This window comes from Oncorhynchus kisutch, linkage group LG22 (genome assembly GCF_002021735.2).
Source record: "Oncorhynchus kisutch isolate 150728-3 linkage group LG22, Okis_V2, whole genome shotgun sequence".
NCBI lineage: Eukaryota > Metazoa > Chordata > Actinopteri > Salmoniformes > Salmonidae > Oncorhynchus > Oncorhynchus kisutch.
The window spans coordinates 80532-152620 of NC_034195.2; the positions used below are offsets into that span (position 1 = coordinate 80532).

The 72089-nt window shown below is 42.3% G+C and overlaps 3 protein-coding genes and 1 long non-coding RNA gene across 4 annotated transcripts in view; 3 read left to right on the top strand and 1 right to left on the bottom strand.

The window, feature by feature from the left end:
• LOC116356363 (mucin-17-like) overlaps positions 1-10187 on the top strand; it is an 11592-nt gene extending 1405 nt beyond the window's left edge. Inside the window, exons 5-7 of the mRNA XM_031802003.1 lie at positions 4614-9134; positions 9279-9354; positions 9485-10187. Coding sequence (XP_031657863.1) covers positions 4614-9134; positions 9279-9354; positions 9485-9591 — 4704 coding nt within the window. The 3' untranslated portion in view covers positions 9592-10187. The remainder of the gene's footprint in view (positions 1-4613; positions 9135-9278; positions 9355-9484) is intronic.
• A 3635-nt stretch (positions 10188-13822) lies between these two features.
• LOC116356346 (uncharacterized) lies at positions 13823-36711 on the top strand. The gene is made up of 3 exons (XR_004204858.1): positions 13823-14083; positions 14523-14703; positions 36301-36711. It is a non-coding gene; the product is annotated as an uncharacterized LOC116356346 (long non-coding RNA).
• Positions 35751-41621, bottom strand: LOC116356345 (mucin-17-like). Its single transcript, XM_031801867.1, has 3 exons — positions 36804-41621; positions 36584-36659; positions 35751-36453 (listed from the first exon to the last, which is right to left on the bottom strand). The coding sequence occupies exons 1-3, from the start codon at positions 41277-41279 to the stop codon at positions 36347-36349; spliced, it is 4659 nt and encodes a 1552-aa protein (XP_031657727.1). The 5' UTR covers positions 41280-41621; the 3' UTR covers positions 35751-36346.
• Positions 41622-63193: 21572 nt separating this feature from the next.
• LOC116356362 (mucin-17-like) overlaps positions 63194-72089 on the top strand; it is an 11962-nt gene continuing 3066 nt past the window's right edge. The window contains exons 1-5 of the mRNA XM_031802001.1: positions 63194-63346; positions 63559-63677; positions 63840-63990; positions 64118-64429; positions 69238-72089. The exon at positions 69238-72089 is cut by the window's right edge and continues 1669 nt beyond it. Coding sequence (XP_031657861.1) covers positions 63853-63990; positions 64118-64429; positions 69238-72089 — 3302 coding nt within the window. The 5' untranslated portion in view covers positions 63194-63346; positions 63559-63677; positions 63840-63852. The remainder of the gene's footprint in view (positions 63347-63558; positions 63678-63839; positions 63991-64117; positions 64430-69237) is intronic.

Genomic DNA, 72089 nt, shown 5'->3' on the forward strand with positions numbered 1-72089 from the left:
AAATGTTATCTGATCTTCATCTAAGTCACAACAATAGACAAACAATGATACTTGTTCATGTCTTTATTGAACACACGGTGTAAACATTCACAGTGCAGGGTGGAAAAAGTACACTCAGCAACAACAAAAAACTTCCCCTTTTCAGGATCCTGTCTTTCAAAGATAATTCATATATATCCAAATAACTTCACAGATCTTCATTTTAAAGGGTATAAACACTGTTTCCCATGCTTGTTCAATGAACCATGAACAATTAATGAACATGCATTTGTGGAACGGTCGTTAAAACACTAACAGCTTACAGACGATAGGCAATTAAGGTCACTGTTATGAAAAGTTAGGAAACTAAAGAGGCCTTTATACTAACCTTTCTACTAACCTCAAAAGAAAGATGCCCAGGGTTCCTGCTCATCTGCGTGAACGTGCCTTTGGCATGCTGCAAGGACGCATGAGGACTGCAGATGTGGCCAGGGCAATAAATTGCAATGTCCGTTCTGTGAGACGCCTAAGACAGCGCTACAGGGAGACAGGACGGACAGCTGTTTGTTCCCGCAGTGGCAGACCTCGTGTAACAACACCTGCACAGGATCGGTACATCCGAACATCACACCTGCGGGACAGGTACAGGATGGCAACAACAGCTGCCCGAGTTTCACCAGGAATGCACAATCCCTGCTCAGACTGTCCGCAATAGGCTGAGAGAGGCTGGACTGAGGGCTTGTAGGCCTGTTGTAAGGAAACCGGCACAACGTCGCCAATGGGCACAAACCGACCATCGCTGGACCAGACAGGACTGTCAAAAAGTGCCTTTCACTGACGAGTCATGGTTTTGTTTCACCAGGGGTGATGGTCGGATTCGCGTTTATCGTCGAAGGAATGAGCATTACACCGAGGCCTGTACTCTGGAGCGGTATCGATTTGGGGTTGGAGGGTTCATCATGGTCTTTGGCGATGTGTCACAGCATCATCGGACTGAGCTTGTTGTCATTGCAGGCAGTCTCAACACTGTGCGTTACAGGGAAGACAACCTCCTCCCTCATGTGGTATCCTTCCTGCAGGCTCATCCTGACATGACCCTCCAGCATGACAATGCCACCAGCCATACTGCCCGTTCTGTGCGAGATTTCCTGCAAGACAGGAATGTCCACTGCGCCTCCCGGGTGGCGCAGTGGTTAAGGGCTCTGTACTGCAGTGCCAGCTGTGCCACCAGAGACTCTGGGTTTGCACCCAGGCTCTGTCGTAACCGGCCGCGACCGGGAGGTCCGTGGGGCGACGCACAATTGGCCTAGCGTCGTCCGGTTTAGGGAGGGGCTGGCCGGTAGGGATATCCTTGTCTCATAGCGCACCAGCGACTCCTGTGGCGGGCTGGGCGCAGTGCGCAGTAACCAAGGTTGCCAGGTGCACGGTGTTTCCTGTGACATATTGGTGCGGCTGGCTTCCGGGTTGGCCGGGTTGGGTGTGCGCTGTGTTAAGAAGCAGTGCGGCTTGGTAGGGTTGTGTATCGGAGGACGCATGACTTTCAACCTTCGTCTCTTGGAGAGAAAACGGGGTAAAATTCACACACAAAAAAAGGAATGTCCGTGTTCTGCCATGGCCAGCGAAGAGCCCGTATCTCAATCCCATTGAGCACGTCTGGGACCTGTTGGATCGGAGGGTGAGGGCTAGGGCCATCCCCCCCCCCAGAAATGTCTGGGAACTTACAGGTGCCTTGGTGGAAGAGTGGGGTAACATCTCACAGCAAGAACTGGCAAATACTTTTGATTTTGAACCCCCTTTTTGTTCAGGGACACATTATTCCATTTCTGTTAGCCACATGTTCAGTTAGGGGGCAGTATTTTCACGTTCGGATGAAAAGCGTGCCCAAAGTAAACTGCCTGCTACTCAGGCCCAGAAGCTAATATATGCATAGTATTAGTAGATTTGGATAGGAAACACTCTGACCTTTCTAAAACTGTTTGAATGATGTCTGTGAGTATAACAGAACTCATATGGCAGGCGAAAACCGGAGAATAATCCACCAAGAAGTGGGGAATATGAGGTTTGTAGTTTTTCAACTCATTGCCTTTCTACTATACAGTGTAAATGGGGTCATATTGCACTTACTAAGGCTTCCACTAGATGTCAACAGTCTTTAGAACCATGTTTCTGGCTTCTACTATGTAGGGGGAGCGAATAAGAGCTGTTTGACTAAGAGGTCTGGCAGAAGACCATGAGCTAAGTCATGCACGTGGCCGTGAGAGCGAGCTGCGTTCCTTTTCATTTCTAAAGACAAAGGAATTGTCCGGTTGAAACATTGTTGAAGATTTATGATAAAAACATCCTAAAGATTGATTCTATACATCGTTTGACATGTTTCTACGAACTGTAATAGAACTGTTTTGACTTTTCGTCTGGACTTTCATCTGGACTTGACCTCGCCTTGTGAATTTCGATTGGTGAACTAAACACGCTAACAAAAAGGAGGTATTTGGACATAAAGATGAACTTTATCGAACAAAACAAACATTTATTGTGGAACTGGGATTCCTGGAAATGCATTCTAATGAAGATCATCAAAGGTAAGTGAATATTTATAATGCTATTTCTGACTTTTACTGACTCCACAACATGCCATCTGTATGGCTTGTTTTTGTGTCTGAGCGCTGTACTCAGATTATTGCATGGTGTGCTTTTTCCGTAAAGCTTTTTCAAAATCTGACACAGCGGTTGCATTAAGGAGAAGTATATATTTAATTCTGTGCATAACACTTGTATCTTTGATCAAAGTTTATGATGAGTATTTCTGTAAATTGTTGTGGCTCTCTGCAAATTCGGATGTTTGAGGCACAACATTACTGAACATAACGCGCCAATGTAAACTGAGATTTTTGGAAATAAATATGAAGTTTATCGAACAAAACATAGGTTAGTGATTCATTTGATCTCTATTTCTGCTTTTTGTGACTCCTCTCTTTGGCTGGAAAATGGCTGTATGTTTTTCTGTGACTAGACCTAACATAATCGTATGGTGTACTTTCTTTTTTTGCTGAGTTTATGTGAACCCTTGGTTTTAATAAACGGTTTGCCCTACTTTGGCAGCAATAACCTCAACATTTTCTGTAGTTGCAGATCAGACCTGAGGAACGGTCAGGAGTAATTTTATACCATTCCTCTTTACAAAACAGTTTCAGTTTAGCAATATTCTTGGGATGTCTGGTGTGAACCGAACTCTCGAGAGGCCCTGCCACAGAATCTCAATCGGGTTGAGGTTCCCTACTCTGACTGGGCCACTCCAGAAGGCATATTTTCTTCTGTTGTTGATTTACTTCGGTGTTTTGGGTCGTTGTCCTGTTGCATTACCCAACTTCTCTTGAGCTTCAATTGGCGAACAGCTTTACATTCTCCTGCAAAATGTCTTGATTAACTTGGCAATTCATTGGCAATTCATTTTTCCATCGATGATAGCTAGCTGTCCAGACCCTGAGGCAGCAAAGCAGCTCCAAACCATGATACCATGCTCCCTTCACCATACTTTACAGTTGGGATGAGGTTTTGATATTGGTGTGCTGTGCTTTTTTTTCTCCACACAGTGTTGTGTGTTCCTTTCAAACAACTGAACTTTAGTTTAATCTCTCCACAGAATCTGCAACATTTTGATACTCTTTTGCGAACTTCAAACGTGCAGCAATGTTTTTATTTGGTGGCTTCTTCCGTGGTGTCCTCCCATGAACACCATTCTTGTTTAGTGTTTTACGTATAGTAGACTCGTCAACAGAGATGTTAGGATGTTCCAGAGATTTCTTTAAGATTCTTCTTAACCTCATTGAGCATTCTGCGCTGTGCTCTTGCAGTCATCTTTGCAGGACGGCCACTCCTAGGGAGAGTAGCGACAGTGCTGAACTTTCTCCATTTATATACAATTTGTCTAACCGTGGAGTGATGAACATCAAGGCTTTTAGAGATACTTTTGTAACCCTTTCCAGCTTTATGCAAGTCAACAATTCTTCATATATTGGGTCTTCTGAGATCTCTTTTGTTTGAGGCATGGTTCACATCAGGCAATGCTTCTTGTGAATAGCAAACTCACATTTTGTGAGTATTTTTAGGGCACACAGCTCTAACCAACATCTCCAATCTCGTCTCAATGATTGTACTCCAGGTTAGCTTTTGGAGAAGTAATTAGCTTAGGGGTTCAAATACTTTTTTCAACTTACACTGTGAATGTTTAAATTATGTATTCAGTATAGACAATAAAAATACAATCATTTGTGTGTTATTAGTTTAAGCGGAATGTGTTAATCTGTTGTTGTGACTTAGATGAAGATTAAATCTAATTTTATGACAAATTTACGCAGACATTCAGATAATTCCAATAGGGTTCATATACTTTGTCTTGCCACTGTATTTGGATGATATGATATGCGTTTGCCACTTTGGTAAATGTAAAAAGTCTAGATGAGGAAGATGATTAAGTTGCAACAATGGAGACAGCACATTTGATATAGAGTAATTGCTAAAGAAAGAAAGGTATACTCTTTATGTTAACTTTTAAAATAATTTAATATGTATTAACATGTTTTGATTTCCAACATACTGTAAATCTGAATCAATTCTGTTGATGTTCATATATACAGATTACTATTAGGGACTTGCTGCTCATGATTGGGCACATAACGAGCTCAGTATTGGAGGAGGTAAATAGCATCCTGATCCCTGCCTTGGTTGACCTTATAAGGCTGAGAGCTTCAGAAAGTGCTGCAGAGAATATGCTCCCCATGAGCAAAGACACCAACGAAGATTCAACCCAGGGCTCTGTCAGCTGTACCTCCCTACTCTCCAAAGTCAATGTCATCTGTCTCACTCAGAGTCCTGACAGTAGGTCCTCCCCAATCTCCATTGATGTACCAGTCACTGCTGTCCAGACTTATTGTAGCAGCAGTTCTCTGTCCAGTGAGGAACGAGCACACTCTTTCTCCAGTCAGATCTCTACTAAGAACCTCCTGGCTGCTAGGCCACGTTCTGCCAATCCACCATCTGCTAAACTACCATGTGATAAACCACAATCTGCGACACCACCACCTGCTAAACTACAATCTGCTAAACCAGATTCTGCGAAACCACCTATTGCCACTGACTACTCTGGAACCTTATCTGCTGTGGTAGGTCGTGGGCATGTCATCCCTGTCAAACTGACATTGGCCCCTTTCTCCTCCTTAATCTCCAGCGAAGAGACCAACACCAACTTCTCCTCCAGCAGCCTCCCCTCCTCCTGCTCCATTAAGCTTTCAGACAGTAGGAGTGTAATTCCTTGCTCCCTGACTGTAAGCTCCATTTCAAATGTTCCTGGACCTGACTCTAGCAGCAGCCCTGTGCGGGAGAATCAATTTGCTACTGAGGTCTCGTCGATCTGCCTCAGCCAAGATAGAAATGGCCAAAGAGGGAGTGTGACACCTCCAGCCCCTTTGGATGTTTCCCTCCCCTCCATTATTGAGCGGGCTGGCGGACTTGTATGTTCCGTCATCTCCCAGTCTTTAGCAATTGTGGAGGCGCGGTCAAGTGTGAATGGTGAGGAGGGCTCTCCATCTCCCACCACAGTCTCCCATTCTCCTACAAGGGTGTATGTCAGCCACTTAAGGAGTAGCCCACTAGGTGAGGACCTTGTAGATTCAACACTTGCGGATGTTATCTCTGTCCTGAAAATGGAGGGAATTCTTTCCTCCTCTCCGACTTTGGAGGAGGAGCTGCTTGATCTCTCCTCCAGTTGTTCTTCGTCATCAAGCGAAACACTGCAATGTGTGTCTGTTGGCCCTCTTGGCAGTGGGTCGGAGACGTCCTTCAAACTTCTTGGGGGTCGTACTCTGAGTATCGCCACCCCAACGGCCCATGATACCACAGAGGACTTAGAAGTCTACAGTGATGAGATTATTGACGAAATCCTTACTATAATGAGGACCAAAAAAGATGATGACAGTGGAAGTGACGTCTCTGGTGCATCAACACCATGCAACACACCAGCACCACAGAGCCGGTCCTCTTCTGCACTGAGGGGAGTGCTTCCCCATGACAGAAGGATACTCAGCACAACACTGCTTGGAATCCAGAACACACTAGACAGTGAGAACCTCTCAGGAGAGTGTTCCACCTCACCACAGGACAATGCCAGAGTCCTGGAGATGATAAAGTTGCTGCAGAGGCGCCTTGAGGGGACACCCTCAGAGTCCTCCATCCATATCACAGATGTGGCTTCACCCGTGGGCATTCCTCTCCCTCTATCTCTCTATGCTGTTCAGTCGTGTGTATTTGCCACTGACAAAGACCTGAAGGCAGAACGAGTGAAGGGAGTCTTTGAAAGCCTGAGATCCCAGTTTATGAGCTACTCCATCAAGCCTGTGAGTAACATCATTACCAGGGCAACAACAAAGATGGCTGCCTCCAATCAGGTTAGTTCAGAGACACTCCAGGCAGCATCAGCAAAATCATCTGCTGTGGCTCAGAACCTTATTAGTTTGGTTTTATTTAAAGTTGCCACGGTGTCCTGCTCTGATGACTTAGAGGGTCTGGGTGATCATCTCAGATGCCCCTCAACTTTGACCAGAGGTCTGACACCTTTGACCTCGGAGAAAGCTACACTGACACCTGCTGTTCTGAAGATCAGAAGGGAGATGTCTAAGGAAGTGGCCACCGAACTCCAGTGTTTCTTGATCAAGGAATCCCTTACTGGCACCCAGACACCATCCAATGGACATGTTTGCACTTCTGAATCTGCCCCAAGGGAAGCTGTGCGGGACATCCTGAGGAAAACCAAAGAGGAGGCTTTCAACAAAAGCCTGAATAAAATTTTCCCTGTTAATTTGGATGAGCGGCTCACAGACTCCATTGCAGATGCCTTATATCCGAAGCTGCATGACAGACTGGAGTCCAAGAGAGAGCTGCAGGCTTCTTATTACAGCTCCCAGATCATCTGTAGCCTCAGCCCCTTCAAAGTTGAGAGCAGCCTAGAGCTCCAGGAGTTCACTGACCCACTATCTGAGTCAGTATTGTGTCTCCTGGATAGAACATTTGGAGATAAAGCTCAGAACTTAAAGACAGGCGGAGGTGTTTTACAATATGTCACAGACCCAACCTATAAGAAGCATTTGATTGGACCCCACACCAACGACGTCAATGTGGTTATGCACACGATTGCAGTGGAGGAGTTGCCTGTTGAGGGTTGTATTGCGCAAAGTGAGGCCATTCATGGACTTCACAAGAAGCAAGAGTTACCTTCCAGCACCAGTGGCAGAGGGAATGAGACCCTGAGCCCTACTAATTGCCTACTGGAGGGTGTATTGGGCAAACTGGTACGGAGGATGCTATTTCAGGGCCTTGACATCCCTGAGGTACCCATGAACTACAGCCGCTCTGAGAACTTTAAGCTACAGTATGAACTGGTTGCAAAGCTTTGTCCTCTGATGGTAAGGACAATCATGGCTACAACCATAGACAATCAACCACCTACTACTCAAGAAGCAGTGATGTCTTCCGAGAACATCCATGTGAAAGAGCTGTGTGAGGCAGGTATCAAACACCTCAAAGAGAACCATGTACCCGATGACTCTGAGACAAACATCATGGTCAGAGGGGCTTTGAGTGAAATTGAATCCTGTATGATTGAGACCTCCGACAAGGACTCTCCCAGTCTACATTCCACACCAGAGGTGGTTGTAGACCTGATCACCAAGCTGCTTCATGGGTATGAGCTTGACTCAGAGGACTTTGCATCACCTGTGTCATCCCCAACCACCACTCTCTCTGATGTGGCAATGGACATGGTGGTTTCTGTCCTTCGGGACATGTCCGATTCCCCAGACGTTACATCAGCATTGGAAATGACCAAGGATCTCAAGACGCCGTACTCCCGCCCCTCAAGTGCAAGGATTGTAAGTGCCCTCTGCAGAGAGCTGGAGGAGTGCATGGGCTCTCCTGATGCTCTGAGGCGAGCTTTGAGCCGCGGGGAGATGACAACAGCCATTGCGAGTGCAGTCACCAGGGAAGTCAACCGTCTGGGTTCAATCGTACCCAAAGTCTCTGTCAGGCCGCTCTCCTCAGACATCTGCCTTAGGACAGACCAGGACAAGGTCATGGTTAAGAGCCGATGTGGCTCGGCTGAGGTGAAGGCATCCCAACCGGTGTATATTATTGTTCATGTAGAGGCGGTGATGGATATCATTGTCCGGCTGCGGTCTCTGATTGTTCCTCGGACCCAGGATAAACTGGCCAGCTGGACCCTAGTTGAGGATGTGACCAACAAGCTGTCCAGTGCTCTGTGGGTGAGGGTGACTAACAGGTGGAGGGAAGCAAATGTCTGCCTGAAGGCAACAGACATCTTTCAGTTGGTGCTGTCTGTGCATAGAAAGTTGATGCAACGCTATGGCACAGAGGAAGCCCTACAGAAGATACTGTGCCACAAGGCACCCAAGCTGCACAAGGACATTGTCTGTCTTGTCACGAACGGAATTATGGATGCACCATCCAAACTTCAAGACACCAAAAATCTGGAATCTACACTCAACTTGAAAGAATTGACAGCCTTGTTTAATGAAATGACAACCCGTCAATCTTTGAATAAGAAAGCTAAGCAGAGCAGCATCAAGATTGAGATTGAACAGCCAGAGTGGTCCACTGTGGAACAAGTGACATCCGGTTCCACCAGCTTCATTAGGGAGCTTATTTTAGAAGAAGTCCTGATGAAGCTTGTCAAGAAGATATGCCGTATGCCAAAAAGGACCAACAAGCGTCAGCACATCCAGATCAGTGATCTGGTGACTGAGCTGATCCGATTGTTCGACGATGAGGTGGCCAAATATCTGATTGAGGAAATGGAAAGCCAGCAAAAAAGTTTCAATTCTAAGATGACATCGAAGCTGGCAGATGCCATCTACACTGACCTTGGGAAGGTCAAGCGTTTGAAACGCTCCTTGAAAATTGACGATTTATTTGAGGATCAGGAGATGCTTTCCATTGTCTCTGTCATTGTTTCCCACAAGCTACTGGCCATCTTGAAACCCTCTGTTTCCAACCCATATGACCGTGAGACCTCAGACCTTGAAGACTCATGCAGTAATGATTTGGAGGATGCGGAATCTGAGGGGGTGCATTATGCCACCGGCAGAAAGGTAAGACAAGCTCAGATTACTCTTGAATGGTGATTGGTTGTGCTTTTTGATATCGGTACCAGTAAGTATAGTTGTATAATTATAGGAATATGTAAAGGAAGTGAAATTGAAGTTTAATTGTGCATTCTTGAATTCTGATCACAGTCCAACGTGAGCATCGTCCTTACAGACACTACAAACCAGCCAGAGATGTACATTGCTGTGGATTCTCCACCTATGAGTGAGTATTCCTGGGGGGAAATGTTCTTATGGGACAATTATTTATATATATATATATAGAAGTAATAAATTATTGTTTTATCAGACAATTGTCCATCTGAAATTCTTACATATTTTCATCTTCTTGCCAGTTAAATTATCCAAGATGAGGAAAGGCATCCGGGACTTCTTCTGGGGAGTCCAGAAGGCCTGGAAACGCTTGGTCACCTGCAAGTCCTCTGGGTCCTCTGATGGGTAGCCTGGATGACGTGCAGCCCATGACAATTGCTTTTGCCAGGCTACATCTGAGGAGGACACCACAACTGGCCTCAATACAACATTTTTATTTTAGTTCATTTAATTTTGAGTCCCTTAATGCTGCTATATTTGAACCAGGCTGTCAGTGGACTAGCTTACCATTAGTTTATACTCCTTAAGGAAGATCCACTATAGGCTAGTCAACACCAAAATTCCATCTGGGTCTTTTGATCCCTTATTAGCTCCCACTCCTGTAACTAGGAATGTGAGCTTCTAAATGTCATTCAGACATCTACAGCTTCTCCTGTGACTAGGAAGATAAGCTAAGAAGCCCAACCAATTGACTAGATGTGCTGTACATCTGATGCCCTCTCCCTATTGTAATCATTGATCCACATCCATTGCAGCCTCTAAATTGGATGTAGATATTTAGCCTAAATTAAAAAATGACAAGGAGGGAAGGCCAACAGCAGCTTCTACTCTTACGATTAGGAAAGTGGTGCTAAACTTTTTGGGCTTTGAGGAACTATGCATTTTATTTTTCAATCACTTACATACTTTTTAATGGTTGTTTTAATAAAGCATTTGTATTGCAGATTTGGATTCATATTTTATCTTTCATAATTGTTCATTTTAATTTAGGTATTCATTTGATGACATGGGACTAAAGCGTAGTTTATACCCTACATACATACACAAGAAATAACTACAAGCAGCTACACAAAAAAACCTTTACACAAGAACGCAGGATCAGCATTTTGTGAAGCGTTCTTGTGTTGCACACGAAGGGTATGACCTAGGCTTAGTCATTTTATGACTTCTATAAGGGTATATAATGGTATCCATAGTGCAGTATTAAGATATTCATTGTGGAGCTTTATATTATAGTAGAAATAATGTAAATGAATAAAAGTTAATTGATGTATGTCAACTTGATGGCGATATTTGCTTGATCAACAAAAGCTGTATTGGTGTTAGACGGTCTGAAGTTGTATGACTTTCACTTATTTATTTAATTGTCACGGCCCTGAAAGAGGTAGAAAAGGCCTCAAGATGGCGACAAATATCTTCTGTCAAATCCTATCAATGTATTTATCAAATGCTCTGAGTCGAATAGGTGAAATGCATACTTACATCTAACTCTGCCTTGACAGAGAAGGGCTTGATGAATCATTTACAGTATATTGAATTGCATCCCAGTGGAATGCTTTTGACACTTTGAGTCCATGCCCCGACGAATTGAGGCTGATCTGAGGGGGGAAAAGGGTGCAACTAAATATTAGGAAGGTGTTCCTGATGTTTTGTGCACTCAGTGTATATAGTTCAGGTTGTATATATTTGAAGTTACCGGAGCATGCGAGTCTTACGGCCAGCTGCCCTATTCTTGCATGTATTCTGCATCCGGAACCGTGAAGCCTGGCAAGCGAGTTTAGTATGATTTGATATATGATATTTATGCACCACATGTTTATGTGACTACTCTGTTTGCCTAACTTGGGGAGACAAAGAAAGTAATACTTACTTTCAGAAGAGGATTTACACATATTGAAAAAGAGGACTTTATCATGGCCCATTCATACTAGCAGGGAAGCCCCTCTCTCAGAGGCTGAGGCGAAGAGGAGCAGTCGTAAGCCCACTCCATGTGAGTGGCTTTACCGTAACCTCAGGCACAGTGGAACGGGGGAAACTCATCTGTATAATTGTGTTGATGAGATCCAGACTGCATTTCAAATGGCACCTTATTCACTATACAATATATTACTTTTGAACAGGGCCCATAGGGGTCTAGTCAAAAGTAGTGCACTGTATAGAGTGCCATTTGGGATGCCTGTTAGTAGTTTGACACACATAATGCTTTACTTGAGGGCTACCTACATAAAGACCTCATAACACATGAATCACCCATTTATACAACGGGTGGGTATAATCCGGAATGCTGATTGGTTAAAAGCCATTCCAGCCGGTGTCTTTTCCACAAGTTACCACCAGCTAAATCTGACGTTAAAATGCTTATGCACTCCGTTCCATCTGTCTCATCAGCCCAGGCAGGGATGTTATAAACTTGATCTCCACTATAAAAAGCATCTAGACATTATCTCACATTTATTTTAGACTAACATTTAGTTTTCAACAGCGGAGATTTGTATAAACATCAGTCTCTCTCCGACATCTGCAACATTGTTTCAAATATTCAAATTCGATCTCCAACAGTCCCTTAGGCCTTTCACACATACAATCACACACGATGTGATCGTTCTACAGTGGTCCCTGAAGCGTACAGATCACACCCCTTGTGATTAGAACACTCGTTTAGAACGGCCAGTTTCGAATGACGCAACAATCAGCATTTGAGCTGGCCACACTTTTTTCAGAAACTATTTACACAAACATAGTCCTTACAAAGTTATGTCCAGAATGTGAGCAGTTTATTTTTGGATGCAATGTTCAGATATTCACAGAAGTGTAGTTATATATAGCATAACACAATCATCCTAACCGGAAAAATGTAGGCTACATTTGTCCTTGCGCTAACTGAGGAAAGATTGAGCAACACAAGCGGTCATTTGTTCTAAACTCTAAACTCGGCTGAAAAACTACAATATGAATTGCTAACAGCAATTACTATGTATAATTAATCACATCATGGGTGAGCTCACCGTTGATCAAAATAATTGAATAAAACACTTTCTAGATATCGAAAGTAATCCGACGATTAGTTTGAGCATGCAGCCGGGCTTAGTTTCATCACAGAAACCAAGGAAAAAGAGAAGACAAGATGAGTTTGGTCTGTTGTTAGTATGCATGTTGAAGGGGTGTCTCGTCTACCATTGTTCACATCCCACATTCACTTCCTGAAGTTCTCAAAAAATGAGTGAACCCTAACTCACCTCATTTTGCTATAGCATCTTTGGTCCGACAGACGATCAAGTGAAACCCATAATTAATTGTCTCAACAAACATGGCTCCCCACATATAGCTGGAATTAGCTAATATAGCTGGAATTAGCTCCCATTACAATCTATGCAAAAATCGGAATGCATGATTTGTCACCGGTAATTGAAAAACGTGAATAAAATAGTAAATAAATCAATAACACCACACAAAACATTTTCTGATAGTGACTTATTGATACAAATGGCGCGTGCAGGCAGTCAATCACATAACCTCTCACTCCCACTCTGAGCCATTCAGTGTTGTTATGTACGTAGCTAATGAGCTAAGCTGTAGCATTAGCAATGTCTTTCAAAAGGAATTTAAAAAAAACTCTGACAATGAGTCTGAAAGTCAGGAATCAGATTCTGACAGTGACAGAGGACCCCTTGTCCACTGACAAAGTCCCAGTTCCCTTTGAAGATGCTGGTGGTGATGGAGCCAGACCGATAGTGGATGAAGTACAGGAGTTCTGTGGAAGCTGGAAGGCTGCCAGCCATTTCACCCCTCCTGGCCCTGCTGTTTGAGTCCCAGTCTGGAGTGCAACGCCCCTTGCCATTTCCATCTGAGGCAGAGTGCTTCAAGTTGTTTCTGACAGAGGAGCTGGTGGGAGACATATTAGAGACCAATCGCTATGCCTTGGAGCTACAGGAAAAGAGAGAGCCAGGAGTGGGGGGACAGCCACAATTAGTGAAATGTATACATTCCTGGTGACAGTAAAGAAGAACTCCCTAAGAGAATACTGGAGCAGAGATCCTATGTTTGCAAACCCCTTCTTTGCCACCCTCTTTTCCCAAGACTGCTTTCTAATTCTGCTGCTATGACTGCATTTCATCAACAACGCTACTGCCATCCTAAATGACCCATTATACAAACAAAAAAAATGTTAACAGCTGGCAGTAAAGTGCCATGACAAACAAGACGTCCATGTCCTCTCCACTGTCCATACAGCAACCATGTCGGCCACAGGGAAGGTGGACCACCTGACGGGAGAGAGAAACAAACCAGACAGGGAAACATCAAACCAGACTGCGTGCTTGACTATAACCTCAAAATGGGGGCAGAAAATGACCCAGTGGTATAACATATTTTTCCAGGGTAGCGTCAAAATACAACATGCCAATACTTCTGACGCATTTAGCATGGTTTTGCAGAGCTAATAGAAGAATGTAACTAGCTACATAAGTGTAGTAGAGTTAAATTGGTTATTCCATCAAACTTCAAATGATTAGAATAGTACACAACGCAGAACAGAACAACCAGGTTGAGGGTCAGTGGCCAAAGCCCGCGAACAGGAATATTCCAAGTTCAGACAGAGGGGGGAGGCAGATCGCTATGATCGCCAGGAACTTTAGTTTTAGTGTCTTTTTTTAATTGTTGCGCTACTGGTGCTGCCTGTTGATGTTAGGTAGGCAGCTACAGTAGCTGAATGATGTTAACATCTTCGAGTTTTGTTTCATTAAATGTATTTTATTTCATCTGGGTGCTTGTGTCACCTACTAACACCCTGGTACTACCCGTAGCTCCCGTTCTCCTCAGTCGGAGAAAACACAGAGAGAAAGGTATGTGTTGCAGATTACTCTTTTGTAGAAGTACATAACGTGAAATAAATAAAACATCCCAAGGTTAATGCTGTAGATATTGTTATAAGGGAGTGTGAGACTATTGAAACATGTAACTTTCAGAGTTTTATTGTTGTTATTAATATAGTTTACAGAGTGCTAAAAGTGCTGCTGTTGCAAGCTAGCATGCCTTTCTGTGATGCATACAGCTAGCTGAGCTGCGGACGGGTGCTGGCGTTGCATTATGGGAGATGTAGTTTGGTCCTCTACGGTCCGAATGGAATAGAGGCGATTTCAAGTTGTAACTTGTTTATTATGTTGCAGTGTTTTTGTACATGAGTTGTTTTATTTTGCTACTGTTAACACTGAAAGCACCTAGCAATGTATTGAGGATGTGAGACAGGATATGTGTTTTACATTTCTTCATACTCCTGTGTAGAACAACTTGCCAGATGGTGCATTGGAGACTGATGTGTTCCTGTCCTGTCTTTTCACAATACTATTGCAGATCAACATAAAAGCCTAAAAGACAGCCGTGGTATCGCTCTTCATTTCTTGGTTCTCCTGTGGTACATAAGAAACCCGCTACATAAGCACGATTGAATATAACACCATAAAAGGTGAGTAACGTTACCTAGCGTGTCCGCGGTTATAAGGAATATACACAAATATATTTAGCTCCATACACACAGTGAGCTACAGTAGAAACGGTATAACACAACACACAGAAACTATTATAACGTAATAAGGCACTTACTTTGATAGAAACTTAGTCTGGATTTGAAGATGGGTGTCTGTAGTGACTCCTCTAGCACTGAGACGCTGTGCCACTTGGGAGTCATAAGGCCAGGGTCAAAATACAACACATGCTAATACTTCCCTGACGCAATTAGCATAGTTTTCCAGAGCTAATAGGAGAATGTAGCTAGCTACGTAATCATTGAGTATAACGCCATAAATGTTATGAAATGAGTAACGTTACATCGCGTGTCCGCGGTTATAAGGAATATACACAAAAACATTATGCTACAGTAGAAACAACATGACATGCAGAAACTATTATAACGTAATAAGGCACTTTGATGGAAACGCACACATTTACAAAGTTATTATTGGGAATGAAAACAACTTTGATTGCGATGCAGGCGACAGGTGGAAAATATGAACACGTGTGTGCAGGACGGCAGATGAGCAAACGTCTCAATTGAGAAGTGTTTGGGGAATTTTGTCCGGGTCAGAAATGTCTAAAAAATGAATTAGTCCGCAAAAGTAAAAATGACTACTTTTATGTGAATGAATGAGGTGGAACACACCTCATTTCAAACTGTTATTAGAAAATAAAAACTTACTAGAAAATAATTTAAAATTGACAAATAAAAACAGGCTGCGTGCTTTGGTTTGAGGGCAGCGCGGAATAAATGTACTGTTACCTAACAATCACATTCTGGAATGGAGAGAACGTTCTAACATTACGTGCATAAAAAGGACTCACATGGACTCCTTCACGTGGTTGATTGCCCCTGTATATCTATCTGTTCCTCGTGGTGTTCCCTGTGTACGCTTTACTTGGTGTTGTGTGTTCCTGTCCAGACGCTGTTCCTGTTCTGTTTAATGTCTTTCAGTTATTAAACCTTCTCTCCCTGTACCTGTATTGGCACTTCGTCTCAGGCCTATAAACACCCGTGCCAATATATCCTCCAAACACCAGCTTCTTCGGCATTACCACTTAAATATCCACAGCCATTGGAGGCTGGAAAGTCCCACCTAAAATTGAATTTGCTCATCAGAGGGCCCGTCACTGCTTGCTTCAAACAAAGCACAACGCTGGAAATCTGTCTGCATCCACAGAAACTACTCCCATCGTTCTATGACAAACACAGATGGTTTTATATCAAATTCACAGAGAGCGGTAGAGAGACTCTGACACAGATGTACTGCCAGTTCCTTGTTGGTTTGGCTGTACTCTGAGTATACAAAACATCAAATCAAATTCTATTTGTCACATACACATGGTTAGCAGATGTTAGTGCGAGTGTAGCGAAATGCTTGTGCTTCTAGTTCCGACAATGCAGTAATAACCAACAAGTAATCTAGCTAACAATTCCAAAACTAATACCTTATAGACACAAGTGTAAGGGGATAAAGAATATGTACATAAGATATATGAATGAGTGATGGTACAGAGCGGCATAGGCAAGATACAGTAGATGGTATTGAGTGCAGTATATACATATGAGATGAGTATGTAAACAAAGTGGCATAGTTAAAGTGGCTAGTGATACATGTATTACATAAGGATGCAGTAGATGATATAGAGTACAGTATATACGTATACATATGAGATGAATAATGTAGGGTATGTAAACATTATATTAGGTAGCATTGTTTAAAGTGGCTAGTGATATATTTTACATCATTTCCCATCAATTCCCATTATTAAAGTGGCTGGAGTTGAGTCAGTGTGTTGGCAGCAGCCACTCAATGTTAGTGGTGGCTGTTTAACAGTCTGATGGCCTTGAGATAGAAGCTATTTTTCAGTCTCTCGGTCCCAGCTTTGATGCACCTGTACTGACTTCGCCTTCTGGATGATAGCGGGGTGAACAGGCAGTGGCTCGGGTGGTTGTTGTCCTTGATGATCTTTATGGCCTTCCTGTGATATCGGGTGGTGTAGGTGTCCTGGAGGGCAGGTAGTTTGCCCCCGGTGATGCGTTGTGCAGACCTCACTACCCTCTGGAGAGCCTTACGGTTGTGGGCGGAGCAGTTGCCGTACCAGGCGGTGATACAGCCCGACAGGATGCTCTCGATTGTGCATCTGTAGAAGTTTGTGAGTGCTTTTGGTGACAAGCCAAATTTCTTCAGCCTCCTGAGGTTGAAGAGGCCCTGCTGCGCCTTCTTCACGATGCTGTCTGTGTGGGTGGACCAATTCAGTTTGTCTGTGATGTGTATGCCGAGGAACTTAAAACTTACTACCCTGTCCACTACAGTTCCATCGATGTGGATAGGGGGGTGTTCCCTCTGCTGTTTCCTGAAGTCCACAATCATCTCCTTAGTTTTGTTGACGTTGAGTGTGAGGTTATTTTCCTGACACCACACTCCGAGGGCCCTCACCTCCTCCCTGTAGGCCGTCTCGTCGTTGTTGGTAATCAAGCCTACCACTGTTGTGTCGTCCGCAAACTTGATGATTGAGTTGGAGGCGTGCGTGGCCACGCAGTCGTGGGTGAACAGGGAGTACAGGAGAGGGCTCAGAACGCACCCTTGTGGGGCCCCAGTGTTGAGGATCAGCGGGGTGGAGATGTTGTTGCCTACCCTCACCACCTGGGGGCGGCCCGTCAGGAAGTCCAGTATCCAGTTGCACAGGGCTCCTACTACCATACCTCGTTCAAAGGCAATTCAATCTTAAATCTGTTGTCTTGCCCATTCACCCTCTGAACGGCACACAATCCATGTATCAATTGTCTCTTCTTCTTCTGTATTATGGTGGTCCACAAATAAATGTCATAGGTGCATGCTGCTGTATTGGCTGTGTATCAGTCTACTATTCTATAGTATGAATTCATTACACTTTGTGAATAAAAAACCCAGAAATATAAAAACTAAAACTAAACTTACCAACTAACCAACTTTACATTCTATTCCTGCGGTACAATTGACAACCATGACCATGAACGGCAAAAAACAAACCTAGGAAGAAAACAAATACGCACTCGCACACCAAAGCTGGTGTTTGGAGGATACCCGTGCCAATATATCCTCCGAACACCGGCTTCTCTGACATTATCACTTAAATAAACCACATTCATATGCAATACATAAGCAAACAAAAATATTAACTTGGGGTTGTTGTGAAAAGCGGACAAGCATTTATGAAAATAAAATCTATTTATTATATATTTTGGTAATGAAGCACAGATTAGATGTTTTTGAGACAAGAATTTGGTGCAATGCCATAGGCCTATGTTTACTGGCCAGATTGAATAGGCAAAGGTACAGTATAACTATAAAATACTGTTAGATAAAAAACATTTCTCTCTCTCATGTATATATAAAGTCAGCAAAAAAAGAAACGTCCCTTTTTTAGGACCCCATCTTTCAAAGATAATTCGTAAAAATCCAAGTAACTTCACAGATCTTCATTGTAAAGGGTTTAAACACTATTTCCCATGATTGTTAAATGAACCATACTGCCCTCCCAAGCAAAAAGGCAGTAACTGCTCATTTGGTCGAAAATGAGTTCATGTCATTTTTTGTTACATTTAATGCATGCTTAATCATGTGGACATGTTTGGCGAGTCAGTGGACAAGTATCCTGCCTCTATTGTATTGAGTTTTGGAGAAACTGGGGGTCGTATTAGCAGTAACTTCAAAAAGTTACTGTGAAACCAAGGTAAATGGCAGTAACTGAACTTCCTGCCTTTTAGCTTGGTTTCAACCTGCCCTTGGCTGCAGTTACTGCGTTTAACCTTTGTATCATATCATTCTATTCTGATAGTGATGCAATCGAACCTGTATGACACTGACTGACAGCTACACACACATACATTGCTAATCTAGGGATACAACACCATGGCACAGCATTCCCGGGGGGAAATGATGGTTTAACTTGCTCTGAAACGCTGACATCCAGACACTGGTAAGAACTAGCTAGCTAAGTACATCTGACATCAAAATAAATTAGCTAGCTAGCAAGCTAACTAGCTAGCGAGCATACACTAACAATGCTACCTGCTCTCATAAGAGATCTGCAATTGATACTAACGTCAATCTATTATCCATATAATCAATTATATTCTGAAATATCATCTGATGGTTTCTTTGAATCAGTACACCATACACACGATTACTAGCCAGTGACAGCCACCTCGCTAAAACTGACGTGCCCCTACCAAAACGTCAAAACCTACCTAGCTAGCATTAGCATGAAACAATAGATTTGTGCTACATGTTCCCATAAGAGACGATCAACAGTTTATACTAGCTTCAATCTATTATACCTGGATTTAATATGATCCTTTTATTTGTATTCTTGACATTCAATGGGTTATTTGAATCCGTAACGTTACACCACACACACGATCTCTAGCCATTTGACGGTCAGTTGGACGTGCACCCCATACTGAATTGTCAAAAGCCACGCACACTCGTTTTCCAGATGAGCGCACACACAGCATTGCTAGCTCATTAATAATATATTAATAATAGATCTACTCACATGTTCAGGGTTTCTGGTTGTCTTTTATATTCCAGTATTGCGTGACTATACTGGTCAGGAAAGTTAAAATCCCAAATTGTATCCATCACCTTTGCTGAGCCCGTGGACACAACTCCAGAACACCTATCAAACAAGACATCCAAGATTCCACCAATGGGTAAGCCATGTGGTCCCAAATGCAAGAGGCAATGTACTCAGAATATTTCAGAGGTTAGGTGATAGGAAATATGAGAAAAGTATTGGGAGATGAAGTATAAGGAGAAGAGGACATGGATCTTCCACACGGTGGCACAGCAATCTAAGAAAAATGTTACAGTTGGTGCTGACAGTCGACGCAGCAGGTCGTTTCTGTACCATCTTCTAAACCAGAGCGGTTCTGCACAACAGGTGTGCAAAGTGTTTTTTTCTGACAACATTGGGCTACCACCCCAAAAATGACAGGTTGATTGTCACAGTCACCACCAAACTGATTCCACCAAAGGATCAGAGGGGAAAGAAAGCTTCAGCGAGCAAATTGAACATGAATCCAATCCTGCAACACATTGAGTCCTTACATCCCCAAATCAGGCACTACAGACGAGAGCATGCCCCACATCGTCTCTACCTCCCTAGTGACGTCAATATTCGGTTCATGCATAATGACTACAAGGAGAAGAACAAAGATGCCAGCTGCGGTTATGAAACCTATTGCAAGGCAGTAAAGGGAAGGAACATCAGCTTTGTGAAGCTTGGAGAGGAGGAGGGCGAGCTCTGTTTGGTGTAGGGTCATCATCTGAAGATGGAGCACAGGGAGAATGAGGCCATGGAAACCCAAGCCTGCCAAGACAACAGCCATGCAGCACCTGAATTCACCATCACCAACCCAGACTGCATGCAATGTAGAAAATATGAGGAACATCAGAAGTCTGCAGGGCTGATGCACAGAAAGATTGGCCTGAGGACTGGTCTGTGAGGAGCGTTGATATGCCAGAAGTAAGCATGCTCCCTCACATGCCAGGTGTGAAAACAGCATTGTTCACAAGAAGAATCGTTGCCTATCACGAGACATTCGCCACCATTGGAAAGAAGTCTCAAAAGAAGAAGTAAACAATCTCAGTGGTATGGCAGGAAGGAACAGCTGTTCGGAAGGCAGAGGAGATTACTTCATCTTACGTAACAGCACTGGAGAGTGAGAGAGATGTCAAGCATGCAGTGTATTGGGTGGATAACTGCACTTCTCAAAACAAAAACTGGTGCCTCCTAACATCACTGGTGAGCGTTGTCAATGCTGTCTCAACTTTGATGGAGGACATCACCCTCAGGTTCTTCGAGCCAGGACGCACCTTCATAAGTGCAAACAGTTTCCACCATGGCGTGGAACAGGAAATGAAAGCTCGACCTGGAGGTGTGGTGTACGACTTCGGGGACTTCCTCCATGTGGTAGCTACTTCCAATGCAGGCAAGGTGGAGGTGGTCGAAATGAAAAAGGAAATCATCCTGGCATGGAAAGCTGGCCTTTCCATCGTCAAGCTGAAGTAGGGAGCAGCACCAAAGCTGGCAGAGATGGCTGAGATCCAGTTTGATGCGTGGATCCAGGAGCCTCTTCTACAAAGTCTCCCATGAAGAAAAGGACTTCACAGAGTTTGACTTCATCATGAAGAAAGTCACTCAAGAGACACCCTCGACACTACGTATACAGGATAAAGGGACAGAAGAGTCCAAGAAGATGGACATAATCACCAAGATGTGTGTCCTCTGATGCCTGCAAATCGAAGGCAGTTCTGGAATGACTTGGCTGTGAACAGCATTACTGAGGATGAGGAGTGATATGGAAGAGCACTGAAGAAGTTTTACTTAAAAATGAAATGTTACTTAAAAATGAAATGTAACGATTCAGCGTTTTATCAATTGTAGCTAAATGTCATTTGGGTCCTCTTGTGAATATGAACATGTGAATATGTTTAAAATGTCATCTTAAATCTGTTATTTATTCAATCAAAAATGTTATTTGAAAAAATACAAATAAAATGTTTTTATTAGCAAACTCATGGTCATTTTTATCATTTGTATTACCCTTCATCATATGATTAACACACGGGACGAGACCCGTAATCATCTGCGCAATCCATAAGCGCACGAAAGCCCAAAACACACAGCACAGGTACTCACGCGCACCAACGGACATTGTAATAATAATCAAAAGTCCATTGTAAACCAAAGGGCACACTTATACAAGTCCTAATCAGTGGGAATAGGGGACAGGTGGGCATAATGAAAGTTCCGGCGGGATCCCTGACATCCGCGAAGCGCAAGAAGCATGAATGCTCTGACTTCTGCGGACAATGCAGAATTCAGATTGACCATGCAGAGTCCGTAATAATAATAGTAGTAATAATAGTAATAATAATAAGAGTAGGAATAATAACAACAGTAATAATAGTAATAATAATAAGAGTAGGAATAATAACAACAGTAATAATAGTAATAATAATAAGAGTAGGAATAATAACAACAGTAATAATAGTAATAATAATAAGAGTAGGAATAATAACAACAGTAATAATAGTAATAATAATAAGAGTAGGAATAATAACAACAGTAATAATAGTAATAATAATAAGAGTAGGAATAATAACAACAGTAATAATAGTAATAATAATAAGAGTAGGAATAATAACAACAGTAATAATAGTAATAATAATAAGAGTAGGAATAATAACAACAGTAATAATAGTAATAATAATAATAATAGTAATAATAATCAGAATAATAATAGTTATAATAGAAATAGTAATAATAACAATAGTAATAATTATAATTATAGTAATAATAGTAGTAATAGTATTGATAATAATACTAGTAGTAGTAATAATAATAATATATGCCATTTCTGTAGCGCTTTTCATAGATTCTCAAAGCGCTTCAACAACAAAAAACAAACAAGCAATATATCAGGACAGGTCAACCAATAGAGGCCAAGTCTTTGAAAGCTGCATCCTCCGAAGATGGAGGGTCCGTTCATGGCTTGAGCGGAGAGAGCTGGTCAGAGAATGGTAGATGATGGTGATGGAGTTTGCTGATGATCTTGTAGAGGGCAAGTCTGGGAACCAGACTGAGTCTTATAGCCACTGGATTTCTCTTCCACTCTGGGTAGCACCCACTTGGGTGATGCCTCAGCGTTTCTAGGCACCAGAAAGCTAACCTCACAAAGTTCCAAATAGTAGCCAGTCATCCTTACTACGAAACACCCCACTGCACCTCTCTGATTCAGAGGGGTTGAGTTAAATGCAGGAGACACATTTCAGTTGAATGCATTCAGTTGTGCAACTGACTAGGTATCTTCTTTCTTTACCTTTCCATCCCAGCATGTTCTGTAGTATTCATAGTATATTCATAGTATAATCATAGTATATTCATAGTATACTCATAGTATAATCATAGTATATTCATAGTGTATTGTGTAAATATTCCTACTACCCTTCCTCCTTTTTAAAATATGTTTCTATTACTTGGTTGTATTTATGTCTGTGTGTGTGTGTGTGTGTGTGTGTTGCATTGTTGAGGAGAGCCTGTGAGTAAGCATTTCGCTGCAACATTTACGTCCTGTATTCTGGGAATGTGACCAATATATTTTCATTTGATCATAGCCAGGCACTAATTAGCCAAATAAATATAAGGTATTATGAGCCAATGGTGACCTATTAGGCATTTATTCAGTATTTCTTCTTCTTTATCTAATACATTTGTTTATTCATTCACAACTAAAATGTTGCTGGGTCAGTATAGGCATTGAGGTGCAGTGGCGATAGGAAGAAAACAGAAAGAGACACACAAATGTAATGCCAATTCCATAATATGTAATAGTGATTACCACTAAGGTATGATGTGTTGCTAAATTGCCAGGGCTGAATTTTTGTCCCAGTCAGCCAATGCTTGCCATAACAAAGGGGTTGAATACTTTTTGACTCAAGATATTTCAGCTTTTAATTGATTATTAATTAGTAAAAATGTCTAAAAAAATTAATTCCACTTTTACATTATGGGGTATTATGTGAAGATCAGTGGCACAAAAACTCAATTTAATAAATGTTATATTCAGGCTGTAACACAACAAAATGTGGAAAAAGTCAAGGGGTGTGAATACCTTCTGAAAGCACTGTACATATTGGTATGTTTAATCATAGAAATACAGTAGATACATTCTATTATGGTTTTCTTTGTAGCCTATTGGTTTCGTGGTTGTAAATGGAATAGTACATATTGGAAACCTATTTATGGTAGGCTGGCATTGCTTAATTGATTATGTGGGTCTAATTTGATCCACAGAAGTGTATTGTATCATATCACAACGTGTTGCTGAACCCCTGAGCAGCACGACTTTCCATGTTTGAAGCGGGCCTGTTGTTTTGGCAAGACAGCTGTGCATGGCTGCATCTCACTGTAGCAGGCTGTAGACTTGGTTGTTTGCCTTTTGTTTGCTGCATTCGTTTACTGTTAATGTAACTAGCCTTAAAATATTGTAGATTGTGTCATATCTTTATCAATCTTACATTTTGTTTACTAGTCATACTACTTGGTACCGCTGTTCACGTTTATTCTTTGCATTCACAGTTGTGTCAGTAGGCTATTCCAAGCCAAACTGCTTTTCAGTAGCCTATTTTTGTTTGCATGCATGAATAACTAGGCTACTAGGCTACTTTCAGTATTTTCTTTTGTATTATTTTGTACAGCTGCATTCACATAGGCTGTTTGTAATAAGTGAATTACCCTATCTATCTTGTAGCCTATATTCATTACCAAACGGCCTTGCTTTAGTGTGTAGGGCACTGTCCATGGTGCTGATACGCAGCGGAAATACTACAGATTTTGCACCAACCTACCTTACTTCAAATGCACTCAATGATCTCTGAGTCTCAGCATTTGAACTTTATGTTTGTGATATAAGCAGAATTCAATATAATTCCAATGCAAGAGCCCCCCCCCCCCCAAAATGTGCTCCCTCATCGATTTCGACTGCCCGCTTAGTAAATGTTTCCTTGCGCCGGGTGTGCGTGAGCGGCCTCGGGCATACGGGTCTGATTAGATGGCAATTCCTAACACACAATGATCTAAGCCAAATCGATCCATTTTATAGACTCCATGCTGTCGACAGGGGATTTACACATAACCTCAGACATGCACCCGTTTCCATACATTTATCAGTGTAATCAATACAAAAACTGTCTACAGTCAATAATTTCAAGGTAGGCCTATAGCGATAGAAATGGACTTACTTTTCGGGCCTCGTCGCCGTCCATGCTACAGGCCTAATTCGTTCTCCAAAATGAGCCGGTAAAACATCGTACTTCATCTGAGGTTGCCAAAGCTTGAACGCTACTGAATATTAAACTGGCTTATAAATAAGAATGAATAGAAATTCCAAAAAAACATTGAAATTATTGCGTCACAATACCAGGCAGCCATTGGGAGTGTACCCATGAAGTTACCAGTCAATTTCCAGGGTTAGAGTTCCAAGCCCATTCTATTCATTCTTATTTCTGTGAGCCCAGGCCTACTTCCATCATGATGTAATTTGCAGTCCACATCATTAAGCATAAATCTTAGACCACAGATGCTGAGATGCACTATTAAGCTCAAAATATATAGCTTTTACCCTTTGGTGTAAGCTATATAGTACCATTCAGAAGTTTGGATGCACCCACACCTTCAAGGGTTTTTCTTTATTTTTTACTATTTTCTACATTGTAGAATAGTGAAGACATCAGAACTATGAAACACATATGGAATCATGTAGTAACCAAAAAAGTGTTAAACAAATCCAAATATATTTTATATTTGAGATTCTTCAAAGTAGCCACCCTTTGCCATGATAACAACTTTGCACACTCTTGGCATGAGCCAGCTTCACCTGGACTGCTTTTCCAATTTTTCTTTAAAGAGTTCCTACACATGCTGAGCAATTGTTGGCTGCTTTTCCTTCACTCTGTGGTCCAATTAATCTCAAACCATCTTAATTGGGTTGAGGCCAGGTCATCTGGTGCATCACTCCATCACTCATCTTGGTCAAATAGCCCTTACACAGCCTGGAGGTGGGTTAGGTTATTGTCCTGTTGAAAAACAAATGACACCAACACTAAACACAAACCAGATGGGCTGGCGAATCGCTGCAGAATGCTGTGGTAGCCATGCTGGTTAAGTGTGCCTTGAATTCTAAATAAAGCAAAGCACCATCACACCTCCTCCTCCATGCTTCACTGTGGAAATCACACATGCAGAAATCATCCGTTCACCTACTCTGCGTCTCACAAAGACACGGCCGTTGGATCCAAGAATCTCAAATCGCAGGCTGTCAAATCAAAAGGCACTCCTTCGATAAAGTTGTTTTTGACTAAAATAAAAACATGTCATTTTCACAAGGTTGTGGAGTAACATGTTCAACTACTTATTATTGGCTCAAATTTGGGTTGTGCCTTTAGATTGACAAAATGAACAACCAATGCAAGAATTTTTCACTTGTCAAACCCTGCCCTGGTCTGCTTGGTTTGTTTCGTAAGCGTTCAAGAAAGTTTTGTGATGTTGCGCCTCTTGGTTCAGAAATTCCGATGGAACATTAAACCTGTTTGAAGAATAACATTTACAGGAAAAATATACAGGAATCCTAGTCTCTCTGCCTGTATCGTTGGTGCTAAGCTATCAATGCTAGTTAGCAAAGTATCTAAACCTGCTGCATCTGAAATAACTATCGTTTAACGTTAAATACAGCCTCAGTGACTGTTCAAGCAAACAACAACACTGGAGGCCTATTGGAACTAATAACAAGTAATTAAATACAAAAAATATAGACTATTATGAAAGGACACAATGGCTGCAACTTCAGTCAGTGATGGTGGGAGTGGTTTTGCCGAATGGACCCATAGGAGTTTGAGCCTTGAACAACAGAAAAATATTGAGTAACTACTCGCATTCTACAGGTTTTTAAGCATCTAGTTACAGACGTTAGACTAAGACATCCAGAGCAACACAGGAGGGAGCTCCAATATAATCAGGAAACTAGACCGGTTATATAGATCGCTGAAAATGACAGTCAATAATTTCTTGTATTAGTCATCTCAGGGATTGTACTTGAAAAATGTAGCAGAAGCATTTTCCGGTTTAGCTCCTCACTAAACAGTCTATAGACATGAAATCATAAAATTACACAACTGAATAGGACAAAATAAAACCACCAAAACTCGCAATCGAAAAATACTGGCAGTGAAAGCAAAGATCCAAGTCAACTAACCAAAGGTAGTAACTGCAGGCAAGAGCGAAATGGATTCAATAGGGTTGGTTGTTTCAAAAGTTCAAATGAAAGACTATTTGTAAATTAGTTTCCAAATAATTTGTTCTGCTTTTAAATTAGTTTTGCTCCTTTTGTTTTCAAATCTACAAACGATTCTCTCAACATCCATCACTTCTCTCAATCTTCACATTTTCAAACATCAAGGGCGTTTTACTAAGACATATGCAATGTACACAACTGAAAACTGCTCCCCAAAAAACAGGACACTGCCCTTGCCACCAAACTATACTGGATTTTCAGCACAGCGAAAGACCTCAAATTGAAAATATATTTATGTGATCAAGACAAAGGAGATAAAGAACAACACTGGAGGCATATTGGAACTACTAAAAAGTATGAAGTTTACAAGTAATTAAATACAAAACATATAGGCTATTTGGAAGGGACACAATGGCTGCAACTTCAGTCAGTGATGGTGGGAGTGGTTTTGCCGAATGGACCCATAGGAGTTTGAGCCTTGAACAACAGAAAAATATTGAGTAACTACTCCCATTCTACAGGTTTTTAAGCATCTAGTTACAGACGTTAGACTAAGACATCCAGAGCAACACATAGGAGTGAGCTCCAATATGATCAGGAAACTAGACCGGTACCCCCCTTGTACATAGTCTCGCTATTGTTATTTCACTGCTGCACTTAAATTACTTGTTACTTTTATCTCTGTATTTTTTGAAACGGCATTGTTGGTTAGGGACTCGTAAGTAAGCATTTCACTGTAAGGTTTACACCTGTTGTATTCGGCGCACTGTTGATTAGGGACTCGTAAGTAAGCATTTCACTGTAAGGTCTACACCTGTTGTATTCGGCGCATGTGACTAAAACAATTTGATTTGATTTGTAAGCTCTGATTCAAAGTCTTTAAGGTGATCGGGACATTCGTGTGTCCTAACAGGGTGAGGACACAAAGTAGCCATTGATGGTTGTTGTTCTGGGGCCTGGCCAGGTTGCACGTAGGCCAACATAGAAATGCACAACATAGAATGCCCCCCCTCAAATCACACCCTGACCTAACCAAATAGAGAAATAAAACAGCTCTCTAAGGTCAGGGCGTGACAAAAGGACATGATGGATAAAAAAATTCACGACAGGCCTGATGTAAACAGCAAATTTGTTGGTCAACCTTACAAATGTCAACAAAACAAAATACACTAGACAAGGTTGGATCTTTTTGTGTCGGTAAAATTAATTATGCGAGAAATGGCGGTGGAAACGCCTTTATGCGCAAATATTTATATAATAACCATCATATCGAAGTAAACTTAGAGTCACGCAATGATATTGTGTGGTCCTCCCACTATGACTCGAGAAAGCATGCAGTTTATTAGGCTACAGATGAAATAAGTTACGATGAACTTGATGATCTTGATGCTCCTTTCCAATAAATATCAAGGGTCTTATTCTGATGGCATGATGATCGATGCTTGGCTGCCGTTTGACAAGTAAAATCATTCTGTATAGGCTATACCCGCAAATTATCAGCGAGCTGTTGGCTAGAGCACACGTGCCTAGACCAGAGTGGGCACATTCTCTATATAACGCTTAACAATTTTATGACAAAACCATCAATAGAGTTGAAAATGCGATGGAAACCCAATTGTTTTTTATTATTTGGTACAGTACATGGGAATTTAACCGCACAAGTTATTTTATGTGCAAATCCAATAGTCTGGAACAATATCCCTCCTTAATTTTTTACATTGTTAATTAGCAGGATGTCTGTTAAGCAGGGGAAACAATAATGTGGGACATAAGGAGGAAATGTCAGCATGGATTTGTGTATTAGCCTCTGGCAATGTGGGTAAGGAGAGTAAACAAACATGTAGAGTTCCTTACTAGTTTATAATCAATTCAGCTGTACTGAGAACAAACTGATTTTTTTTTTTTTACTAATTGCCTAATCTATAACACATTGGTTGATGTTTGACGGTTTTTCAAAAATGATTTGGACAAACCTTGACATTTTGGCTACAGAGGCAGTCATTCTTTTTTAGTTATACATTATACATTATTTGTTTTTGTGTTGTTCATTTCTCTCTCTCTCTCTCTCTCTCTCTCTCTCTCTCTCTCTCTCTCTCTCTCTCTCTCTCTCTCTCTCTCTCTTTCGCTGTTGACAATGAGTTCAGCAAGGCCTGCTACTACAATTAATACGTCTGTCTGGGAATGACAGGAAATTTCCAAATTGTCATCAGTGGCACTGTTATCGAGTGATTGAGTCTCTCATAACTCAAAAGCGTCATATTGGGACATTTGTGCATATCTCAAACTGACTTATCTGTGGTTACATCCCAAATGCACCCTATTCCCTGTATAGTGCTCTACCCTGGTCAAAGGTAGTGCACAATATAGGGAATAGGGTGCCATTTGGTTTTATTTGACATAATTACATCATAATTGAATATATAAAGGAAAAGACAAAGGTTAAGAAAAAGGCTAATAGGATTTTAGGGTCATTTAGATTATGTGCTTTACTGTTCTAAACTACTGTAACACAGTTAGTAACACTATATTACCATTTAGAGCCCACTGCTGTGGGAGTCTGTCAGATAGTGTGCCCATTAAATGTTACATCAAATCAGAAGGCAAGTGATAAATTATTCTGAAGTACTCAGATATTCATCACGGTAAATTTTTTAATGTCTGATTTCAGTCTAAGGGCCACAAATGATGTGTGATCCCCTACAGCAGCATTGGTTCTTTAATATTTTTGATTTGAGATAGACAAGTCATTGACCTGCCTACCCCAGTGCCGTCCCTGGCCAGGAAGACTTGAAGAAAAGAGTACAGAGATGACGGATTAACAGGCAGCCTTATGGCCTATGATTATTTAGTCTCAGCACAGAAGAATATACAAGAAAAAGCTGTAGGGTGATTTATTTTCACACAGGGTAGACAACATTTCTCTTTTACCATCCTCCTTTGGTCCGGTCAACAATGATGCTATCACTTTTTGAATAATAAACTTCAAAGATTATAATAACATGACTTCAAAGAAAGATCATCAGTGAGCTTTCCACATAAAAGTCTGACTTAGGTAATGCTCTTGCCTGATGCACAACTGTTGGATGTTCTTAAGTCTGACTTAGGTAATGCACTTCCCTGATGCACAACTGTTGGATGTTCTTAAGTCTGACTTAGGTAATGCACTTCCCTGATGCACAACTGTTGGATGTTCTTAAGTCTGACTTTAAGCCCCTTTCATCCCATTTTCTACTTGCCTCAATAAACATAGCATATCACTGACTTTACCCGACAATGAATAATGTCACAGTATAATTTTAGTCGGCTTATATACAATAGGCAGCTTAATTCAATACATTCCTTCTGGTCATTTGTGTCATATTACATAATATTAATCTCTTTCCTTAAATCATGTTTATTCATGCTTTCCAGACATGAAGGAGACATCAGCTTTCTAATGCTTACCCGCTGAAGCAGAAAGCAATTTAGAGCCACTGTGCTCTAGTGGAGTAATAGGTTCACATATGGATTTTTCTCAGTTGGGCTCTGGAGTGTGTGTTCAGACTATAGCTGAATCTCCTCTATCTCTCATTAGGTGCTGTGAGGCAGATGAGGGAGAAAAAAGAGCCACAAGTTCTCAGGGAATACATGTACAGTATTTGTAACCCTGACCCATGACACATACATATAGGGAGATGTACACTTGTCAGTCACATCTCTAACTATACTGCATTCAACACATGCATTTGTCTGGCAAGGAGACTGCTCTCTTTGTGATGTAGCATTGGTTAAAACATGACAACAGACAATGAAAAAGGAATCTTGAACCTCTTTTCAACCTTTGGATAAAAGCGTCTGCTAAATGGCGTACTTGATATTGAGCAACTCAGGGTATAGAATGTCAAAAGGAACAGAGGTGGCTTTGTACACTGACCATCAGTGCCGGTTCCAGGCATAAGCAACATAAGCAGTTGCATAGGGCCCCCGACTGCTAGAGGGCTCCCCGACCAAAAATAAAGAAATAAACGTACCCCCCAAAACTTTAACTCAGTAAAATGTGGTTGTGCATATACATGAAGTATGTGGACACCCCTTCAAATTAGTGGATTCGGCTATTTCAGCCACACCCGTTGCTGACAGGTATATAAAATCAAGCACACAGCCATTTCCATAGGCCTTACTGAAGAGCTCAGTGACTTTCAACATGGCATCGTTATAGAATGCCACCTTTCCAACAAGTCAGTTTGTAAAATTTCAGCCCTGCTAGAGCTGCCCTAGTCAACTGTAAGTGCTGTTATTGTGAAGTGCAAATGTTCAGGAGAAACAACGGCTCAACCGCAAAGTGGTAGGTCACACAATCTCACAGAACGGGACCGCCGAGTGCTGAAGAGTGTAACTCGTAAATATTTTCTGTCCTCAGTTGCAACACTCACTACCCGCATTCCAAACTGAGTCTGGGAGCAACGTCAGGACAAGAACTGGTTGTCGGGAGCCTCATGAAATGGGTTTCCATGGCCGAGCAGCCGCACACAAGGCTTAAATCCACATGCACAATGTCAAGCCTCGGCTAGAGTGGTGTAAAGCTCGCCGCAGTGGAAACACTTTCTCTGGAGTGGACAAAACAGAGATGCTTGTTCTAGGTCCCAAGAAACAAAGAGATCTTCTGTTGAATCTGACAATTAATCTTAATGGTTGTACAGTCGTCTCAAATAAAACTGTGAAGGACCTCGGCGTTACTCTGGACCCTGATCTTTCTTTTGAAGAACATATCAAGACCATTTCAAGGACAGCTTTTTTCCATCTACGTAACATTGCAAAAATCAGAAACTTTCTGTCCAAAAATGATGCAGAAAAATTTATCCATGCTTTTGTCACTTCTAGGTTAGACTACTGCAATGCTCTACTTTCCGGCTACCCGGATAAAGCACTAAATAAACTTCAGTTGGTGCTAAATACGGCTGCTAGAATCCTGACTAGAACCAAAAAATTTGATCATATTACTCCAGTGCTAGCCTCTCTACACTGGCTTCCTGTCAAAGCAAGTGCTGGTTTCAAGGTTTTACTGCTAACCTACAAAGCATTACATGGGCTTGCTCCTACCTATCTCTCTGATTTGGTCCTGCCGTACATACCTACACGTACGCTACGGTCAGAAGACGCAGGCCTCCTAATTGTCCCTAGAATTTCTAAGCAAACAGCTGGAGGCAGGGCTTTCTCCTATAAAGCTCAATTTTTATGGAACGGTCTGCCTACCCATGTCAGAGACGCAAACTCGGTCTCCACCTTTAAGTCTTTACTGAAGACTCATCTCTTCAGTGGGTCATATGATTGAGTGTAGTCTGGCCCAGGAGTGGGAAGGTGAACGGAAAGGCTCTGGAGCAACGAACCGCCCTTGCTGTCTCTGCCTGGCCGGTTCCGCTCTTTCCACTGGGATTCTCTGCCTCTAACCCTATTACAGGGGCTGAGTCACTGGCTTACTGGGGCTCTCTCATGCCGTCCCTGGAAGGGGTGCGTCACCTGAGTGGGTTGATTCACTGATGTGGTCATCCTGTCTGGGTTGGCGCCCCCCCTTGGGTTGTGCTATGGCGGAGATCTTTGTGGGCTATACTCGGCCCTGTCTCAGGATGGTAAGTTGGTGGTTGAAGATATCCCTCTAGTGGTGTGGGGGCTGTGCTTTGGCAAAGTGGGTGGGGTTATATCCTTCCTGTTTGGCCCTGTCCGGGGGTGTCCTCGGATGGGTCCACAGTGTCTCCTGACCCCTCCTGTCTCAGCCTCTAGTATTTATGCTGCAGTAGTTTATGTGTCGGGGGGCTAGGGTCAGTTTGTTATATCTGGAGTACTTCTCCTGTCCTATTCGGTGTCCTGTGTGAATCTAAGTGTGCGTTCTCTAATTCTCTCATTCTCTCTCTCGGAGGACCTGAGCCCTAGGACCATGCCCCAGGACTACCTGACATGATGACTCCTTGCTGTCCCCAGTCCACCTGGCTGTGCTGCTGCTCCAGTTTCAACTGTCCTGCCTTATTATTATACGACCATGCTTGTCATTTATGAACATTTGAACATCTTGGCCATGTTCTGTTATAATCTCCACCCGGCACAGCCAGAAGAGGACTGGCCACCCCACATAGCCTGGTTCCTCTCTAGGTTTCTTCCTAGGTTTTGGCCTTTCTAGGGAGTTTTTCCTAGCCACCGTGCTTCTACACCTGCATTGCTTGCTGTTTGGGGTTTTAGGCTGGGTTTCTGTACAGCACTTTGAGATATCACCTGATGTACGAAGGGCTATATAAATAAATTTGATTTGATTTGATTTGGAGTGATGAATCAAGCCTCACCATCTGGAACGACAGATGATTCTGGGTCTGGCGAATGCCAGGAGAATGCTACCTGCCCCAATGCATACTGCCAACTGCAAAGTTTGTTAGAGGAGGAATAATCGTTCAGGCTGGGCCCCTTAGTTCCAGTGAAAGGAAATCTTAACACTACAGCATACAATGCCATTCTAGATGATTCTGTGCTTTTAACTTTGTGACAACAGTGTGGGGAAGGTCCTGTTTCAGCTTGACAATTCCCCCATGCACAAATCGAGGTCTATACAGAAATGGTTTGTCGAGATCGGTGTGGAAGAACTTGACTCACCTGAACAGAGCCCTGACCTCAACCCCATCGAACACCTTTGGGATGAATTGGAACGCTGACAGCGAGCCAGGCCTAATCGCCCTGACCTCCAGAGGGCACCCATTAATTTTGTTAGTCATTCACACTCAGATATCTTATTAACATGGCATAAGTCATTACAAAATGTGTAGAATTGCAGGAAATTTGCTTTAAATCTGCAAACATTTCTATCCACCCCATGGCAAAATGTGTAAAATTGAAGGAAAAAAACTGTAAAACTGCACATTTTTTATCTGTGCCCCAAGGCATACTGAGTATAATTGCATGACATTTGTTATAAAAAGTTCTCGCTGTCCCATAGCAAAATATGTAGAAATGCGGAGTTACAAGATGTTTTGAATGGTTGATATCCCATCCTCCCAGGCTGCTGGCCTGGAGTAGTATCAGATAGGGCCAAAGTAGTGGAATTGTGGTGAGGTTTTAATGGGATCAGGGTTAGTTGGTAAAGCAATTGTTTTTGTATTTAGTTTTAGTTTTTATATTTCTGGGTTTTTTATTCACAAAGTGTAATGAATTCATACTATAGAATAGTAGACTGATACACAGCCAATACAGCAGCATGCACCTATGACATTTATTTGTGGACCACCATAATACAGAAGAAGAAGAGACAATTGATACATGGATTGTGTGCCGTTCAGAGGGTGAATGGGCAAGACAACAGATTTAAGATTGAATTGCCTTTGAACGAGGTATGGTAGTAGGAGCTAATGGTTTCCTGTGTGTACCACCCAAAGCACATCCAGCCAACTGGACACAACTGTGGGAAGAATTGGAATCAACATGGGCCAGTATCCCTATGGGACGCTTTTGACACCTTGTAGAGTCCATGCCTCGACAAGGTTGTTCTGAGGGCAAAAGGGGTGCAATGGAAGATTAGGAAGGTGTTCTTAATGTTTTGTATACTCAGAGTACAGCCAAACCAACAAGGAACTGGCAGTACATCTGTTTCAGAGTCTCTCTGCCTCTCTCTCTGAATTTGATATAAAACCATCTGTGTTCGTCATAGAATGATGGGACTAGTTTCTGTGGATGGGGACACATTTCCAGCGTTGTGCTGGAGATATTGTAGTGATGGTGACAGGGGCATGTACAAACAGGTAGCCTGGCGCGGAGGGGGAGTGGGAGCAGGCGTGACAATATCCTCCAAACACGGGCTTCGAGGATACATCAATAACAATGAGCTAATCAGTTACGATTTCACCCGGCATAAATAATGTGCTCTTGTTAGGACACTGTTGTTCAGAGGAGCTAGCCAACAACACAGCTAACACAATAACTTCAAACTGGAGCTGGAAAGACTGCAAACTAGTTGTCCTTCCTTTCGTTTTACCTTTTTTCAATTGACCTTTCTTTGTATATATCCATAAAAAATTATGCCAGCTGATTCATGATTTCGACTGGCTGAGAAACTGGCATCTCTCTTTCTCGTCCGACTCCCGATCCCTGCACGTTCATTACTATGGGACAGTTGGAGATTGAATTTGAATATTTGAAACAATGTTGCAGATGTCGGAGAGAGACTAATGTTTATACAAATCTCCGCTGTTGAAAACTAAATGTTAGTCTAAAGAAATGTGAGATAATGTCTAGATGCTTTTTATAGTGGAGATCAAGTTTATAACTTCCCTGCCTGGGCTGATGAGAAAGATGGAACGGAGTGCATAAGCATTTTAACGTCAGATTTAGCTGGTGGTAACTTGTGGAATAGACACCGGCTGGAATGGCTTTTAACCAATCAGCATTCCCGGACTATTCGCACCCGTTGTATAAATGGGTGATTCATGTGTTATGAGGTCCTAATGTAGGTGGCCTTCAAGTAAAGCATTATGTGTGTCAAACTACTAACAGGCAGGGTTGCCACACAACATACTGGCCCACAAGTTATGATTAAGGTCATCTCGTTCACCAGATACTTAAATAGCCGGGGGATGAGGTCCTGATTAAGGTGTAGCAGCAGTATAAACACCACACTACAAAAGGTGAGTTTGGTCACCGATGAGCTGAGTCATCATGCCCCGAAAACACCTTATTGTACATGAGCATGCCTGCAGGAGAGAGAGAGAGACGGAACACTGGCTAGCAGAGCTAATCCCCTTATTAAAGCTGAGTCTGAACTTGCATTCCAAATGGCACTCTATACAGTGCACTACTTTTGACTAGACCCCTATGGGCCCTGGTCAAAAGTAATGCATTGTATAGTGAATAGGGTGCCATTTGAAATGCAGTCTGGATCTCCTTATGCATTTCACCTGTTCTTCTCAGCGCATGTGATAAATACATGGATTAGATTGTCTGACAGAAGGTCATACCCTTCGTGTGCAACACAAGAACGCTTCACAAAATGCTGATCCTGCGTTCTTGTGTAAAGGTTTTTTTGTGTAGCTGCTTGTAGTTATTTCTTGTGTATGTATGTAGGGTATAAACTACGCTTTAGTCCCATGTCATCAAATGAATACCTAAATTAAAATGAACAATTATGAAAGATAAAATATGAATCCAAATCTGCAATACAAATGCTTTATTAAAACAACCATTAAAAAGTATGTAAGTGATTGAAAAATAAAATGCATAGTTCCTCAAAGCCCAAAAAGTTTAGCACCACTTTCCTAATCGTAAGAGTAGAAGCTGCTGTTGGCCTTCCCTCCTTGTCATTTTTTAATTTAGGCTAAATATCTACATCAAATTTAGAGGCTGCAATGGATGTGGATCAATGATTACAATAGGGAGAGGGCATCAGATGTACAGCACATCTAGTCAATTGGTTGGGCTTCTTAGCTTATCTTCCTAGTCACAGGAGAAGCTGTAGATGTCTGAATGACATTTAGAAGCTCACATTCCTAGTTACAGGAGTGGGAGCTAATAAGGGATCAAAAGACCCAGATGGAATTTTGGTGTTGACTAGCCTATAGTGGATCTTCCTTAAGGAGTATAAACTAATGGTAAGCTAGTCCACTGACAGCCTGGTTCAAATATAGCAGCATTAAGGGACTCAAAATTAAATGAACTAAAATAAAAATGTTGTATTGAGGCCAGTTGTGGTGTCCTCCTCAGATGTAGCCTGGCAAAAGCAACTGACATGGGCTGCACGTCATCCAGGCTACCCATCAGAGGACCCAGAGGACTTGCAGGTGACCAAGCGTTTCCAGGCCTTCTGGACTCCCCAGAAGAAGTCCCGGATGCCTTTCCTCATCTTGGATAATTTAACTGGCAAGAAGATGAAAATATGTAAGAATTTCAGATGGACAATTGTCTGATAAAACAATAATTTATTACTTCTATATATATATATATATATAATTGTCCCATAAGAACATTTCCCCCCAGGAATACTCACTCATAGGTGGAGAATCCACAGCAATGTACATCTCTGGCTGGTTTGTAGTGTCTGTAAGGACGATGCTCACGTTGGACTGTGATCAGAATTCAAGAATGCACAATTAAACTTCAATTTCACTTCCTTTACATATTCCTATAATTATACAACTATACTTACTGGTACCGATATCAAAAAGCACAACCAATGACCATTCAAGAGTAATCTGAGCTTGTCTTACCTTTCTGCCGGTGGCATAATGCACCCCCTCAGATTCCGCATCCTCCAAATCATTACTGCACGAGTCTTCAAGGTCTGAGGTCTCACGGTCATATGGGTTGGAAACTGAGGGTTTCAAGATGGCCAGTAGCTTGTGGGAAACAATGACAGAGACAACGGAAAGCATCTCCTGATCCTCAAATAAATCGTCAATTTTCAAGGAGTGTTTCAAACGCTTGACCTTCCCAAGGTCAGTGTAGATGGCATCTGCCAGCTTCGATGTCATCTTAGAATTGAAACTTTTTTGCTGGCTTTCCATTTCCTCAATCAGATATTTGGCCACCTCATCGTCGAACAATCGGATCAGCTCAGTCACCAGATCACTGATCTGGATGCGCTGACGCTTGTTGGTCCTTTTTGGCATACGGCATATCTTCTTGACAAGCTTCATCAGGACTTCTTCTAATATAAGCTCCCTAATGAAGCTGGTGGAACCGGATGTCACTTGTTCCACAGTGGACCACTCTGGCTGTTCAATCTCAATCTTGATGCTGCTCTGCTTAGCTTTCTTATTCAAAGATTGACGGGTTGTCATTTCATTAAACAAGGCTGTCAATTCTTTCAAGTTGAGTGTAGATTCCAGATTTTTGGTGTCTTGAAGTTTGGATGGTGCATCCATAATTCCGTTCGTGACAAGACAGACAATGTCCTTGTGCAGCTTGGGTGCCTTGTGGCACAGTATCTTCTGTAGGGCTTCCTCTGTGCCATAGCGTTGCATCAACTTTCTATGCACAGACAGCACCAACTGAAAGATGTCTGTTGCCTTCAGGCAGACATTTGCTTCCCTCCACCTGTTAGTCACCCTCACCCACAGAGCACTGGACAGCTTGTTGGTCACATCCTCAACTAGGGTCCAGCTGGCCAGTTTATCCTGGGTCCGAGGAACAATCAGAGACCGCAGCCGGACAATGATATCCATCACCGCCTCTACATGAACAATAATATACACCGGTTGGGATGCCTTCACCTCAGCCGAGCCACATCGGCTCTTAACCATGACCTTGTCCTGGTCTGTCCTAAGGCAGATGTCTGAGGAGAGCGGCCTGACAGAGACTTTGGGTACGATTGAACCCAGACGGTTGACTTCCCTGGTGACTGCACTCGCAATGGCTGTTGTCATCTCCCCGCGGCTCAAAGCTCGCCTCAGAGCATCAGGAGAGCCCATGCACTCCTCCAGCTCTCTGCAGAGGGCACTTACAATCCTTGCACTTGAGGGGCGGGAGTACGGCGTCTTGAGATCCTTGGTCATTTCCAATGCTGATGTAACGTCTGGGGAATCGGACATGTCCCGAAGGACAGAAACCACCATGTCCATTGCCACATCAGAGAGAGTGGTGGTTGGGGATGACACAGGTGATGCAAAGTCCTCTGAGTCAAGCTCATACACATGAAGCAGCTTGGTGATCAGGTCTACAACCACCTCTGGTGTGGAATGTAGACTGGGAGAGTCCTTGTCGGAGGTCTCAATCATACAGGATTCAATTTCACTCAAAGCCCCTCTGACCATGATGTTTGTCTCAGAGTCATCGGGTACATGGTTCTCTTTGAGGTGTTTGATACCTGCCTCACACAGCTCTTTCACATGGATGTTCTCGGAAGACATCACTGCTTCTTGAGTAGTAGGTGGTTGATTGTCTATGGTTGTAGCCATGATTGTCCTTACCATCAGAGGACAAAGCTTTGCAACCAGTTCATACTGTAGCTTAAAGTTCTCAGAGCGGCTGTAGTTCATGGGTACCTCAGGGATGTCAAGGCCCTGAAATAGCATCCTCCGTACCAGTTTGCCCACTACACCCTCCAGTAGGCAATTAGTAGGGCTCAGGGTCTCATTCCCTCTGCCACTGGTGCTGGAAGGTAACTCTTGCTTCTTGTGAAGTCCATGAATGGCCTCACTTTGCGCAATACAACCCTCAACAGGCAACTCCTCCACTGCAATCGTGTGCATAACCACATTGACGTCATTGGTGTGGGGTCCAATCAAATGCTTCTTATAGGTTGGGTCTGTGACATATTGTAAAACACCTCCGCCTGTCTTTAAGTTCTGAGCTTTATCTCCAAATGTTCTATCCAGGAGACACAATACTGACTCAGATAGTGGGTCAGTGAACTCCTGGAGCTCTAGGCTGCTCTCAACTTTGAAGGGGCTGAGGCTACAGATGATCTGGGAGCTGTAATAAGAAGCCCGCAGCTCTCTCTTGGACTCCAGTCTGTCATGCAGCTTCGGATATAAGGCATCTGCAATGGAGTCTGTGAGCCGCTCATCCAAATTAACAGGGAAAATTTTATTCAGGCTTTTGTTGAAAGCCTCCTCTTTGGTTTTCCTCAGGATGTCCCGCACAGCTTCCCTTGGGGCAGATTCAGAAGTGCAAACATGTCCATTGGATGGTGTCTGGGTGCCAGTAAGGGATTCCTTGATCAAGAAACACTGGAGTTCGGTGGCCACTTCCTTAGACATCTCCCTTCTGATCTTCAGAACAGCAGGCGTCAAAGGTGTCAGACCTCTGGTCAAAGTTGAGGGGCATCTGAGATGATCACCCAGACCCTCTAAGTCATCAGAGCAGGACACCGTGGCAACTTTAAATAAAACCAAACTAATAAGGTTCTGAGCCACAGCAGATGATTTTGCTGATGCTGCCTGGAGTGTCTCTGAACTAACCTGATTGGAGGCAGCCATCTTTGTTGTTGCCCTGGTAATGATGTTACTCACAGGCTTGATGGAGTAGCTCATAAACTGGGATCTCAGGCTTTCAAAGACTCCCCTCACTCGTTCTGCCTTCAGGTCTTTGTCAGTGGCAAATACACACGACTGAACAGCATAGAGAGATACAGGGAGAGGAATGCCCACGGGTGAAGCCACATCTGTGATATGGATGGAGGACTCTGAGGGTGTCCCCTCAAGGCGCCTCTGCAGCAACTTTATCATCTCCAGGACTCTGGCATTGTCCTGTGGTGAGGTGGAACACTCTCCTGAGAGGTTCTCACTGTCTAGTGTGTTCTGGATTCCAAGCAGTGTTGTGCCGAGTATCCTCCTGTCATGGGGAAGCACTCCGCTCAGTGCAGAAGAGGACCGGCTCTGTGGTGCTGGTGTGTTGCATGGTGTTGATGCACCAGAGACGTCACTTCCACTGTCATCATCTTTTTTGGTCCTCATTATAGTAAGGATTTCGTCAATAATCTCATCACTGTAGACTTCTAAGTCCTCTGTGGTATCATGGGCCGTTGGGGTGGCGATACTCAGAGTACGACCCCCAAGAAGTTTGAAGGACGTCTCCGACCCACTGCCAAGAGGGCCAACAGACACACATTGCAGTGTTTCGCTTGATGACGAAGAACAACTGGAGGAGAGATCAAGCAGCTCCTCCTCCAAAGTCGGAGAGGAGGAAAGAATTCCCTCCATTTTCAGGACAGAGATAACATCCGCAAGTGTTGAATCTACAAGGTCCTCACCTAGTGGGCTACTCCTTAAGTGGCTGACATACACCCTTGTAGGAGAATGGGAGACTGTGGTGGGAGATGGAGAGCCCTCCTCACCATTCACACTTGACCGCGCCTCCACAATTGCTAAAGACTGGGAGATGACGGAACATACAAGTCCGCCAGCCCGCTCAATAATGGAGGGGAGGGAAACATCCAAAGGGGCTGGAGGTGTCACACTCCCTCTTTGGCCATTTCTATCTTGGCTGAGGCAGATCGACGAGACCTCAGTAGCAAATTGATTCTCCCGCACAGGGCTGCTGCTAGAGTCAGGTCCAGGAACATTTGAAATGGAGCTTACAGTCAGGGAGCAAGGAATTACACTCCTACTGTCTGAAAGCTTGATGGAGCAGGAGGAGGGGAGGCTGCTGGAGGAGAAGTTGGTGTTGGTCTCTTCGCTGGAGATTAAGGAGGAGAAAGGGGCCAATGTCAGTTTGACAGGGTTGACATGCCCACGACCTACCTCAGCAGATAAGGTTCCAGAGTAGTCAGTGGCAATAGGTGGTTTCGCAGAATCTGGTTTAGCAGATTGTAGTTTAGCAGGTGGTGGTGTCGCAGATTGTGGTTTATCACATGGTAGTTTAGCAGATGGTGGATTGGCAGAACGTGGCCTAGCAGCCAGGAGGTTCTTAGTAGAGATCTGACTGGAGAAAGAGTGTGCTCGTTCCTCACTGGACAGAGAACTGCTGCTACAATAAGTCTGGACAGCAGTGACTGGTACATCAATGGAGATTGGGGATGACCTACTGTCAGGACTCTGAGTGAGACAGATGACATTGACTTTGGAGAGTAGGGAGGTACAGCTGACAGAGCCCTGGGTTGAATCTTCGTTGGTGTCTTTGCTCATGGGGAGCATATTCTCTGCAGCACTTTCTGAAGCTCTCAGCCTTATAAGGTCAACCAAGGCAGGGATCAGGATGCTATTTACCTCCTCCAATACTGAGCTCGTTATGTGCCCAATCATGAGCAGCAAGTCCCTAATAGTAATCTGTATATATGAACATCAACAGAATTGATTCAGATTTACAGTATGTTGGAAATCAAAACATGTTAATACATATTAAATTATTTTAAAAGTTAACATAAAGAGTATACCTTTCTTTCTTTAGCAATTACTCTATATCAAATGTGCTGTCTCCATTGTTGCAACTTAATCATCTTCCTCATCTAGACTTTTTACATTTACCAAAGTGGCAAAGGCATATCATATCATCCAAATACAGTGGCAAGACAAAGTATATGAACCCTATTGGAATTATCTGAATGTCTGCATAAATTGGTCATAAAATTAGATTTAATCTTCATCTAAGTCACAACAACAGATTAACACATTCCGCTTAAACTAATAACACACAAATGATTGTATTTTTATTGTCTATACTGAATACATAATTTAAACATTCACAGTGTAAGTGGAAAAAAGTATTTGAACCCCTAAGCTAATTACTTCTCCAAAACCTAACCTGAGTACAATCATTGAGACGAGATTGGAGATGTTGGTTAGAGCTGTGTGCCCTAAAAATACTCACAAAATGTGAGTTTGCTATTCACAAGAAGCATTGCCTGATGTGAACCATGCCTCAAACAAAAGAGATCTCAGAAGACCCAATATATGAAGAATTGTTGACTTGCATAAAGCTGGAAAGGGTTACAAAAGTATCTCTAAAAGCCTTGATGTTCATCACTCCACGGTTAGACAAATTGTATATAAATGGAGAAAGTTCAGCACTGTCGCTACTCTCCCTAGGAGTGGCCGTCCTGCAAAGATGACTGCAAGAGCACAGCGCAGAATGCTCAATGAGGTTAAGAAGAATCTTAAAGTGTTAGCTGAAGACTTAAAGAAATCTCTGGAACATCCTAACATCTCTGTTGACGAGTCTACTATACGTAAAACACTAAACAAGAATGGTGTTCATGGGAGGACACCACGGAAGAAGCCACCAAATAAAAACATTGCTGCACGTTTGAAGTTCGCAAAAGAGTATCAAAATGTTGCGGATTCTGTGGAGAGATTAAACTAAAGTTCAGTTGTTTGAAAGGAACACACAACACTGTGTGGAGAAAAAAAAGCACAGCACACCAATATCAAAACCTCATCCCAACTGTAAAGTATGGTGAAGGGAGCATGGTATCATGGTTTGGAGCTGCTTTGCTGCCTCAGGGTCTGGACAGCTAGCTATCATCGATGGAAAAATGAATTGCCAATGAATTGCCAAGTTAATCAAGACATTTTGCAGGAGAATGTAAAGCTGTTCGCCAATTGAAGCTCAAGAGAAGTTGGGTAATGCAACAGGACAACGACCCAAAACACCGAAGTAAATCAACAACAGAAGAAAATATGCCTTCTGGAGTGGCCCAGTCAGAGTAGGGAACCTCAACCCGATTGAGATTCTGTGGCAGGGCCTCTCGAGAGTTCGGTTCACACCAGACATCCCAAGAATATTGCTAAACTGAAACTGTTTTGTAAAGAGGAATGGTATAAAATTACTCCTGACCGTTCCTCAGGTCTGATCTGCAACTACAGAAAATGTTGAGGTTATTGCTGCCAAAGTAGGGCAAACCGTTTATTAAAACCAAGGGTTCACATAAACTCAGCAAAAAAAGAAAGTACACCATACGATTATGCTAGGTCTAGTCACAGAAAAACATACAGCCATTTTCCAGCCAAAGAGAGGAGTCACAAAAAGCAGAAATAGAGATCAAATTAATCACTAACCTATGTTTTGTTCGATAAACTTCATATTTATTTCCAAAAATCTCAGTTTACATTGGCGCGTTCTGTTCAGTAATGTTGTGCCTCAAACATCCGAATTTGCAGAGAGCCACAACGATTTACAGAAATACTCACCATAAACTTTGATCAAAGATACAAGTGTTATGCACAGAATTAAATATATACTTCTCCTTAATGCAACTGCTGTGTCAGATTTTGAAAAAAGCTTTACGGAAAAAGCACACCATGCAATAATCTGAGTACAGCGCTCAGACACAAAAACAAGCCATACAGATGGCATGTTGTGGAGTCAGTAAAAGTCAGAAATAGCATTATAAATATTCACTTACCTTTGATGATCTTCATTAGAATGCATTTCCAGGAATCCCAGTTCCACAATAAATGTTTGTTTTGTTCGATAAAGTTCATCTTTATGTCCAAATACCTCCTTTTTGTTAGCGTGTTTAGTTCACCAATCGAAATTCACAAGGCGAGGTCAAGTCCAGATGAAAGTCCAGACGAAAAGTCAAAACAGTTCTATTACAGTTCGTAGAAACATGTCAAACGATGTATAGAATCAATCTTTAGGATGTTTTTATCATAAATCTTCAATAATGTTTCAACCGGACAATTCCTTTGTCTTTAGAAATGAAAAGGAACGCAGCTCGCTCTCACGGCCACGTGCATGACTTAGCTCATGGTCTTCTGCCAGACCTCTTAGTCAAACAGCTCTTATTCGCTCCCCCTACATAGTAGAAGCCAGAAACATGGTTCTAAAGACTGTTGACATCTAGTGGAAGCCTTAGTAAGTGCAATATGACCCCATTTACACTGTATAGTAGAAAGGCAATGAGTTGAAAAACTACAAACCTCGGATTTCCCACTTCCTAATTGGATTTTTCTCAGGTTTTCTCCTGCCATATGAGTTCTGTTATATTCACAGACATCATTCAATCAGTTTTAGAAACTCCAAAGTTTTTAAATTCAAATCTACTAATAATATGCATATATATAAGCTTCTGGGCATGAGTTGCAGGCAGTTTAATCTGGGCACGCTTTTCATCCGAACGTGAAAATACTGCCCCCTATCCCAAACAGGATAAACTGAACATGTGGCTAACAGAAATGGAATAACGTGTCCCTGAACAAAAGGGGGGTTCAAAAGTAACAGTCAGTATCTGGTGTGGCCACCAGCTGCATTAAGTACTGCAGTGCATCTCCTCCTCATGGACTGCACCAGATTTGCCAGTTCTTGCTGTGAGATGTTACCCCACTCTTCCACCAAGGCACCTGCAAGTTCCCGGACATTTCTGGGGGGGGTGGCCCTACCCCTCACCCTCCATTCCAACAGGTCCCAGACGTGCTCAGTGGGATTGAGAACACAGACTTTCCTGTCTGCAGGAAATCTCTCACAGAACGAGCAGTTTGGCTGGTGGCATTGTCATGCTGGAGGGTCATGTCAGAATGAGCCTGCAGGAAGGGTACCACATGAGGGAGGAGGTTGACTTCCCTGTAACGCACAGCGTTGAGACCGGCTGCAGTGACAGCAAGCGCAGTCCGATGATGCTGTGACACACCGCCCAAGACCATGACGAACCCTCCACCTCCAAATCGATACCGCTCCAGAGTACAGGCCTCGGTGTAACGCTCATTCCTTCGACGATAAACGCGAATCCGACCATCACCCCATGTGAAACAAAACCATGACTTGTCAGTGAAGAGCACTTTCTGACAGTCCTGTCTGGGCCAGCGATGGTGGGTTTGTGCCCATTGGCGACGTTGTTGCCGGTTTCCTTACAACAGGCCTACAAGCCCTCAGTACAGCCTCTCTCAGCCTATTGTGGACAGTCTGAGCACTGATGGAGGGATTGTGCGTTCCTGCTGTAACTCGGGCAGTTGTTGTTGCCATCCTGTACCTGTTCCGCTGGTGTGATGTTCAGATGTACCGATCCTGTGCAGGTGTTGTTACACGAGGTCTGCTACTGCGAGGATGATCAGCTGTCCGTCCTGTCTCCCTGTAGCGCTGTCTTAGGCGTCTCACAGTATGGACATTGCAATTTATTGCCCTGGCCACATCTGCAGTCATCATGCCTCCTTGCAGCATCCCTAAGGCACATTCACGCAGATGAGCAGGGACCCTGGGCATCTTTCTTTTGGTGTTTTTCAGAGTCAGTAGAAAGGCCTCTTTAGTTTCCTAAGTTTCATAACTGTGACATTAATTGCCTAACATTTTATGACCAATTTACCCAGAAGTCCAGGTAATTCCAAAGGGTTCATATACTTTTTCTTGCCACTGTACTTGTATATGGATTTCCCAGGAGATGGGAGACAAGGAAGCAGTAATATGTCTATAGCCCCCGAAGAGTGAAAGCTGGGAACATGTTCATGACCAAAATGACCTACCACTGAAGGGCTAGATGAATGTGGTGAGCAGGTCATCACAGTAGACAAGGTTCCAGAGTGATCAGAGTCACTGCTAGATCTTTCAGTTGGTGGTCTGGCAGAACGTGGTCTGGCAATATGTGGTCTGGCAATATGTAGCATAGCAACCTTGAGGTTCTCAGTCGAGATCTGACTGGAAAGAGTGTCCATCGAGGAGGTGGAGTGTCTGAAGGGAGAGTCCTTTCCCAGAGGTGTGTGTGTCTCCATGCCCAGGGGTCTCCAATCTCCCATCTGGCTACCAGGCTAAGAGAGACGGGTGAGAAAGAGAGGCAAATGGATGAAGATACCAACAGAAACACTGAGGTCCTACTGCTGCTTAAGCAACTGTGAGTTGATATCAGCCCTAGGAGGGCCGCTGTTCCATCCTTACCTGTCCAATCACCGACCAGCGGATTTGGCGCTCCAGGCGCAGCTCCCTGCACACTTCTCTTTCCAGCTCCTTAAGCCTGAGGCGTCGTTTCACATCCCAAGACAGTTCGGCCAAGTGAAGGTTCTTCCCCTCTTCCATTTCACTCTGAAAACTTCACATACAAGGGAACATAAAACATGATTAACCTTAATACTCAAACTGTCCACCATATCTATTTCTTAAGTTATTGCGAGATAGGTCAACGTGATTCCACACCTATGCTTATGTTTTTTTTTAAACAAATTTGAGTAAAAGATTCTAATAACACTCTAATAACGTGTTCTTGAAGTAGTTTCTACCATTGGCAATGAGCTAATCTCTAATATCCGTCAGTGAGATGTGGGACAGAACCTCCCCTTGCTGCTACAAGACTAGGAACTGCTTCAAAAGCATTTTCTGAGAGAGAGAGATTAATTTGCACCCTTGCCTTCCACACGTTTTTCCTGGTCTTGTCACGTGATCAGAAAACCCTTTCCCGATCCATGAGCGACAGCAAGTTACATACACAGTTGGAATAAAACGCATGGAAAGATGTCTTACAATATAGCATTTGTGTTTTTATAATTATGCATCTAGAAAGCAGACCACTCTAACCTGCTGGGCACAGCACTGCTTCTCCCACAGCAACTGAACTGACTTGATGTAGCTACTGTAGCGATTGTACTCTTTACACGTACACAGCACCTGAAAGGGAGGAGCCACAAAAGAGCCATTTTTAGAGGAAGTTCATGTGTACAAACACCCAATCCCAAATCTACCTCTACCCGAAACCCCAATATTGATTGATTTTGCCTTTATTTAACCAGGTAAGACATTAAGAACACATTCTCTTTTACAACCTGCACTAACAATGACCATATGTAGATTTGGATTTGTGTAAACTAAGCAAAATGGCAAACATTTCACCTAGCCATCATATTGCTTACACCTGTCCAATTTTCTCAGTTCCATATAAGTGTCACTTTTAGATTTTGGAAAGAAAAGGGAGGTCTGCCTTGCCTTCTCATTTGAGGTGATGAGGCCTTGCTTAACCAGCAACTTCTTCCTTTCCGGATGGCGGAAAAAACTCTTCAGGTGTTTGTCGTGGAGGCAGTTATAACTAACATCTATGACTCTCATGTTGGGGTCCAACAGGTCAAACCCTGGGGTCTCCTGATGGAGCTTGTTGTAGCTTAATCATAATTACACCAGTGAATTTGAGCAGAAAGTTCATGTAGTCTAACATTGTAATCTGTTTCCATTACGTGGAACAATGTCAGGTCATTAAAGTTGATTGCAGTTTGAGTCGTTTTTATTTTTACAGTGACAGTGCATCATTAATCACAGTTGTGTGTGTCTAATGGCAGGGTATTCCAGACATGGGAAGCTCTCACATTGAAAGCAGATTGACTAAAGGTACTTTTCCTTAAAGGAACTATACAGTCATTTCTCATGGCGGATCTTGTGGATCTGCTGCCATAAGGTTTGGGTTTTCTGTTCAATAAAAGTACTGAGTAGAGGGGGAGCCTGGACATTTAGAATCTTGAATACAAGATAGGCGTCAGTGTATTGCATAAGATTTTTTCCAACTCAGGAGCTTATGCTCTCTATAGCTATTGGGTTTCCTAACAAGTACTTTGTGAGCCTGTTTGCAGAAGACTGAATGGGTATTAATGTTGAAAGGCAAGCTTGGGCCAAACTATTAAGGTAGTTTGTTAAGTGGGGGAGTATCATAGATTTTAATTATAGTTTTATTAACTCTATTGTCAAAACAATTTCATATGTTTTGGAAAATTAGCTAGGTTGAATTTGGTTATTTTAGCTTTTCCCCTGATACTTAGACATCTCTCTCAGGGGCATCAGTTGTTTTCTTTGTGAGGAACATGCAGACTGTTTTTATTTTAATTAGCTACAAACATGAGTCTCTGAGCAATTTTGTCATCTGAACCATTACAGTAGTGAGATCTTGTGTAGCTTGTTGTTTGTTATTTGCATGCATTTATTACTGTATCATCTGCATATATTGGAACTTCAGACCCTGTACAGAAAGAAAGAAGATCATTAATGTACGAGCTGAACAGTATTGACCTTTGGGGAATGCAAACATTGTAGATATGAGTGGGAAAAAGTTAGTTTAGATTTTTAAGCTAATGAGACAGCGCCAACTTTTGAAAGATTTTAGATTTGTAAATCAGGATAGTTTTTACAAAATGTATATCGACAGGTTTAAATGATTAGATTGCTGATTAAAGGGGTTATGGGTTTGTTTAATTGTTTACTGTTTATTTTAGGTGTTGATTTTACTTAATTAAACATTGTATTATCTGATGTGTCTGAGTAGGATTCTTTCTTCCGGGACGGATGGAAGTTACCTAAAGTATGTAAGTTAAAGGAGACATGGGAGAACACGTCTACATTTTTCTTAAATGCCTGGGATTAAATATGACTTATTCCTTACGCTGAGAAATGTACTACATTTGTGACAGAGGAAAAAAGAATTACATTTAGATAGTAATGATACCAGGATAATTGTATCTAAGGGTTAGTGTATGTTCACTTAAGCATACATATACATTGGTGTAGATTAAAATGTATGATTAAATTATTGGAGGAAGTACAATGGAATTATCATTAGGTTTTTGTTTTTAGTTAACTTAAGTTTTTGTGTTTTTACATTAAGGTTTGCAAATACATGCACACAAAACATTTGTTATGACTATTTGTTGGTGTTTTTAAAATACTATGTTTGATTTGTTTTCAAAATTTGTAAAGGTATTTTAAAAGGGCACGCACGCACATGAGTTTTTATTTTCTGAGTTTTAATTAAACACGTTCTTTTGATAAAGGAAAGTTCTGGGAACCTGGGATACAACGTAGGAAATGTTTGACTATTGTTGTAATTTGTCTAATATAGTAAAAACCACTGCTTTGAAGGGTTTTGTATGACCTATGAACTCTATCATGACTTTCCGTTGTGGCTTGATCACCCTCATTGGAAAGCCATTTGGATAATGAATTTATGGTCATTTGTAATACTGATTTCAAGGTAATTTGTGTAATTGAAAAATATAGTTCTTATCCATATTAACTAAGGCTGTTTTAATTCCATCTTCCTATGACCATTTGGGTTAAATCATTTTTCTTTGGAGTTTTTCAGTTTAGTGAATTTATTAAAAAAAAAAAAAATTGTACCAGTAGTAGTTTTGTTTTATACATTACTCTCATACTGAGAGGATGGGGGAGGATTCAGTTCTTTGAGGTTTTGGATTGAAGTTTATAAATCTTGAGTGATATGTGAAGGAGTGTATTGTATTGTTGTTGTGTTTGTTCTGTTCTATTCCCGAGGGGATATAGGTCTAACTTCCTGATCCTTTGGCTCTACGATGGAGTTGACAGTGTGATGGGGAGTATAAGCCAATTTTAAAGAATAGTTTCAATAGAATGTGTGGATATTCTCTTTGAAATATGTTTAGATGTGTATTACGAATCATTGGTAAAAGTAATCATTTATCATGTAGTTAATAAACTGGACTAAACTGTTGTTCTGATCTGTTCTTTCGAGGTTATCATGAAAAGTGACATCAGACGGTATCTTAATGCATGGAAGAGATAATTGGACCGAACAGTGTGTGTACCTCAAAACCCCCTCTAACTGGCTGAAGAAGAGTGACAAAGGCGTTGAATAAGGCCCTGTCTGGACCACTTCTACCGGGAGAAGGGAGCCAAGCCAGGAATCGGTGTACAGTATCCGATCTAAGCTATCAACTGCTTTTCTCTCATGTTTCTCTCAGGAGTGGGAGAGGAGTCCACGTGGAGTGAGCATGGAGAGAGATCTGTTCTAAACTTTTCTTATGTTGCTGGTATATTGGTTCACGAATGGACAAGACATAATGGGTGCTAAAGGTGATGGTGTAAAGATGAGACATTGAAATTGGGACATTATCATGGGCCATCCACTTTGAACTGTAAAGCTATCTGAAGAAGAAGGAAAAGGACGCCAGAAGAATCAGTGCCTGAAAGATGGGGTTGGTCAACTATGCCAATAAATTGTTTTGGACTTTTTTGGTATCAGGTTGATTGTAGAGGTCTACACCACGTAAAATTATAGTAATTTAGATTAAGAATGCATTGAGATACTGATCTGTATTATAATCGTGATTAAAAAGTTAATAGTATAATTATGGGATAATTATACTGTATGTTAATACGAATGTAAATTCTGCCAATATTGATGTGTGTTAAATTGAGTTTTTTACTTTGAGTGATAGGACCAATTTGAATCACTGAGGAATGTCATTCTACATTTTGGTTGGATAATTAGTTGGGTTGAAGCTATGATTTGGAATATGAATGATTTCCCTGACCTATTCTCTATTCTGAGCATAAGGACTTAGAGGGAAGACTGTCCTATATGTTGTGATGAGGCATGTGTTTAGACACTGGTTCTCATGTAACTTAGGGAGCATTTCTATGTTCTGTTTTTTATTTTTATTTTCCTCAACAATGGATAATTCTGTGTGATTAAACCTGTGTCTGACTTGTAGAATGAAGGTTGTTAACTTAGCTTATATGTAAGCTTTTTCCCTTCTGAAACTAAGGTACTTGACATTGAAGGGATTTGATTTTAAATATTGATTTTAAATACTGTTCTGATTCTCCAGAAGGGACAGAGTCCCTTGAGAGGGGAATGTCATAGCTGAATCAGAATTAGTTAGGTAACATAGATAAATAAGATGTTTAATTTATCTTATACTTGTCATTAGAATGTCTTCTTTTGGACTATACTGTTGGCAGTTGCATTTTCCTTTCTTCTCTAGGGAAAAGTCACTTGGGAGAGGTCAGGCTTGGCTTTTACATGTCTGGTAATAGGCAGAATATCAGAAAGGGAGAAGTCAGGTTTGAACATTGTCTTCATAATGAATATATCTGTGAAACCATGTGAAGGGCTCCACTATGTCTGTACTCCAGTCATTCCCTCCTTTTCCCATTGGGGGAAGGAGTATGGCAGTGTCTGGAACCATTGTATGTCTCTGATGTTGAAACTTATCTTTCATAGTATATGACCTAGAGGCTCACTCCTCTCAGGGAGCTTGTCCAGGGGTGGGTTGTATTTGAGATGGGAGTATCTAGAATTGACAATTGATATATGCCATTGGATGAGGTAATGTTTTGGTAATATGAAGTACCAAGAACGAGAAGTAGAACCTGGTCTAAGAGACCAAACTGAACGATAATTTATAGCTAATGCTATCTGGCTATGGGATACTCCTCTTTCAAGTAAAAGGCCCTTTGTGAAGTTCCTAAGATCTGTGGTTCGTCATTGTGAGTTGAGAGGGGTGTATCTTGGCTATAAAAGATGAAGTATTCTTTTGTAAGCTCTCTCAGAATTCATTTATAGACACTGCATTTATCTGAGAGTTACAGGGCTATGGTGAAGCTCATATTATTAAAATATGAAGTTTAAGTATAACTCTGACTGGTGTGTGGTTTGTAACTCATCATTTAGTAATACAGGAAATTACCACAACAAGCTGTGGATTGTGTTTTAACAAACCTCAATGTCAGGGCAATGGATACTACAGTGGGAATGATTTTGGAATTAGGACTGGAAATGGGAAGGAAGTAATTAAAAATATATAATTAGGTAACATTTAATTTGAAAGAAATTGAGGATCTCAGATCATTTGGAATGTCATACTATCACACTAACCTTCTCCCCCAGTTTTCCTCTGAAGAATACAGGGAATGTCCTTTCTGGGGCTTCCTGTAACCCCTACAAAGACAGAGACAATCATGACAAAACTTTTTAGACGTGGGGTTTTGGTAATGGTTTTGATAGTAGACCCCATCCCTGTGACTTAGTTTGCAATAATTCCACTTTTTGCCAATTCACTTTGCATGAAAAATGTTGAATCAAGCTCATATCTTAAACAAATGTGGTTGATCCATTTACATTGTTAAACTATTCTTAAAGTAGTCAACTAGCCTCAGGCCAACATGATGACTGATTCTGTAGGCTACATATTCATCTCATAGACTTTCATCATCCATCTTTAGAATTATACAAATGTGAAGCGATATTCATATGAAGAGCGAACAAAGCATCCTAGGCCTACTCACATTTTCTTCTTCTTTGCCCGCACTTTTTGACATAGTAGGTATATTGACTAATATTGTAAACAAGTGATGTCCTAACTGAAACTTGATTATCCTGTGTCTCCAGAAAAGGTATGCCCGATGCCCTCAAGTAAACGTGACCTAGACCTATGTTGTTGTACTGATATAAACACTATGAAAGGATATTGTAGCCTTAACCTACTGATATAGTCTACAGGCTTATTTATGGTGTGCCCGCTCCATGAAGCACACCTCCAGTTGTGACTGGGCTTGCTGCAACACGTGCACTCTGTTGCCAAGCCTTCCACAGAATCATATCTCAACCCTAAAATGTGATCCACATGTATTCGATGTCGAAACTGTCAGTTATTTGCAGTGATGGATTTAAAGCATTATCACGACTAACAGGCTGACTACAGCAAAATTAATTTAGAAATCTATATTATTCAATTATTGCACCCACACTGCTTGGGCTGCCAACGAGCGTCTGCATAGCAAAGGGATAAAATATAAGACAGTTCTATTTCTAAATAGGACAAATTAGCTAGCAAGTGCAAGCTAGCTAGCTAAATTGCCATAAATGTTTGATGCTTTTCGACCTGCCCCCAAATTAATGTAATTGGTTCAGAGTTTGGTTTGATATTTTAAGCTGCGTGTCGTGATATCCTTTGGTGTGGGGGGGACAAAATAAATTTATGCACGATGGCGCACAATGGCGCACGCACGCAGCCGTTTTGGGTTCTTTGTTACAGACAGTTTTATGTGGTGCTTCGATGCACAAAGAGTCAGAAAACCGTGTGCACTTTGCTCATACACTAAATGTGGTACCTGTTAACAAAGCCAGAAAATTTCAGAACATCTGCTGTCTGGATTTGGGTGAAGGAGAAGCTGGGGAGGCTTGGGCGGGTAGCTGTGGGGGTGGGGGCGGAGCTGTTGGCCGGGGTTGGAGTAGTCAGGGGGAAGGCATGGCCAGCCGTTGAGAAATGCTTATTGAAATGTTAGATTATCATTGATTTATCAGTGGTGACCGTGTTACCTAGCCTCAGTGCAGTGGGCAGCTGGGAGGAGGTGCTCTTGTTCTCCATGGACTTTACAGTGTCCCAAAACTTTTTGGAGTTAGAGCTACAGGATGCGAATTTCTGCTTGAAAAGCTAGCCTTTCCTGACTGACTGCGTGTATTGGTTCCTTTCCTCACTGACTGCGTGTATTGGTTCCCGGCCTCCGACGTCCAACCGAGGCCGGTTGAAGGCACAGCGGATGGAGTATTCGTCGGCAGACCAGTCGTGGTGGTGCGGCGGGGCGCCGTGTCGACAAAGGATCCAAGCCAGATGGCGAAATAGGTATTGTAGTAATTTAGTTTTCTAGCCGGAAGATGCGCCTGGCTCACGACTAACTGCTGCTAGCTTCGGGGCAGGAGCGTTAGCCACTATAGCCACTCGGTAGCAGCGGTGATCCGGTGCCAAGGTCCAGAGCTTATGGCAAGGATCTGGTGGAGTAGTGTGTTCTAGCCATGTTTGGGTGGAGTCTGGGTGAACAACTGAGTAGGCCGGGAGGTGGGCCTCAGGGATAGCTTCGGTACTGGGTAACTCGGTGGGTGCTAGCTAGCTGTGAAGATCAGTAATGGTCCAGGGATTACGGCAGGAATCTGGCATTGTAGTGGAGAAACAGTCCGTTACTGGTAAGCTGGCGAGTATTATCCAGGCAACAAAAAAGAGAGAGCTGGTATCTGTGCAGAAGGTAAAGGCTGCAAGCAGTGGCTAACAATGACTAAATGGCTTGTAGCTAATTAGCTGGTTAGCTTCTGATGGCTAGGTGGTTCTTGCTATAAGGTCTAAAAATTAAGAATAATAGCGCTTCCGTACCACATTGGGTGAGAAAGGTATAATTGAACTAAAATGGAGGAGTGATTGAAAATAAAATTGAAATATATACAAAAAAAGACGAAAAATACAAAAGTACACGAGAGGACGAACAAAACACGTCTGCACTGCTACGCCATCTTGGAATATTAACAATGTAAAAAATAATGGAAGGGATATTGTTCCAGACTATTGGATTTGGGAGTCAGACATGAGTAAACGGACATGAGTCCAGAGACTGCCCAGTAAACAGTGGCTAACCACAGCAAAAAAAGTATACAATACGGTCAAAATCATACTGGCAGGAAAGACCTGGTATGTCCTTTTCAGAAGACCTGTCAACTGATCTCTGTATCTCAAACTGTAACTCTAGAGGTCCAGTTGAGTAACACTGTTATCTACAATATTTTAAATACCATCCTGTTCTGTCAATGATAATCTTGGTATCTGACATACTGTAACTGTAGAGGTATTTTATTCCTATTCATATGTAATATTGTAAATACCATTCTTAAGTCACCACAAATGCATAAACTAAATCTATTTTCCTGTCATTTGCTACGTTTCCATCCAATTGGCAACAGATTTTCATGCGAATATTCAAAGTTCTGCATGAAAAAATATGCATATATTCCCACCAGTGTGTTTCCATCAAATTGACTTGTTACAGATTAAGACGTAGTGCACATAAAATAACTTGTGCGGTTAAATTCCCATGTACTGTACCAAATAATAAAAAAAACTATTGGGTTTTCATTGCATTTTTAACTCTACTGATGATTTTGTCACAAAATTGTTAAGCGTTATATAGAGAATGTGCCCACTCTTGTCTTGGCACGTGTGCTCTAGCCAACAGCTCGCTGATAATTTGCGGGTATAGCCTATACAGAATGATTTTACTTGTCAAACGGCAGCCAAGCATCGATCATCATGCCATCAGAATAAGACCCTTGATATTTATTGGAAAGGAGCATCAAGATCATCAAGTTCATCGTAACTTATTTCATCTGTAGCCTAATAAACTGCATGCTTTCTCGAGTCATAGTGGGAGGACCACACAATATCATTGCGTGACTCTAAGTTTACTTCGATATGATGGTTATTATATAAATATTCGCGCATAATTCATTTTACCGACACAAAAAGATCCAACCTTGTCTAGTGTATTTTGTTTTGTTGACATTTGTAAGGTTGACCAACAAATTTGCTGTTTCCATCAGGCCTGTCGTGAATTTTTTTATCCCTCATGTCCTTTTGTCACGCCCTGACCTTAGAGAGCTGTTTTATTTCTCTATTTGGTTAGGTCAGGGTGTGATTTGGGGTGGGCATTCTATGTTGTGCATTTCTATGTTGGCCTACGTGCAACCTGGCCAGGCCCCAGAACAACAACCATCAATGGCTACTTTGTGTCCTCACCCTGTTAGGACACACGAATGTCCCGATCACCTTAAAGACTTTGAATCAGAGCTTACAAATCAAATCAAATTGTTTTAGTCACATGCGCCGAATACAACAAGTGTAAACCTTACAGTGAAATGCTTACTTACGAGTCCCTAATCAACAATGCCGTTTCAAAAAATACAGAGATAAAAGTAACAAGTAATTTAAGTGCAGCAGTGAAATAACAATAGCGAGACTATGTACAGGGGGGTACCGATCAGAGTCAATGTGCGGGGCACTGGTTATTTGAGGTAGTGTGAACATGTAAGTAGAGTTATTAAAGTGACTATGTATAGATGACAACAGAAAGTAGCAGCGGTGTAAAGAGGGTGTGTGTGTGTGTGTGGGGGGGGGCACTGAAAATAGTCTGGGAAGCCATTTCACTAGATGTTCAGGAGTCTTTTGGCTTGGGGGTAGAAGTTGTTTAGAAGCCTCTTGGACCTAGACTTGGCGCTCCGGTACCGTTTGCCGTGCGGTAGCAGAGAGAACGGTCTATGACTAGGGTGGCTGGAGTCTTAGACAATTTGTAGGGCCTTCCTCTGACACCGCCTGGTGTTGAGGTCCTGGATGGCAGGAAGTTTGGCCCCAGTGACGTACTGGGCCATACGCACTACCTCTGTAGTTCCTAGTAATTTTCAGCGATCTATATAACCGGTCTAGTTTCCTGATCATATTGGAGCTCCCTCCTGTGTTGCTCTGGATGTCTTAGTCTAACGTCTGTAACTAGATGCTTAAAAACCTGTAGAATGGGAGTAGTTACTCAATATTTTTCTGTTGTTCAAGGCTCAAACTCCTATGGGTCCATTCGGCAAAACCACTCCCACCATCACTGACTGAAGTTGCAGCCATTGTGTCCCTTCCAAATAGCCTATATGTTTTGTATTTAATTACTTGTTATTAGTTCCAATAGGCCTCCAGTGTTGTTGTTTGCTTGAACAGTCACTGAGGCTGTATTTAACGTTAAACGATAGTTATTTCAGATGCAGCAGGTTTAGATACTTTGCTAACTAGCATTGATAGCTTAGCACCAACGATACAGGCAGAGAGACTAGGATTCCTGTATATTTTTCCTGTAAATGTTATTCTTCAAACAGGTTTAATGTTCCATCGGAATTTCTGAACCAAGAGGCGCAACATCACAAGACTTTCTTGAACGCGTACGAAACAAACCAAGCAGACCAGGGCGGGGTTTGAGAAGTGAAAAATTCTTGCATTGGTTGTTCATTTTGTCAATCTAAAGGCACAACCCGAATTCGAGCCAATAATAAGTAGTTGAACATGTTACTCCACAACCTTGTGAAAATGACATGTTTTTATTTTAGTCAAAAACAACTTTATCGAAGGAGTGCCTTTTGATTTGACAGCCTGCGATTTGAGATTCTTGGATCCAACGGCCGTGTCTTTGTGAGACGCAGAGTAGGTGAACGGATGATTTCTGCATGTGTGATTTCCACAGTGAAGCATGGAGGAGGAGGTGTGAAGGTGCTTTGCTTTATTTAGAATTCAAGGCACACTTAACCAGCATGGCTACCACAGCATTCTGCAGCGATTCGCCAGCCCATCTGGTTTGTGTTTAGTGGGAGCGCAATTTGTTTTTCAACAGGACAATGACCTAACCCACCTCCAGGCTGTGTAAGGGCTATTTGACCAAGATGAGTGATGGAGTGATGCACCAGATGACCTGGCCTCAACCCAATTAAGATGGTTTGAGATTAATTGGACCACAGAGTGAAGGAAAAGCAGCCAACAATTGCTCAGCATGTGTAGGAACTCTTTAAAGAAAAATTGGAAAAGCAGTCCAGGTGAAGCTGGCTCATGCCAAGAGTGTGCAAAGCTGTTATCATGGCAAAGGGTGGCTACTTTGAAGAATCTCAAATATAAAATATATTTGGATTTGTTTAACACTTTTTTGGTTACTACATGATTCCATATGTGTTTCATAGTTCTGATGTCTTCACTATTCTACAATGTAGAAAATAGTAAAAAATAAAGAAAAACCCTTGAAGGTGTGGGTGCATCCAAACTTCTAAACGGTACTATATAGCTTACACCAAAGGGTAAAAGCTATATATTTTGAGCTTAATAGTGCATCTCAGCATCTGTGGTCTAAGATTTATGCTTAATGATGTGGACTGCAAATTACATCATGATGGAAGTAGGCCTGGGCTCACAGAAATAAGAATGAATAGAATGGGCTGGGAACTGTAACCCTGGAAATTGACTGGTAACTTCATGGGTACACTCCCAATGGCTGCCTGGTATTGTGACGCAATAATTTCAATGTTTTTTTGGAATTTCTATTCATTCTTATTTATAAGCCAGTTTAATATTCAGTAGCGTTCAAGCTTTGGCAACCTCAGATGAAGTACGATGTTTTACCGGCTCATTTTGGAGAACGAATTAGGCCTGTAGCATGGACGGCGATGAGGCCCGAAAAGTAAGTCCATTTCTATCGCTATAGGCCTACCTTGAAATTATTGACTGTAGACAGTTTTTGTATTGATTACACTGATAAATGTATGGAAACGGGTGCATGTCTGAGGTTATGTGTAAATCCCCTGTCGACAGCATGGAGTCTATAAAATGGATCGATTTGGCTTAGATCATTGTGTGTTAGGAATTGCCATCTAATCAGACCCGTATGCCCGAGGCCGCTCACGCACACCCGGCGCAAGGAAACATTTACTAAGCGGGCAGTCGAAATCGATGAGGGAGCACATTTTGGGGGGGGGGCTCTTGCATTGGAATTATATTGAATTCTGCTTATATCACAAACATAAAGTTCAAATGCTGAGACTCAGAGATCATTGAGTGCATTTGAAGTAAGGTAGGTTGGTGCAAAATCTGTAGTATTTCCGCTGCGTATCAGCACCATGGACAGTGCCCTACACACTAAAGCAAGGCCGTTTGGTAATGAATATAGGCTACATGATAGATAGGGTAATTCACTTATTACAAACAGCCTATGTGAATGCAGCTGTACAAAATAATACAAAAGAAAATACTGAAAGTAGCCTAGTAGCCTAGTTATTCATGCATGCAAACAAAAATAGGCTACTGAAAAGCAGTTTGGCTTGGAATAGCCTACTGACACAACTGTGAATGCAACGAATAAACGTGAACAGCGGTACCAAGTAGTATGACTAGTAAACTAAATGTAAGATTGATAAAGATATGACACAATCTACAATATTTTAAGGCTAGTTACATTAACAGTAAACGAATGCAGCAAACAAAAGGCAAACAACCAAGTCTACAGCCTGCTACAGTGAGATGCAGCCATGCACAGCTGTCTTGCCAAAACAACAGGCCCGCTTCAAACATGGAAAGTCGTGCTGCTCAGGGGTTCAGCAACACGTTGTGATATGATACAATACACTTCTGTGGATCAAATTAGACCCACATAATCAATTAAGCAATGCCAGCCTACCATAAATAGGTTTCCAATATGTACTATTCCATTTACAACAAGTATTCACACCCCTTGACTTTTTCCACATTTTGTTGTGTTACAGCCTGAATATAACATTTATTAAATTGAGTTTTTGTGCCACTGATCTTCACATAATACCCCATAATGTAAAAGTGGAATTAATTTTTTTAGACATTTTTACTAATTAATAATCAATTAAAAGCTGAAATATCTTGAGTCAAAAAGTATTCAACCCCTTTGTTATGGCAAGCATTGGCTGACTGGGACAAAAATTCAGCCCTGGCAATTTAGCAACACATCATACCTTAGTGGTAATCACTATTACATATTATGGAATTGGCATTACATTTGTGTGTCTCTTTCTGTTTTCTTCCTATCGCCACTGCACCTCAATGCCTATACTGACCCAGCAACATTTTAGTTGTGAATGAATAAACAAATGTATTAGATAAAGAAGAAGAAATACTGAATAAATGCCTAATAGGTCACCATTGGCTCATAATACCTTATATTTATTTGGCTAATTAGTGCCTGGCTATGATCAAATGAAAATATATTGGTCACATTCCCAGAATACAGGACGTAAATGTTGCAGCGAAATGCTTACTCACAGGCTCTCCTCAACAATGCAACACACACACACACACACACACAGACATAAATACAACCAAGTAATAGAAACATATTTTAAAAAGGAGGAAGGGTAGTAGGAATATTTACACAATACACTATGAATATACTATGAGTATACTATGAATATACTATGAATACTACAGAACATGCTGGGATGGAAAGGTAAAGAAAGAAGATACCTAGTCAGTTGCACAACTGAATGCATTCAACTGAAATGTGTCTCCTGCATTTAACTCAACCCCTCTGAATCAGAGAGGTGCAGTGGGGTGTTTCGTAGTAAGGATGACTGGCTACTATTTGGAACTTTGTGAGGTTAGCTTTCTGGTGCCTAGAAACGCTGAGGCATCACCCAAGTGGGTGCTACCCAGAGTGGAAGAGAAATCCAGTGGCTATAAGACTCAGGCTGGTTCCCAGACTTGCCCTCTACAAGATCATCAGCAAACTCCATCACCATCATCTACCATTCTCTGACCAGCTCTCTCCGCTCAAGCCATGAACGGACCCTCCATCTTCGGAGGATGCAGCTTTCAAAGACTTGGCCTCTATTGGTTGACCTGTCCTGATATATTGCTTGTTTGTTTTTTGTTGTTGAAGCGCTTTGAGAATCTATGAAAAGCGCTACAGAAATGCCATATATTATTATTATTACTACTACTAGTATTATAATCAATACTATTACTACTATTATTACTATAATTATAATTATTACTATTGTTATTATTACTATTTCTATTATAACTATTATTATTCTGATTATTATTATTATTACTATTATTACTGTTGTTATTATTCCTACTCTTATTATTATTACTATTATTACTGTTGTTATTATTCCTACTCTTATTATTATTACTATTATTACTACTATTATTATTACGGACTCTGCATGGTCAATCTGAATTCTGCATTGGCCGCAGAAGTCAGAGCATTCATGCTTCTTGCGCTTCGCGGATGTCAGGGATCCCGCCGGAACTTTCATTACGCCCACCTGTCCCCTATTCCCACTGATTAGGACTTGTATAAGTGTGCCCTTTGGTTTACAATGGACTTTTGATTATTATTACAATGTCCGTTGGTGTCAAAGCTTGTTGTACTAATTACATATGCCACCAACAAAGGTGATGGATACAATTTGGGATTGTAACTTCCCTGACCAGGACAGTCACGCAATACTGGAATATAAAAGAAAACCAGAAACCCTAAACATGTGAGTGGATATATTATTAATGAGCTAGCAATGCTGTGTGTGCGCTCATCCGGAAAAAGAGTGTGCGTGGCTTTTGACAATTCAGTATGGGGTGCACGTCCAACTGACCGTCAGCTGGCTAAAGATCGTGTGTGTGGTGTAACGTTACGGATTGAAATAACCCATTGAATGTCTGAATACAACTAAAAGGATGATATTAAATCCAGGTATAATAGATTGAAGCTAGTATAAACTGTTGATCGTCTCTTATGGGAACATGTAGCACAAATCTATTGCTTCATGCTAATGCTAGCGTCATTTTTAGCTAAGTGGCTGTCACTGGCTAGAAATCGTGTGTATGGTGTACTGATTCAAAGAAACCAGCAGATGATATTTCAGAATATAATTGATTATATGGCTAATAGATTGACGTTAGTATCAATTGCAGATCTCTTATGAGAGCAGGGAGCATTGTTAGTCTATGCTAGCTAGCTAATTTATTTTGATGTCAGATGTACTTAGTTAGCTAGTTCTTACCAGTGTCTGGATGTCGGCGTTTCAGAGCAAGTTAAACCATCATTTCCCCCCGGGAATGCTGTGCCATGGTGTTGTATCCCTAGATTAGCAATGTATGTGTGTGTAGCTGTCAGTCAGTGTCATACAGGTTCGATTGCATCTCTATCAGAATAGAATGATATGATACAAAGGTTAAACGCAGTAACTGCAGCCAAGGGCAGGTTGAAACCAAGCTAAAAGGCAGGAAGTTCAGTTACTGCCATTTACCTTGGTTTCACAGTAACTTTTTGCAGTTACTGCTAATACGACCCCCAGTTTCTCCAAAACACAGTACAATAGAGGCAGGATACTTGTCCACTGACTCGCCAAACATGACCCTGTGTGAACCAAGGTCCTTTACACCACCAATTAATCCACACATAAAACGGTCAACCGAATCGTTTCTAGGCATCTCTCCTCCTTCCAGGCTTTTTCTTCTCTTGATTCTATATTGCAATTGGCAACTTTCATAAATTAGGTGCCTTACCGCCACTGACCTCTTTGGTTTTTCAGTCACCCATGTGGGTATAACCAATGAGGAGATGGCAAGTGGGTACCTGCTCCTATAAGCCAATGAGGAGATGGGAGAGGCAGGACTTGCAGTGGGATCTGCATCAGAAATAGAACTGTCTTCTATTTTAGCCCTTTGCTATGCAGACGCTCGTTGGCAGCCCAACCAGTGTGGGTGCAATAATTGAATAATATAGACGTAGTCGTGGTAATGCTTTAAATCCATCACTGCAAATGACTGACAATTTCGACATCGAATACATGTGGATCACATTTTAGGGTTGAGATATGATTCTGTGGAAGGCTTGGCAACAGAGTGCATGTGTTGCAGCAAACCCAGTCACAACTGGAGGTGTGCTTTATGGAGCGGGCACACCATAAATAAGCCTGTAGACTATATCAGTAGGTTAAGGCTACAATATCCTTTCATAGTGTTTATATCAGTACAACAACATAGGTCTAGGTCACGTTTACTTGAGGGCATCGGGCATACCTTTTCTGGAGACACAGGATAATCAAGTTTCAGTTAGGACATCACTTGTTTACAATATTAGTCAATATACCTACTATGTCAAAAAGTGCGGGCAAAGAAGAAGAAAATGTGAGTAGGCCTAGGATAATGCTTTGTTCGCTCTTCATAATAATGTCGCTTCACATTTGTATAATTCTAAAGATGGACGATGAAAGTCTATGAGATGAATATGTAGCCTACAGAATCAGTCATCATGTAGGCCTACGGCTAGTTGACTAGTTTAAAGATAGTTTAACAATGTAAATGGATCAAACATTTGTTTTAGAGATAAGCTTGGTTCAACATTTTTCATGCAAGTGAATTGGCAAAGGTGGAATTATTGCAAACTAAGTGACAGGGATGGGGTCTACTATCAAAACCATTACCAAAACCCCACGTCTAAAAAGTTTTGTCATGATTGTCTCTGTCTTTGTAGGGGTTACAGGAAGCCCCAGAAAGGACATTCCCTGTATTCTTCAGAGGAAAACTGGGGGAGAAGGTTAGTGTGATAGTATGACATTCCAAATGATCTGAGATCCTCAATTTCTTTCAAATGAAATGTTACCTAATTATATATTTTTAATGACTTCCTTCCATTTCCAGTCCTAATTCCAAAACCATTCCCACTGTAGTATCCATTGCCCTGACATTGAGGTTTGTTAAAACACAATCCACAGCTCCATCAGGAGACCCCAGGATTTGACCTGTTGGACCCCAACATGAGAGTCATAGATGTTAGTTATAACTGCCTCCACGACAAACACCTGAAGAGTTTTTTCCGCCATCCGGCAAGGAAGAAGCGGCTGGTTAAGCAAGGCCTCATCACCTCAAATGATAAGGCAAGGCAGACCTCCCTTTTCTTTCCAAAATCTAAAAGTGACACTTATATGGAACTGAGAAAATTGGACAGGTGTAAGCAATATGATGGCTAGGTGAAATGTTTGCCATTTTGCTTAGTTTACACAAATCCAAATCTACATATGGTCATTGATAGTGCAGGTTGTAAAAGAGAATGTGTTCTTAATGTCTTACCTGGTTAAATAAAGGCAAAATCAATCAATATTGGGGTTTCGGGTAGAGGTAGATTTGGGATTGGGTGTTTGTACACATGAACTTCCTCTAAAAATGGCTCTTTTGTGGCTCCTCCCTTTCAGGTGCTGTGTACGTGTAAAGAGTACAATCGCTACAGTAGCTACATCAAGTCAGTTCAGTTGCTATGGGAGAAGCAGTGCTGTGCCCAGCAGGTTAGAGTGGTCTGCTTTCTAGATGCATAATTATAAAAACACAAATGCTATATTGTAAGACATCTTTCCATGCGTTTTATTCCAACTGTGTATGTAACTTGCTGTCGCTCATGGATCGGGAAAGGGTTTTCTGATCACGTGACAAGACCAGGAAAAACTTGTGGAAAGCAAGGGTGCAAATGAATCTCTCTCTCTCTCTCTCTCTCTCTCAGAAAACGCTTTTGAAGCAGTTCCTAGTCTTGCAGCAGCAAGGGGAGGTTCCGTCCCACATCTCACTGACGGATGTTAGAGATTGGCTCATTGCCAAGGGTAGAAACTACTTCAAGAACACGTGAGTGTTATTAGAATCTTTTACTCAAATTTGTTTAAAAAAAACATAAGCATAGGTGTGGAATCACGTTGACCTCCTATCTAGCAATAACTTAAGAAATAGATATGGTGGACAGTTTGAGTATTAAGGTTAATCATGTTTTATGTTCCCTTGTATGTGAAGTTTTCAGAGTGAAATGGAAGAGGGGAAGAACCTTCACTTGGCCGAACTGGCTTGGGATGTGAAACGACGCCTCAGGCTTAAGGAACTGGAAAGAGAAGTGTGCAGGGAGCTGCGCCTGGAGCGCCAAATCCGCTGGTCGGTGATTGGACAGGTAAGGATGGAACAGCGGCACTCCTAGGGCTGATATCAACTCACAGTTGCTTAAGCAGCAGTAGGACCTCAGTGTTTCTGTTGGTATCTTCATCCATTTGCCTCTCTTTCTCACCCGTCTCTCTTAGCCTGGTAGCCAGATGGGAGATTGGAGACCCCTGGGCATGGAGACACACACACCTCTGGAAATGGACTCTCCCTTCAGACACTCCACCTCCTCGATGGACACTCTTTCCAGTCAGATCTCGACTGAGAAACTCGAGGTTGCTAGGCTACATACTACCAGACCACATATTGCCAGACCACAAACTACCAGACCACAAACTACCAGACCACGTTCTGCCAGACCACCAACTGAAAGACCTAGCAGTGACTCTGATCACTCTGGAACCTTGTCTTCTGTGATGACCTGCTCACCACATTCAGCTAGCCCGTCAGTGGTAGGTCATTTTGGTCATGAACATGTTCCCAGCTTTCACTCTTTGGGGGCTGCAGGCATATTACTGCTTCCCTGTCTCCCATCTACTGGGAAATCCACATCCAAGTACAGTGGCAAGAAAAAGTATGTGAAACCTTTGGAATTACCTGGACTTCTGCGTAAATTGGTCATAAAATGTTATCTGATCTTCATCTAAGTCACAACAATAGACAAACAATGATACTTGTTCATGTCTTTATTGAACACACGGTGTAAACATTCACAGTGCAGGGTGGAAAAAGTACACTCAGCAACAACAAAAAACTTCCCCTTTTCAGGATCCTGTCTTTCAAAGATAATTCATATATATCCAAATAACTTCACAGATCTTCATTTTAAAGGGTATAAACACTGTTTCCCATGCTTGTTCAATGAACCATGAACAATTAATGAACATGCATTTGTGGAACGGTCGTTAAAACACTAACAGCTTACAGACGATAGGCAATTAAGGTCACTGTTATGAAAAGTTAGGAAACTAAAGAGGCCTTTATACTAACCTTTCTACTAACCTCAAAAGAAAGATGCCCAGGGTTCCTGCTCATCTGCGTGAACGTGCCTTTGGCATGCTGCAAGGACGCATGAGGACTGCAGATGTGGCCAGGGCAATAAATTGCAATGTCCGTTCTGTGAGACGCCTAAGACAGCGCTACAGGGAGACAGGACGGACAGCTGTTTGTTCCCGCAGTGGCAGACCTCGTGTAACAACACCTGCACAGGATCGGTACATCCGAACATCACACCTGCGGGACAGGTACAGGATGGCAACAACAGCTGCCCGAGTTTCACCAGGAATGCACAATCCCTGCTCAGACTGTCCGCAATAGGCTGAGAGAGGCTGGACTGAGGGCTTGTAGGCCTGTTGTAAGGAAACCGGCACAACGTCGCCAATGGGCACAAACCGACCATCGCTGGACCAGACAGGACTGTCAAAAAGTGCCTTTCACTGACGAGTCATGGTTTTGTTTCACCAGGGGTGATGGTCGGATTCGCGTTTATCGTCGAAGGAATGAGCATTACACCGAGGCCTGTACTCTGGAGCGGTATCGATTTGGGGTTGGAGGGTTCATCATGGTCTTTGGCGATGTGTCACAGCATCATCGGACTGAGCTTGTTGTCATTGCAGGCAGTCTCAACACTGTGCGTTACAGGGAAGACAACCTCCTCCCTCATGTGGTATCCTTCCTGCAGGCTCATCCTGACATGACCCTCCAGCATGACAATGCCACCAGCCATACTGCCCGTTCTGTGCGAGATTTCCTGCAAGACAGGAATGTCCACTGCGCCTCCCGGGTGGCGCAGTGGTTAAGGGCTCTGTACTGCAGTGCCAGCTGTGCCACCAGAGACTCTGGGTTTGCACCCAGGCTCTGTCGTAACCGGCAGCGACCGGGAGGTCCGTGGGGCGACGCACAATTGGCCTAGCGTCGTCCGGTTTAGGGAGGGGCTGGCCGGTAGGGATATCCTTGTCTCATAGCGCACCAGCGACTCCTGTGGCGGGCTGGGCGCAGTGCGCAGTAACCAAGGTTGCCAGGTGCACGGTGTTTCCTGTGACATATTGGTGCGGCTGGCTTCCGGGTTGGCCGGGTTGGGTGTGCGCTGTGTTAAGAAGCAGTGATGCTTGGTAGGGTTGTGTATCGGAGGACGCATGACTTTCAACCTTCGTCTCTTGGAGAGAAAACGGGGTAAAATTCACACACAAAAAAAGGAATGTCCGTGTTCTGCCATGGCCAGCGAAGAGCCCGTATCTCAATCCCATTGAGCACGTCTGGGACCTGTTGGATCGGAGGGTGAGGGCTAGGGCCATCCCCCCCCCCCAGAAATGTCTGGGAACTTACAGGTGCCTTGGTGGAAGAGTGGGGTAACATCTCACAGCAAGAACTGGCAAATACTTTTGATTTTGAACCCCCTTTTTGTTCAGGGACACATTATTCCATTTCTGTTAGCCACATGTTCAGTTAGGGGGCAGTATTTTCACGTTCGGATGAAAAGCGTGCCCAAAGTAAACTGCCTGCTACTCAGGCCCAGAAGCTAATATATGCATAGTATTAGTAGATTTGGATAGGAAACACTCTGACCTTTCTAAAACTGTTTGAATGATGTCTGTGAGTATAACAGAACTCATATGGCAGGCGAAAACCGGAGAATAATCCACCAAGAAGTGGGGAATATGAGGTTTGTAGTTTTTCAACTCATTGCCTTTCTACTATACAGTGTAAATGGGGTCATATTGCACTTACTAAGGCTTCCACTAGATGTCAACAGTCTTTAGAACCATGTTTCTGGCTTCTACTATGTAGGGGGAGCGAATAAGAGCTGTTTGACTAAGAGGTCTGGCAGAAGACCATGAGCTAAGTCATGCACGTGGCCGTGAGAGCGAGCTGCGTTCCTTTTCATTTCTAAAGACAAAGGAATTGTCCGGTTGAAACATTGTTGAAGATTTATGATAAAAACATCCTAAAGATTGATTCTATACATCGTTTGACATGTTTCTACGAACTGTAATAGAACTGTTTTGACTTTTCGTCTGGACTTTCATCTGGACTTGACCTCGCCTTGTGAATTTCGATTGGTGAACTAAACACGCTAACAAAAAGGAGGTATTTGGACATAAAGATGAACTTTATCGAACAAAACAAACATTTATTGTGGAACTGGGATTCCTGGAAATGCATTCTAATGAAGATCATCAAAGGTAAGTGAATATTTATAATGCTATTTCTGACTTTTACTGACTCCACAACATGCCATCTGTATGGCTTGTTTTTGTGTCTGAGCGCTGTACTCAGATTATTGCATGGTGTGCTTTTTCCGTAAAGCTTTTTCAAAATCTGACACAGCGGTTGCATTAAGGAGAAGTATATATTTAATTCTGTGCATAACACTTGTATCTTTGATCAAAGTTTATGATGAGTATTTCTGTAAATTGTTGTGGCTCTCTGCAAATTCGGATGTTTGAGGCACAACATTACTGAACATAACGCGCCAATGTAAACTGAGATTTTTGGAAATAAATATGAAGTTTATCGAACAAAACATAGGTTAGTGATTAATTTGATCTCTATTTCTGCTTTTTGTGACTCCTCTCTTTGGCTGGAAAATGGCTGTATGTTTTTCTGTGACTAGACCTAACATAATCGTATGGTGTACTTTCTTTTTTTGCTGAGTTTATGTGAACCCTTGGTTTTAATAAACGGTTTGCCCTACTTTGGCAGCAATAACCTCAACATTTTCTGTAGTTGCAGATCAGACCTGAGGAACGGTCAGGAGTAATTTTATACCATTCCTCTTTACAAAACAGTTTCAGTTTAGCAATATTCTTGGGATGTCTGGTGTGAACCGAACTCTCGAGAGGCCCTGCCACAGAATCTCAATCGGGTTGAGGTTCCCTACTCTGACTGGGCCACTCCAGATGGCATATTTTCTTCTGTTGTTGATTTACTTCGGTGTTTTGGGTCGTTGTCCTGTTGCATTACCCAACTTCTCTTGAGCTTCAATTGGCGAACAGCTTTACATTCTCCTGCAAAATGTCTTGATTAACTTGGCAATTCATTGGCAATTCATTTTTCCATCGATGATAGCTAGCTGTCCAGACCCTGAGGCAGCAAAGCAGCTCCAAACCATGATACCATGCTCCCTTCACCATACTTTACAGTTGGGATGAGGTTTTGATATTGGTGTGCTGTGCTTTTTTTTCTCCACACAGTGTTGTGTGTTCCTTTCAAACAACTGAACTTTAGTTTAATCTCTCCACAGAATCTGCAACATTTTGATACTCTTTTGCGAACTTCAAACGTGCAGCAATGTTTTTATTTGGTGGCTTCTTCCGTGGTGTCCTCCCATGAACACCATTTCTTGTTTAGTGTTTTACGTATAGTAGACTCGTCAACAGAGATGTTAGGATGTTCCAGAGATTTCTTTAAGTCTTCAGCTAACACTTTAAGATTCTTCTTAACCTCATTGAGCATTCTGCGCTGTGCTCTTGCAGTCATCTTTGCAGGACGGCCACTCCTAGGGAGAGTAGCGACAGTGCTGAACTTTCTCCATTTATATACAATTTGTCTAACCGTGGAGTGATGAACATCAAGGCTTTTAGAGATACTTTTGTAACCCTTTCCAGCTTTATGCAAGTCAACAATTCTTCATATATTGGGTCTTCTGAGATCTCTTTTGTTTGAGGCATGGTTCACATCAGGCAATGCTTCTTGTGAATAGCAAACTCACATTTTGTGAGTATTTTTAGGGCACACAGCTCTAACCAACATCTCCAATCTCGTCTCAATGATTGTACTCCAGGTTAGGTTTTGGAGAAGTAATTAGCTTAGGGGTTCAAATACTTTTTTCAACTTACACTGTGAATGTTTAAATTATGTATTCAGTATAGACAATAAAAATACAATCATTTGTGTGTTATTAGTTTAAGCGGAATGTGTTAATCTGTTGTTGTGACTTAGATGAAGATTAAATCTAATTTTATGACCAATTTATGCAGACATTCAGATAATTCCAATAGGGTTCATATACTTTGTCTTGCCACTGTATTTGGATGATATGATATGCGTTTGCCACTTTGGTAAATGTAAAAAGTCTAGATGAGGAAGATGATTAAGTTGCAACAATGGAGACAGCACATTTGATATAGAGTAATTGCTAGAGAAAGAAAGGTATAGTCTTTATATTAACTTTTAAAATAATTTAATATGTATTAACATGTGTTTTGATTTCCAACATACTGTAAATCTGAATCAATTCTGTTGATGTTCATATATACAGATTACTATTAGGGACTTGCTGCTCATGATTGGGCACATAACGAGCTCAGTATTGGAGGAGGTAAATAGCATCCTGATCCCTGCCTTGGTTGACCTTATAAGGCTGAGAGCTTCAGAAAGTGCTGCAGAGAATATGCTCCCCATGAGCAAAGACACCAACGAAGATTCAACCCAGGGCTCTGTCAGCTGTACCTCCCTACTCTCCAAAGTCAATGTCATCTGTCTCACTCAGAGTCCTGACAGTAGGTCCTCCCCAATCTCCATTGATGTACCAGTCACTGCTGTCCAGACTTATTGTAGCAGCAGTTCTCTGTCCAGTGAGGAACGAGCACACTCTTTCTCCAGTCAGATCTCTACTAAGAACCTCCTGGCTGCTAGGCCACGTTCTGCCAATCCACCATCTGCTAAACTACCATGTGATAAACCACAATCTGCGACACCACCACCTGCTAAACTACAATCTGCTAAACCAGATTCTGCGAAACCACCTATTGCCACTGACTACTCTGGAACCTTATCTGCTGTGGTAGGTCGTGGGCATGTCATCCCTGTCAAACTGACATTGGCCCCTTTCTCCTCCTTAATCTCCAGCGAAGAGACCAACACCAACTTCTCCTCCAGCAGCCTCCCCTCCTCCTGCTCCATTAAGCTTTCAGACAGTAGGAGTGTAATTCCTTGCTCCCTGACTGTAAGCTCCATTTCAAATGTTCCTGGACCTGACTCTAGCAGCAGCCCTGTGCGGGAGAATCAATTTGCTACTGAGGTCTCGTCGATCTGCCTCAGCCAAGATAGAAATGGCCAAAGAGGGAGTGTGACACCTCCAGCCCCTTTGGATGTTTCCCTCCCCTCCATTATTGAGCGGGCTGGCGGACTTGTATGTTCCGTCATCTCCCAGTCTTTAGCAATTGTGGAGGCGCGGTCAAGTGTGAATGGTGAGGAGGGCTCTCCATCTCCCACCACAGTCTCCCATTCTCCTACAAGGGTGTATGTCAGCCACTTAAGGAGTAGCCCACTAGGTGAGGACCTTGTAGATTCAACACTTGCGGATGTTATCTCTGTCCTGAAAATGGAGGGAATTCTTTCCTCCTCTCCGACTTTGGAGGAGGAGCTGCTTGATCTCTCCTCCAGTTGTTCTTCGTCATCAAGCGAAACACTGCAATGTGTGTCTGTTGGCCCTCTTGGCAGTGGGTCGGAGACGTCCTTCAAACTTCTTGGGGGTCGTACTCTGAGTATCGCCACCCCAACGGCCCATGATACCACAGAGGACTTAGAAGTCTACAGTGATGAGATTATTGACGAAATCCTTACTATAATGAGGACCAAAAAAGATGATGACAGTGGAAGTGACGTCTCTGGTGCATCAACACCATGCAACACACCAGCACCACAGAGCCGGTCCTCTTCTGCACTGAGCGGAGTGCTTCCCCATGACAGGAGGATACTCGGCACAACACTGCTTGGAATCCAGAACACACTAGACAGTGAGAACCTCTCAGGAGAGTGTTCCACCTCACCACAGGACAATGCCAGAGTCCTGGAGATGATAAAGTTGCTGCAGAGGCGCCTTGAGGGGACACCCTCAGAGTCCTCCATCCATATCACAGATGTGGCTTCACCCGTGGGCATTCCTCTCCCTGTATCTCTCTATGCTGTTCAGTCGTGTGTATTTGCCACTGACAAAGACCTGAAGGCAGAACGAGTGAGGGGAGTCTTTGAAAGCCTGAGATCCCAGTTTATGAGCTACTCCATCAAGCCTGTGAGTAACATCATTACCAGGGCAACAACAAAGATGGCTGCCTCCAATCAGGTTAGTTCAGAGACACTCCAGGCAGCATCAGCAAAATCATCTGCTGTGGCTCAGAACCTTATTAGTTTGGTTTTATTTAAAGTTGCCACGGTGTCCTGCTCTGATGACTTAGAGGGTCTGGGTGATCATCTCAGATGCCCCTCAACTTTGACCAGAGGTCTGACACCTTTGACCTCGGAGAAAGCTACACTGACGCCTGCTGTTCTGAAGATCAGAAGGGAGATGTCTAAGGAAGTGGCCACCGAACTCCAGTGTTTCTTGATCAAGGAATCCCTTACTGGCACCCAGACACCATCCAATGGACATGTTTGCACTTCTGAATCTGCCCCAAGGGAAGCTGTGCGGGACATCCTGAGGAAAACCAAAGAGAAGGCTTTCAACAAAAGCCTGAATAAAATTTTCCCTGTTAATTTGGATGAGCGGCTCACAGACTCCATTGCAGATGCCTTATATCCGAAGCTGCATGACAGACTGGAGTCCAAGAGAGAGCTGCGGGCTTCTTATTACAGCTCCCAGATCATCTGTAGCCTCAGCCCCTTCAAAGTTGAGAGCAGCCTAGAGCTCCAGGAGTTCACTGACCCACTATCTGAGTCAGTATTGTGTCTCCTGGATAGAACATTTGGAGATAAAGCTCAGAACTTAAAGACAGGCGGAGGTGTTTTACAATATGTCACAGACCCAACCTATAAGAAGCATTTGATTGGACCCCACACCAATGACGTCAATGTGGTTATGCACACGATTGCAGTGGAGGAGTTGCCTGTTGAGGGTTGTATTGCGCAAAGTGAGGCCATTCATGGACTTCACAAGAAGCAAGAGTTACCTTCCAGCACCAGTGGCAGAGGGAATGAGACCCTGAGCCCTACTAATTGCCTACTGGAGGGTGTAGTGGGCAAACTGGTACGGAGGATGCTATTTCAGGGCCTTGACATCCCTGAGGTACCCATGAACTACAGCCGCTCTGAGAACTTTAAGCTACAGTATGAACTGGTTGCAAAGCTTTGTCCTCTGATGGTAAGGACAATCATGGCTACAACCATAGACAA

Excerpts from the sequence above, each read along its gene's own strand:
- LOC116356345 (XM_031801867.1), bottom strand. The coding sequence starts at position 41,279 with ATGATTGGGCACATAACGAGCTCAGTATTGGAGGAGGTAAATAGCATC. Across the intron at positions 36,660-36,803 it reads ATTATGCCACCGGCAGAAAG|TCCAACGTGAGCATCGTCCT; the intron begins GTAAGACAAGCT and ends TTCTGATCACAG. Across the intron at positions 36,454-36,583 it reads TGTGGATTCTCCACCTATGA|TTAAATTATCCAAGATGAGG; the intron begins GTGAGTATTCCT and ends TCTTCTTGCCAG.